This window comes from Polypterus senegalus, chromosome 10 (assembly GCF_016835505.1).
Source record: "Polypterus senegalus isolate Bchr_013 chromosome 10, ASM1683550v1, whole genome shotgun sequence".
Taxonomy (NCBI): domain Eukaryota; kingdom Metazoa; phylum Chordata; class Cladistia; order Polypteriformes; family Polypteridae; genus Polypterus; species Polypterus senegalus.
The window spans coordinates 181,369,807-181,441,895 of NC_053163.1; the positions used below are offsets into that span (position 1 = coordinate 181,369,807).

General features: G+C 40.1%; 2 protein-coding genes across 2 annotated transcripts in view; one reads left to right on the plus strand and one right to left on the minus strand.

Moving 5' to 3' along the window:
* Positions 1-8,824, plus strand: part of LOC120538399 (myosin regulatory light polypeptide 9) — a 30,100-nt gene extending 21,276 nt beyond the window's left edge. Inside the window, exons 2-4 of the mRNA XM_039767915.1 lie at positions 2,495-2,703; positions 5,280-5,441; positions 7,699-8,824. Of these exons, the coding sequence (XP_039623849.1) occupies positions 2,520-2,703; positions 5,280-5,441; positions 7,699-7,874 (522 nt within the window). The 5' untranslated portion in view covers positions 2,495-2,519 and the 3' untranslated portion in view covers positions 7,875-8,824. The remainder of the gene's footprint in view (positions 1-2,494; positions 2,704-5,279; positions 5,442-7,698) is intronic.
* Positions 8,825-12,035: 3,211 nt separating this feature from the next.
* Positions 12,036-27,321, minus strand: LOC120538398 (homeobox protein TGIF2-like). Its single transcript, XM_039767914.1, has 3 exons — positions 26,983-27,321; positions 17,935-18,188; positions 12,036-13,421 (listed from the first exon to the last, which is right to left on the minus strand). Exons 1-3 carry the CDS (start codon positions 26,999-27,001, stop codon positions 12,492-12,494), a joined length of 1,203 nt encoding a protein of 400 aa, XP_039623848.1. The 5' UTR covers positions 27,002-27,321; the 3' UTR covers positions 12,036-12,491.
* Positions 27,322-72,089: the final 44,768 nt, after the last annotated feature.

Genomic DNA, 72,089 nt, shown 5'->3' on the forward strand with positions numbered 1-72,089 from the left:
CTGAGCAGACCGAGGAGAAAACACTAGGCCACAAAGAATATTGGACTTGTGTTAGTTAAACTTGGTATTGATCTCGTTCCGCTGTTCACAGAGACAGTCCTTAGACCTGAGGATCTGGGGCCTCATGTATAATGCCGTGCGTAGAACTCGCACTATAACATGGCGTAAGCACAAAAGCCGAAATGTGCTTACGCACAGAAAAATCCAGATGCAGGAATCTGTGCGTACTCCAACTTCCACGTTCTTTCGTTACATAAATCCCGATCAGCGTGAAAACTAACGCTCGTGCACACGCATTTTGTAACGCCCCAAATCCTCCCAGAATTACGCCTCTTTGAATATGCAAATCAATATAAATCGCCCTTAAGCGCAGCCTTCTGTGAAAAGACAATAGGAAAAGCACGAGGGAAAATATAAGAATTTCAGCAAATACCAAGTGGAGGCAAAGGAAAAACATACTATTTGTTCAAATAAACCGTGGTATAATCAACAAAAGGAAGTTGATCGAGTGACATAGCGTGTTGGAGAAACTTGAAAGCTCACATTCACAAAATCGCACAGTGCCGGAAATAAAAAAGAAGTCACATATTTCATCTTAAAATCGTTTAATTAACCAGTTTCTCAAATCTCATCGTAATTAAAGTAGCACGTTAAATGCTTTGTTTTGTATTTGATCTTCTACTCGTATGTGCTCTGTGTGTGTGATTCACTACTTGCTTCTTAAACTGGCTCTCTTCCTCCAACTGGACACAGAGTCCATTACATTCGTGATATTACAGCTCTCTGAATAACTAAAATACAGAGATGTATACGTGATGTCATTTTCATGATGATAGGAGTTAAAGCACGTTATTAAACATATGTTTCACTTCGATGAAATAATTTATTGTCGAAATTTGTCGCTGCGTTTTTAGCTGTGTTATTTTCTCTTTCTGTTTTATATTCAATATATATTGGCGTAGCCGTCACTGCAGTCAGTGCTTTTCTTTCCCCAAGTATCTGATCGCCACACAATCAGCTCTGTAATAGACGTTAAGCCATCTGTAAGCTTAGCGCCGATTCTTCAAAACGTTTAAAGAACATTGAAATATCTTCGTAGTACATGTTTAATTATTCTATCCTTCACGACACTCCCAGTGAAGAATAGATTATTTAAATGAAGTTAAAGTTTTATGTGTATAATTTAACAAACATATTTTGCTGCATTTCACCTTAAAAATGATATCGTCATCATATGTAAATACGCACTTTATAAAGTTGCTCAGGTTGTGAGATATTATAACTGTAGTGCAAGTTTACAGTGGGGTGATTGTACTTATAAGTACAAACAGTTCTACAAGGAGCAATTGATTGAGTGCATTTAAAGTTCTTGGGATGAAACCGTTTCTGAGCCGCGAGGTCCGTACAGGAAAGGCTTTAAAATGTTTTGCCGTGGCTGACATGGCGTGTGCTTGATACTGTATACCGATAATTCTCTTTCCGATCAGCTGCTGCTGTGATTCACACTCAGATACAGTGATATAAATACTCCGAGTCGTGCAGTGAGAGTAATATGGAAAAAGATGATCCGCTGTGGCAACTCCTAACGGGAGGAGCTGAAAGAAGAAGAAGAAGAAGAAGTGAGAGTAACAACGCTAAAGCAGTTATGGTATTTGGAATACTATGGCTGTTCCCTGGACCATTATATTGTTACGAGTTAATTACAATCAGATGCATTACACTAATAAACAATATGCGGTTAGTTTCAGTGTATTTATAAAGCCGCGTCATGAAAATAATGAGTAATCACACAAGAACAGTAGCACTGCTTTGACGCTGGGTGCCGCCAGTTTGCAAAACCGAGCGGAGAACTTGCGTACGACAAGGCATGAGGTACCGTGGAAAAGTGCGTGGCTTTACGCCAAGTGTAGGTTTTATACATTGTGATTTGAACGTGGAAAAGTTCTTACGCAACATTTCTGTGCGTACGCACTGTTTATACATGAGGCCCCTGGTCTTGAACCATTGTTAGTAAGGTACTAGTACTATGGTAGTGCACCAAAACTAACAACCATGAGTCTATAGGGTCTAAGTCAGTCACACACAGTCCGAGACTGATTTGGACCATCTCATTTAACAGGACACAACAAACAAAAAAAATATCACCGCACTCTCAACACTTCCCAACTCTACTGCACTCTTTAGCCAGAAGTACTCACAAATGTTGTATGTTTTCAGTTCCCGAGAGTGCCACATCTGTATAGTTAGATGGCTTGCTCTGCAGTAATCGCAACATACTGCCGTCTTTCCAGGATTAGCTTCTCATGGTGCATTTTATGTGTGGTACGATGCATTTTTGACAGTGGGAACATTGTATACACTAAACATAAGTATGTATAAAAAACATCCCAAGTATATGAATTTATGCTAAATTTGTCATTTTTAAAACCTTGCAGTTCTTTTAAGAAAAAAAAAAAAGCATTCATGCATTTTATGTGTCCTTCTCTTGTCCCAGAAATCCCATCTAATCAGCCATCACCATGTCCAGCAAACGTGCCAAGGGAAAGACCACGAAGAAGCGCCCCCAGCGGGCTACTTCCAATGTCTTTGCCATGTTTGACCAGTCACAGATCCAGGAGTTTAAGGAGGCATTCAACATGATTGACCAGAACCGAGATGGCTTCATTGATAAAGAGGATCTGCACGATATGCTTGCCTCACTAGGTAAGGTTCAACCCAATTGTGGTATCATTTGATACTCCATTATAGACTCCAGCCCCTCATTTGTATTTTCTTTCTAATTTTTGTATTAAGCAGTACATACCCAAAATGTTGTGAGGGGACATCTGATCTTAATTTGATAAACTTTTAGATTAAATTGTTTACAGTTGTGCTCATTAAGAAATCTCTCTATTATATAAAAAAAAACTCTGGTACGACACGTGACTTTTTCAGAGAGATACTTTTAAGTCCCACGAGACGAGCCTTTGTGCCAAGAGATTTAACCAGGCCCGGGGCCGGAAATAAAAGACAAAGAGTAGATGACAAAGTAGAACATTGTGAAGAGGTTCAAAAACGTTGGAGCGATACACATGCAGAGCAGGTTAGAGATAATCAAAAGTGCTAAAATTCGAAAGCTGCAAAAAAATGTTAGTAAAGATCACATTCGCGCAAACAAATGGAAATTATTACTCGGTGAAATAACAGAACAGCGGAAAGCGATCAAATATATTGTTCAGATTTAAACTTTTAAGTCGGAGACTTGTAGATCGTCTAATTTGTGTTGCCATCAGGGAAAAGTAATGTTTCTTCCCAATGAAGAGGCGTATCCGTGAGCAGGGGCATTCTTAGGCATACGCGAACTACGCATCCGCATAGGGCCCCGACCGTGACTTACAATTTTTTTTTTGTTGTTGTCGGGCTGTGGGCCTGGGGCCCCTGTCATTGCAGCCATCTGTTCCAATCCCTCACGTCGTGTGTCACGATACCCTCCTCATCTGAGTCGAATTCGGAGGGGGACGGGTAAGAGCAGGGGACAGCAGGCAGGGAATCGGGGGCGTGGCCGTGGGACTGGGAACGTATAAATAGCGATCGCTCAGTCTGAAATGTGCATCTCTTAGTCTTATTAACAACGGTAATTTATTATCCAAATTGCAATCTTCACCTAAATCCCTAATAATATTGTACTGGTTACAACCCAAACAGTGTTTTTGAAGTGTTTTGACAAGAAGACAGTGGCTGTCCCCCTCATTCACTGGTGAAAAATCCATCCTGCAGTTCAAGAAGAGACTCTAATAAGGCAATATGTTCCTGTATATGATGTGTACGGATTATTCTGGAAGTAACTATTTAACAATATTTTAGCAAAAAAGGATGAGGTTTGCTTGATTTGAGCATACAACTGGATAAATAACACATGGATTACGCAACACAAGCATTTTCTTAAATGTCTTTCAAATTGTTTGCCATTGTACAGCATTGGCCACCACTGGCTTCTATTAGACCATACATTGTTTTCTTTCCGCTCATTATGAAAACATAAGAGTTACATTTTTTTCTTGTGGGGTTCTAGAATGGCCAAGTCTAAGCCCGGATCTGAATCCCATTTAGATGCTTTTGATTGGAGGTTGGGGGTGGAGATTTGAAACACCCCTCAAACACTCTGCATGGAAGAGTGGAAAAAAACTTTCAATTGAGATTGCTTGATAGTTCTAGGAAATGCCCATTTGAGAAGGCAATGCCAGCTACCACAAACAAGAGTGGACTTACTTTTTCCAAAGACTAGCATGTCAGACATATATATTCAAGCAATAGTTTCCGGCTAATTTGGAAGCCCTGCTCTTCTCTCCCTAACTCTGTGTGCTTTCATGCCAATACTCCGATAAATTCTGCCAGGTGCCACTACCTTATATAGGTAAAGCATAATCATACAGAATGTTACTGTGTTGCTGGCAACAGGCATACACACCTATAGACAACATTGCCATTGGTCATGCAAAGTTAGATACAAAATGGCAGCAACTATACAAATAAACAAGACTTAAATCAGCATTGCCAGAATAATGGTATGATGTATAAACACATACAAATAAATATGTAAAACACACCAAAAATGGAGCAAGTAGACACTAATTCACCATGCATATTTACAACAGGTTCGGTTTGAAAGGTGCCATCTATTTGCTTCCTTCCCAGAAAATACTGACAAGGAACATCCTGCTTCTAGACCATTCATAACTTTAAAGTAAATACTGACGCGTGACCAACTGACTATGGACAGTAACACTGAACTGATCCACCTAAATAAAAGGATAAGTGTCATTGAGCCCGTCTGGTTGATACGTGTCTTGTCATTCCAACAGATGGTGCATCACAAACAATTACAGCAATAAAAAGCATTACTGCAAATGTATGGTGATGCACTGATCTGTTGGAAAGGCAAATGCGTTTTACTACTACATATATTGTAAAATACATTCCAATAGATGGTGCAATAGAATTGTTAATGCTAAAGTTTTCAACAATTACTTAGATTTCAATCCTTCTCAGATGGGGAAGACAGCTAATTACTAAATACTTTTGTTAAATTAATTCCCGGATATTGAGGAAAACATTTACAGCCCAATATTGGCTTCCTATGAACCTCCATTACATCCAAACCCGAGTGTTTTAAGATGAGCAGTACTTCCATGTGGTGGTAAGTTTCAGCTCTATATTAAGTATGGGGCCCTAAAGGATTATGGCTACATTAATTTTGGTATTAGCAAAATAAAAATGAGTATGTGCCTGCGTGTTTTCAGGTAAGAATCCAACAGATGACTACTTGGAGGGGATGATGAGTGAAGCACCAGGCCCCATCAACTTCACCATGTTTCTCACAATGTTTGGCGAGCGACTTAACGGAACTGACCCAGAGGATGTGATACGGAACGCCTTTGCCTGCTTTGATGAAGAGGGCTCAGGTAAGAGCTTATTGGCAGACTCCTCCGCTGTGTTTCTGAGTGAGGATGCCATTCTGAAGAAATCATTCTTTTAAAGTAAGACATGGCAAAATGCAAGAGCCTCAGTACAGTCTGTTAGCTTGTTTTATATAATAATAATTACATATGTATAGCACTTTTCTTACTACTCAAAGCAGGGGAGCCACTTCAACCACCACCAATGTGTAGCACCCACCTGGATGATACGATGGCAACCATTACATACCAGTACACTCACCAAACATTAGCCATTAGGTGGTAAAGGGGCGAGAGAGATACTTAGCCATTTAAGAGACCGGGGATGATTAGGGGGCCAGAAAGTTCAGGTCATTAGGATAAATCTTACTATTTTTGAAAGATGCCCAAGGATCTTTATTGAACACAGTCAGTCAGAACCTCAGATTTACGTCTCATCAGAAGGATGGCGCCCTACTTACAGCACAGTGTCCCTGTCACTGCACTGAGGCATTGGGATCCACACACAGACCACAGAATAAGCACCTCCTACTAGCCTCACCAACACCTCAGCAGCAACCCAAGCTTTTCCTAGATGGCCTCCCATCCAAGTACTGGCTGTGGTCAAGCATGCTTAGCTTTAGGTGGAAGACTGGTTCCGAAGAGTACAGTATGTGGTAAGGCAGCAGATATCTAATAATGTATAGCACATACGTGAAAGCCCATAACGCTTTGAGGTCAATATAAAATTGCATTTTTTGTCATTGGTAAGATAAGGACAGATCTTAACAAATGTGTTAACATATCTATGATTACTCCTTGTGATCCCTTTAAAAATTAAAGGGCAGTACCTGGTGTTCTTACAAATTGCATATTAAGGTCACAGTGTTTTATGGGGGGGGAAAAAATAATGTTATGGCGCCATCTACTGCTGACTGCTGATTAGGTTAATCTACAAACAACTTTTCAGTTTAATTTTTACTCTTCCAGCATTATAAACCCAGGTTGTTACACACAAGGGAAGAGTTGGAGAAAAAGTAAACCTAGAAGACATGTAAAAACAACACCAGCCTGACCATATTCAATAGTATGTTTTCTAATATTTACAAGCAACCATGAACACAAAACTGCCTCTCACTCCCTAACTCGCAGGTTTGTGAACTCTTAGAGAAGGATTTGCCAGACACACATTGGTAATAAAGAAGTCCTTAAAAAGTAGAGGTTGCATTTTAAAGACTTAACAATCCATAACATTTCTACAATACCTACCCTTAGAGGAGGGTTGATTTCAACAGACCACACTGCTGGCCTCTTTAAGTGCATGACTTGAACCCATGATGAGACCAAGTCGTAATACTAGTAGATTCCAAACTCATTCCAGTCTGTATAAAGTAGGTCAGCTGCGGGCAGTAAATAACATTACAAAAATTGCCATAAACATTTTTAATATGATTGTTCATAGCCATGACACAGTAAGCTAATAGCACTATTTGACTTTTAAGGAATGAGTTAAACAGTGTTTTCACGCATTGTCTATTAGCCATTAATGACAAAAAATAAAGTAATGGAATACAGTACAGTACATTGATTGAAAATAAATGCTTAGAATTTTAAGCACTTGTCTAAGTTGTCTGTCGTGATAGACAAAAGGAATAACAGACTAATTTTACTATGGGTGTGTAACATGAATCATCACCTTCTAGCACCATGCAGTGTCCTACTGCAAATATTAATCACTTCCTTTAATGCGTTCTGGGCCAATTTAAAAGGAGTGAATGGGGGAGATTTCAATTTCAACAGAGTGACATCATGGCCGTTTTTATCATGCTAATCAAACTTGCTTCACCTTATTTATTGTATTATCAAGTGGCACAGATACCTAGCTAGACTCCTGTGCTACAACCTATTGGGAATGTAGGCTATCCATCAGAGGCAAGGATCATCACACACTTAAAACATGGTCAGTTGTCATGCCAGACATCACTTATAATCCAAAGCATAAGACAGGATGCTAAAAGACCAAGGGGATCTGGGGCATGCAGACATCAGAGAGTGAGACATGAGCTCTCAAGTCTCAACGTAAAATGCACAAAAGGTCAAGTGGAACCACACAGCTGAGAAGAGATCTCCTCTAGAAATCCTGTAGTGGGAACTAGGTGCAGTTAGTGAGTACCATTACATGCAAGCTAAGCTGTAGTTTGTGAAGTATATACAGTATATATATATATATATATATATATATATATAAAAAAATAAATAAAATTTTCATTTTCTACATTTTCAGGTTTCATTCATGAAGATCATCTCCGTGAACTCCTGACCACCATGGGTGATCGTTTCACAGATGAAGATGTTGATGAGCTCTTCCGTGAAGCACCTATTGATAAGAAGGGCAATTTCAACTATGCCGAGTTCACACGCATCTTGAAGCATGGTGCTAAAGACAAAGATGATATGTAACAAATTTAGTCTATTGGCAAAATCCACACAACCTTTCCCAGATTGCTGCTTCTGGCCGCTTTGTAGTGGGCACTATATTTGTATTACCACCTCCAACAATTTTTTTTAAAATACAGTCCCTTTGCTTTTATTTAGCACAGACGTTAAGGAGGAAATTCTGGATGTGTTGGTTGACATTAAATAGTCATCCATATCAAGCTCCCATCATTTCTCAACATGCTCCCAAAGTTAAGCCATTTGAGGAAAACAGTCAAAAGTGGCTATTCAAGAAAAAGTTTAGCAAATAAAATTTCCATCAGTTAACCACTTGTCAGCCACATCATCAAGTAATGAGAATGGGTAGCAGAACTGTTAGCAAAAATTAAACACTTCCATATAATGAGTCTAATGTGTGCAAATAAAAGCAAACTTCAGAACCACCCACACAAAGGGACAGCTGCACAAGGCAGGACCTGCAGGAGTATCAGAGTGGTGGATCATATGTTCCATAATGAGACTGTGCATGTCCAAGAGTGTACTTTACCAAAGTAAGGCAGATTGTTACGGAAATACTTAAGATGTCCCCTTATCAGCCCCTTTCAAAACTTTAGACCAAAATTGTCTCCTGGAAACAAAAGTAGGGTAAGCTAAACCAGCAGGTTCTAGAGACTGGATGGACGGAACAGCTCGCATTGTTACTCTAAGCAGCTTTCAATAATTATTCTTATTTTGTATTTGTCTGTTTTGATTCTCAGAACAGCTTACACCCAGCCCAGAAATGCATGAATTCATCAATTTATGCGAAGGAACTAGAGCTAAGATGGTGAACCTCTCGGGGTGGTCTTTGATATCAAGTGTGGGGGGCTGCTATCATACAGCCATTGACTAATAGACCCCCCCCCCCAACCTTATGTAGCTTTACCTGAATGTGTGTACCTTTCTGTACTCCAAATAAAATATTAATAACAGTGTTGCCATCTACTATTTCCAGGTAGTATACAAACATTTTCATTTAAATTATCATTTTTAAAGTACATACATATCTTCACCTCTGCTGGTACATAATTTCTGGATCATTACCTTGGGTTTATTATAAACAGTGAAAAGCCCATTATTACTGGGATAAATGCCAACTGATCAGAGTGAAAAATATTTTGAAACAAAAACCAGAGGTAGAAAAAGCTGGGTCTAATAAAAGTTTCCTTGTGGATGGAGTTCAGGCCTTTAGAGATCAGTACTCCACAAGCTAAGTGTGGCACTGGCTCTTAACCATTCTGCTACACTGGCAATCTTTTTACCTTGCCAATTGTTCTTTCAGAATGGGTACATCTTTGATATTTCAGATTATGCTGTAGGTGTTATAGCACTCAAAAAAACACTGCCTGGCATTTGGGGGTGGGGGACATACTGTATTATACTGAAACTGATCACACTATATAGCCAAAGAGGGAACAGTCCCCTTTTTGGGGTTTAAAGTTGTTAAATAACAGATGAAATCTCTGCATGTGTGTGTTAAAGTAATGAGTCTCTTCTTAGAGATGTTACACTGTTTTTTATAGTAGGAAATACTCATCAGATAATGCAACTTGTGTAGAGGATATACACAGTATATAAACACGTTTAAAGAGAAGAAAAAGTTAAGAAAATGATTTTATTTTCAGTCACATGTACAAAAAAAAGTCTACAAAAGAATAGTTTCAAAACAACTTTTCTATATATTGCACAAACTATCCAAATACTTTCTTCAAAAGGTGTCATGTGCCCACCCCCCTATTAGTTAAGGCATCATTGTCAATTTGTCCTTCAGATTAAGGCCTGGCTCCCCAGCCCAAATTCAAAAAGAAAACTGAAGTGTACGGGTTTCAGGCTAGGAATTTGGTTTTGTTTTTTTTTTTTTTATTTTAAACAAGGCACCAATTTGGCCAAAAGAATGTGAAACACTTCATGAAAAAATGGACCGCGTGACTGTGGGATGACATCCTGAGGGTGTTGAAGGAAATTTAAACTCTTGAGCTGCACTTTTTAATTGAAGTTTTACACACAGGACACAAAGCACCCATGTTTCAAATGGATCTCAACTTCTGGCATTATTATATTATCATTTTTAGTTGGCAGCTCATTGTGGAGATTAGTGACCATTATGGCTATCGCATGTGTTTGCAGAGTTGACAAGAACTCTTAATAATGGAGTGGGGGGTGGTGGCTGGAAACTTTCGGGTGGTGATGGGAGATTGGGGGTTGGAAATTAATCCTTCCCCCTAATTTACGATAAATGTGAGCAAACTTGAAATTTTAACTGCTCTTTTGTGACTGACTGCAGCCAAGGATAATCCTCACAGCAGTCTGACACAGCACAAGAGTTTTGCTCAGGATACACTAGAAAAATAAGATTATTGGCTCACCTTGTTTTGCTGCTGGCAGAATACTTAATTTGTTAAATATTATTCAATAATTTCACTGGGGGGTATGTGTGCCTCAGTTGTGCAAGAGTAGTAATGCTCCCCTGGAGACAACCACAAGGCATCTTTCCATACTGCTTCACAATACATTGGGATCACTGTAGTCTTGCTTGCCCTGGACTTCTGCAACACAGAGTCAACGGAAAATAGAACAGCTCTCAAACAGACGTGTTCAGAACTGAACTAGGTATGTGCTGCTAAACCACTGGGATCCGTCACCTTATGGAAGAACTACCTTTAACACTGGTGGCCCATTATGCCAAAAAGTATACAGGGAAAACTCATCTGTAGCATTGTTTGGTAAAGCCACTATAAAAAAAAAAAAAAGCAAACAAAATTGGAAGTCTTTCATCCACAAGACTGATATTGCATACAATTAAAACTGCATTAGATAAACACACATGAAAAATCAAGCTTTCAATATTAATCATTCCCGCAGTCTACGAACAGCTTTTTGTTATGGTGAACAAACTTTATTTTTGCGAGCACTCTTCCACAAGGTCTAGTTTCACTCTCCTTTAACAGGAGTCACACCTTTTGTCAAAGTGGTACCAAACTACAGTTAGTTTGCTAGGCAGCTACATTATCAATACTGTAAGGCAGTGTAATTGCTTTTGTTTATGTGGTGGTCTAAAGCTACCTTTTCAGATCAGATCAGTGAAAGGAGGAGGAACAAAGCTTCAATTTGGTTTTAAATTACATATCCATGCCCTCCTCTAACTGGAATGTAAAAGTACGTTAAAAGAAAAAAAAAAACAAAAAAAAAAAAAACATTTTTGGTCATTTGAAAAGCAGCCCATAATAAATTGGCAGTCAGCGTGTGTTAAACATGCAGCACAGACCATATAAATGTGCAACGGGATCCATGAACTGTGGTCATCTAAAGAATGCAGATCTACATAACCATCAGTTAAAACGTTTGTCAGTCTTCAACTGGATGTTGTAGGTAGCAAGGGTCCTTCACATGTAAACTAATGTGCAACATGGAATATTGAAAAATATTAAAATTGTTCTACAGATTCCTGCACCAAAATCAAAACAAGAGAGAAGACATTAATGCATAGAGGTTTAACAACTGCTGCTTCATACACTTGAACACTTAAATATCACACTGTATTTTCACTAGGTAATATATAGACCCAATTATCAAAACTACTTTTCAACTATCTATTTTTACTGCCCACTACGCAAACCCACAGATTCCAGTCAAATTGGTTAAGGCGAAGAGATATTTAAACTATAATGTGGTCCAGTTTATAAATTGAGAACTAAGCATTTCAGGAAACTGATTTGACTTGTCAGTGCAGGTACAAGATGGCTGCAGGCAGAAACAAGTTTAAAATTGAGGGTGGTAAGGGCTTTCTTTATCACTCCAATTTAGAATCTGTGAGATCAGACAACAGAAGCACAGAAATAGGTCGTTAAAGACAGAATTAATACTACATTAATTTCAATAGGTTAAAAAGGCACTAATGAAATAGCCAGTCTTGCATTAGCAATTTCCCCGCCCCCATTTTGTAGGAAATGTTGCTAGGCATTAGATACAGTTAACACATTCATTTGGGAGGGCATTACATAACTAAAATTGTTCATATGCCAAGAGTCACTAAATTTCCATGTATGGGGTTAAAAACTTAAAACAACTGAAAGAGAGTCAATTATTGATTTTCCAACTCCCTCCAGTATAGCATGGGAGGTCTATTATACCAAGAAGTGGAGATCAGGAAATTCCTCTTAAGGATCCTGAATTTAAAAAAAAATAAAAATAAAATAAAAAGATGGCAGTTGGACCATAAAATGTCAATACATTGTCTCTTATTACATTGCTTTAAAGAAAATTCCAAAAAGTAAAACAAAAAAAAAAAAGAGGGGGGAAGCACTGACTGGCTAAACTTCCTTTTCACAGTAAAGCATGTCATTAAGGAAAAACCCACCATCCGGCTTTCCTGAATTTTAAATTCGGGAAGGAGACAGAAGGGGAAAAAAAAAAAAAAACACTCCATAAAAGTTGTTAGTCTCCTATACTAATACAAGGAGGCTATAGAATACATTCAAGTCATATTTGAAATTCGGTTATAAAATTAGTGTTTTTCCTCAAAGTAACAAAAAGCACATTTCATGTCCTGAGGCAACACACTTTAGTGCAGTCTAGTGCATGCCCCCACTGGCTCCATGCACTTTATTTCACAGCTTCTTGCACAGAGAGAAGACTATGTGGGGTGTTCCATACACACGCAATGGAATTTGTTGGTTTCACACTCTGTCTGCTCTCGGTGTAAGCACTGGTTTGAGAGGTAGTATTCCATATCTGTGTCTCATACATGCCATATCCTACCATTCCCTTTGGCCCTTGCTCTTGACTGATTTGTTTGCCATCACTTGCTGAATTATATGTTGTAGCATAGGAGCTCAGCAGGTCTGTAACATTCTTCTGGGGAGTCCTTGAAATTTCAACTGCTGGAATATTGGCATTCTGAGACACTGTTAGTGTTCCTGAATCCAAATGTTTATATGCATTTGTTGATGATAAGCAAGGGTCACTCTTGGTCGTACATAAACTCTGCTTTTGGCATTCTAACTCAGCTGCTCGTTGCAAGGCTGCATCAACGAGCAGCAGCAAGTCGCTGAATTCCTCAAGGCATAATTCTGGAGGAGTAGGAGGTGGTGTGTTGAAAAGTCCTCCTGCTGGATTGACCGACTCTGCCCTCAGAACGGCAACTGGACCAAAGCTGCATGCATCTGTCAGCACAGTAGCTTGCATGTTTGCATTTCTGAAATCAGACTGCTTATTAACATTCGCTGTAGTTGACTGGTTAATGTCATTCAATAAAGGTGTAGAGGCAGTTAAATTCGTTGTTCCACTTAAAATGGCAGTTGCTGTGCTTTCTAGGATGCTTAGATCAAGGACTGGCGGAGGCTGAATAACTGATGGACGAGGGGAAGCAAGGCTCACTGGACTCATGTCAGGAGAAGTTGGGACACTGCCTACACGAAGTTCAGAGAGTTTTGTTCCTCGTCTGGAGAGTGTGTACTGGTTTGGATCCTTGCCATCCCGCCGCAGCATGTCAGGCAGCAATCTTCTACGAGCATTGATAAACCAATTACAGATCTTGAAGGGGGGGGAGAAGAGGGAAAAAAAAAAAAGAACAAAATTAAACAAAGCCAAAAAGAAAGAAAGAACCCAACACACTCCCACTACAACCCACAAACAGAAAAAGGGTTGAACTTGTAACTTTATATAGAGGGTGAAATTTAAAAAAAAATCCTTTACATTATGTGAGCAGCAAGATTTCCAAACATTTCTTGCATTGCAATTAAGAGATCATTTACTGAATTAGCTAACAAAAACAGTGAATGCTGGGATTGCTGTTTAAAGCATGAAACTGGAAAATATCGCTTCACCCAAACCATTTTAGAGCCCAATTCATGCATCAGATTAAGTTTTCTCCACAGGATCCAACTTTCATTTAAACTATTTTAAACCCGAAAGGCTTAAAAAAAACACACACAGCACTACAGATTTCAAAACATACAAAATAGTGGTGTAAGCTAAGAAATTTAACATTTTCAAAACCTTCCATCAAATTTAAGTTCACAGTGTTGCAAAGCCCAAATCAGCACCATGAGGTGCCACTCCACCATGGGACCCACTCAAAGCAGCACACCCAATTTAAACCTGGCACTTAACATAATTTCCACAAGTTTGGGGATTTGGTACTGAGACAGAAAGCCCACACAGACATTGTAAGAATTAGCCAACTTCACACACTGCAACATTATGACATAAGATTTGAACCCATGATGCTGGATCCAGATTTGAAGTGGAGTGTGAAAAACTAAAACATGAATTAAAAAAATGACATGACAAACATTTTAAATTGCAGAGAGTCTTCCAAAATAAATGTTGACATGATTTTATCAAAGGGCGGCTATTACTAGGGCCTTAAATCATTTTAGTCAGCGAGAACTGGAATGGCAAACATGGCATAAGATCTTGCTTATAATCCATTTGGTATTCTCTCACCAAAAGTAGTCAAGACAAAAACAGAGCTGTTCCTGTTAAAGATAGGATTGACTAAATGACAATGATTTGAGATTGTTCCAATCAAAATCACAAATCATGTCAGACTGGTTTTAAAGCTTTATTAAGTATTGTTACTAACAATATTTAAGTGAAGAAAAAAAAAACATTTTTAAGAAGAAAAAAATAAAATAAAATAAATAAATAAATAAATAAATATTCAGTGCCTAAATGTGGACACCCATTTTTTCTAACAGAAACTAAAACTGCTTGGATTGAAATACAATACAATTTATTTCAGCTCATCTTCACCTAGTATCAACTGTACAAATTCTGATTAGCCATTTCGGTAAATATTTTAATATTGCATAGAGTGAACAAGAATTCACAAGGAAAAAAAAACAGTCAATGGGATCTTATTGTTGAAAAATATAATCGAGAGGAAAATAAAAAAAAACCAGATGGCATTACATAAAATTATAAATTACTGTGCCAACCAGCATTAAGTGGAAACAATACGAAATCGCAAGGACATTAAAGACAAGTATACAACTCCCAATTCAATGAATAAACCTAAAGAAAGCTCATCACAGATTCCACTAAGTGGTTAATGACATTAAAGGAACTGAAAGAACATAGACAGTGGCAGGACATGGTCATAAGAGGATAATGGAGATATTTTTGGACTAAAAACAAAGGCTGCATACTTGCAGTGGCAGACTCCCAATGAACAGCACATTTTTGAGAATGATCCTGTGCCAAGACACTGCACTTTATACCTCTGGCTGCAGGCCCCCAAATAACGTTGCAGGGATCTGTGACTAGTGCAGACTCAACATGAATATACTATTGGAGGCCTGCAGCTGGACCCTTCTCCTAAAATTTGCTCCACTCTGGCAGAAGCCTTTAAAAGGAATACTCCTTCCAAAGATAATATTTTTATATGTTATCCTCATGTACTTTGTAGTGGTGGCTGGAAATAAAAGTTGTAACCTCACATTTTCATGCGAAATGGTGAGAAAAATGGACATGACAGAACTCAATTGTGCCTAATGCTTTACAATGGCAAACAGTGTGAAAAAGGTTCATGGGTGAGAAAAAAAAGAAAGAAAAAAAAAAAAAAAAACACATCTCTCATGGTACCCAAGACTTATCCAGTCACTTGCTCAAGATATGCAAATTCATTTTTTTTGCTAAAATATTGTTAAATAGTTCAGCTGAAGAATTACTGCTGCTTACATAAAGAAAACACAAGATTTAAAATTTATTTGGCCACCAACACAAATACATGTAACAAATTGTATTTAAACATACACACATATATGCATACATATATACATACACACACATATTTTTTTATTTACTTATTTGGGTGGAATATTCCTTTAAGTTATACAAGATTTCACTCTTTAGTGAGAAAACAATCAAAGGAACCCTTCCAACTGAACCAAGGAATGACTTACAAGACAGTTTTTACTTCAGTCTTATGGAAAATATCTGTGGACTTCTCTTAGGATAAAGGGGTTGCTGAACTGATAAGAGACCATTAACTGCTAGAATCAAAGCAAACAATGCTTCTATGTATGTTAAAGAGTGTGCACATTTATACAAAGACAATGAAAACAAATCTTTACTTCCTCACCCCAAATAATTCAGAAGTACAAACAATCCAACACTACTATTCAGACATATTGGACAAACATGCATTCATCTAATGGTTTGACCAATTTGTGTGGGCATGCAGGACTGGTCTAATATAGAACAACTACATAAAACAAGGCAGAGCCAACTTTTTTAGGAGACCGTGTTACTTCAACGTGGATAGTAACATCCCTTACATGTTCTTTAACTTGTGATTGCCCTGGGCTCAATATTAACGGCTGCTAGTTGTTACTGGTCACCAATTTGAATGATTTAGCAAGCACTTTTTAGAAGTACATGCAAGTCAGATATCAGGAATGTTAAAAATCCCTTATCTCTTAAAGAGATGCATAGGTTCAAAATCCCACAGAACCTGCAGCCACTACAAAATGGCAGCTGTGTGGAACTTCGGGCATTTAAAGGTGTAAAGATCAAAGATATACCACATGCAAAATATTTCGGAAAAAAATAAAAGTCAGACGGATAGAACTAAAGTGAAGATGTATACTACTATTAATTTGAGAAGACGTTTAAGATTATATCCCGAAATATGCAAACTCTCAACAACTTTCATTACACACGAGTTAAAATGGCCTTTTGATACAATTGTTTACTTTTGTTTCTGCAAAGTACTGCAATGCTAATAAAATTCATTAATATATTAGTTTTAAAAATTATTTTTTATTTGAATACAAGGACCAATATTTTAGAAACCCAATAAAGGAACAAATGAGAGAAACGCAGCTGAATATTTTGGGGGAAGGATGTAGAGCAGAAGGTGAGTAAGCACAGATAACACGCACAAGTATCTACAGTTAAAGATTTTACATTAAAATATACAAAAGGACCGTATATGTATAATGAATCTAATTGTAGTTAGTTAAAAATACTTAAAATTACTAAACTTATTGCAGCCTGCAAAAAATCCCTGCATTGTTGAGCCCTGTGGATTTATGCCAAAAGTAAGAAAGCTTTTTCATTTTGTTGGGTATTGGGGATACCATACTGAAGCCAACTCCGGTACATAAGGATTGTTTAAGCAGTTAAATTTAAATGTGCTTATCTACAGCATTACACAAAAGCAAGACTAGAAAATAGACTGCAGGTTGGAATCATATTCCATGAACATTAACTAAAGGAATAACATATTCTGAAGCAACTGGTATTTTGAAGAAATAAAAAAATAAAATGAGTTAAAATTTCAATTGCTAAATAATAAGTGTTTTAGGAGTAACAATATTTTTGAACAATTGTTCAACAAACTTACATCACAACAAACCTCACGACACACAGAATGTGTGTGCACCAAGATAAAATTCTAAAATGTTACGTGATACCACTTCAGACTCAAATGCTGTAAAACAGCAGCAAGCGGACATATAATTGCATAACATCTTAACTACTCCAATGATAGTGTTAAAATTCTGTTAAAATCAGCAATCATGTTTTCATTATTGGCAACCAAAGGTTGATGTCCTTTAAAAGTTAATGTTGATCCCTGTAGCCAGTGTGATTTGCTGTACTGTGGTGTGCAAGGCTGATAACATCACTTCAAGAGAGACCCACTGAATTAACAAGCTGATTAAGGCAGCAAGCTCAATTATGGGATGCATGCCGGACCAGCTGTTGGTAGTGGCAGAGAAGAAAATGAAGACAAAACTATGGCAATTACGAGCTTCTATACAAACTACATTTCCCCTCGGGTCAAATCCATCTATCTTGGTGAACAACATACAATTTCAAACCTTCCTGTCTGGCTTACAAGTAGTATCCACACCATAACTCTGTTGCTCGTGAATTCTAACAGATGCAGCTATAACGCTGTCCATGACAATTATGATTAGGCGTACAATGAAGACAGTTTTTTATTATAATAACAACAATAATAATAATAATAATAATAATAAATATACAAATGCCACACATATACAAACAGGTTTTTGAATGTATTTAAATATACCTGCAGCACAGAAAGACTTGTCTGACCAGACAAGCTGAGCTTCTCCTGCTCAGATGGGTAGGCATTAAATCGATGGTCATATAGCCAGTCCCGGAGTACTTGCACCGCTTCTTTAGGCAGGTTTCCCCGTCGACGTTTCTTCCCAGAACCCCCAGAGAGATCTACTGGGAGACTACAACTTGTCCCATCATCTTCACAATGGTCACTGTCTGACATCAATGAGAACTCCTGCTCAAGAGTGGACTCTTCAAATGCTGCCAAGACAAAGGGAAATTAAATTAAATACAACAAAAATGTAACAAATACAGATTTGTACTCCTGGAGATACAGAGGTTTAATTCTCTCTCTAGTTAGCTTAATTTATTCTGGTGTTATAAACAATTGTACTATGCAAGTCAGAAATATCAAGACACACAGTTTTCAAAATTGATTCTTTGCATCATTTACAGAACTGATTCTAACCTGTACTTAACCAAAGTGTTTTTTTTTGTCGTTTCACATCATGCATGGCAGTTAAAGGAACTTCCATTGTAGCCAGTTTAGACTGGTGCATCACGCTTCCATTTAACAGTCACAACCTAATCCAAAATGAAAATGACATTTAGCCAGGAGATGCAGTGACATTTAAGTCTATAAAGTTGAAAAGCATCTCCATTTTTACTTATGCATTCTTGCATGAGGAAACAAGACTTCCAACGTAATGTTTACATACATGCGAGGCTCTGTCTCAACATTCAAATCCAACCTGAAGATCAATATGTTTACATACATGCGAGGCTCTGTCTCAACATTCAAATCCAACCTGAAGATCAATCTCATTTCTCTAGTTTTGCCATAGTCTTTTCTATTCAATAAAACTGTACTGTTACTACCTCATCAAATACTTCTTATCTGCTAGACTTGAGCACGCTATGCAACGCCTCCTCATTCCATTCTATTCTATTCTATTACTCTATACCTCCTTTGCAGTTCAGTTATGCAACCATGACTGGACTGTCCAGCTCTTTGTTTTCTTGTGTATCACCACTGCTATGTGTTCCAACTAATTTTTACACCAAGGCTATCTTGGATTTGTATAGCTGTTGAATATAAGCTGTTGTATAATCTACTTGATATAATTCTAAGATCACCCTGGTGTCTACCAAAGGTGTATCTCTTGTATCCGTTGTGTGTTTATTCCAAATATTGTAGTGCTTAACTTTAAAAATATGATACTGTATCATAGTCTAGTAAGGCACAAATAAAAAATCTTGAAATGTGCACAATGTTAATGGTGCCATAGAAAGTAAAAGTCATTTACAAGTATAAAAACAGAAATATATTTCTTCAGGTCCTTTCATATTTCAAATCATGGCTGACGGAGTTGCAAATGTTGCGCAAAATTAACAAGTACAACTAAACAACAAATTTCAGCATGTTTTTTTGAACTCAACTATAAAACTATTAAAACACAAAAACCCGAAAACAACCGTCACCACTTAAGTCAATTTAGGGTCTCATGGGGCCAAGTTCCATCACAGAAGCACTTGGTGCAAGGCAGGAATCGGCCTGGGATATAGTGCTAGTTCACCTCAGTACCCACTCAAAATATTTCCACATCTTAGAATCACCAATGACAGAAATTAAGACTTTCCCATAAAGAATAGAAAGAAATGAACATATTGTGCAGTACATGAGGTTTCTGCTCCAACTGTGTTCTAGCCATGCATCACTTTCCTACAGGCAACCGACAGCTGCAAGGAGTCGTCATTTTCAGCAGCTTGCAATTATAAATATTGTAACATTAGCTGCAGCTTCAGTGAGCTTCCTGGGTCTTTTGCACATTACTGAATTCAACCATATTTGTTTGCTGGTATGCTGACTTTTTGCCTATGCCAACTATAGTTTTTTCAATAGCTGCCCAATTACCCAGCTTTATATCTACTTTAAAATTAAACACTGGTAAGGATTCACCTACTTATGCTGAAATATGCTCTCTTTGCCTACTTGCTAAGAGACATGGAAGGATAGGCTACATTAGCAGGCAGTGGTTTAACAGATCTACAGTAAGAATCTGGAGCTTAAGTGGTTAAGCATCTTACTAACATGGATACCAGTTAGAACTAAATCACTAAAACATACTGTACTCTTGCATGCTGAAGAGTCCTCAGTGTTAGGTAGGTCTTCAAGCTCAACCTAAGGTTGATTAATGGTGCACAAAATGAAAAGAGATGACCAGACTATATACATGGCCCAATGTGCAAAATACAGCTAAGAAAAACTTATCACTAGCTGAATGTGGATCACACACAATACTGCTTGAACAGCATAAACAGTAAACAATCCACCATTAGAGGAAGCAAGCAAACTGCTGAGTAAATTACCTCAAAGTTTGGCCTGTGTGGTTTAATAACCAAAGGTAAATCAGTACAGGATACCCTTCAGCAAAAACAAAAATAAACCAAGCAAGACTATATTAAATATAATGCATGGACCACCACTTTGATGTATTTTGTGCTGTTCTGTGTTAAACCCATAGACCGTCTTCTCACTTTTAACAGGAGCAAGGGAGTCCTCGATTTCTTCACTGTGAAAACTGGTACGTTACAGATGCAAGCAGCAAAGTCAGGAACATTTACCTCATTTGTGACTTGACCAGTCTACTGGTGCACATCTTTAACAGGTCTTATTCTGGGTAACAGTGCGCACTTTAATACTTAGAACCAGTTAGGAGTATTATACTACAAATTATACTTGGCGGCAAAAGTACAGTCAAAGAAGGAAAAAAAAAAGTACACAATAACTAAAGGTTTAGCCACTTAGGTCAAAGAGATGGGGGGATTGTCGGGGGTTTCTGCTTTAATTTTACATATTTGCGTACGGTACATTTTTAGACAGTTTAGCTATTTTATTATGTGATTGATCTTCTGGCATCCCATGAAAGGTTTATTTTAGGCTTGTAAAGCTCTACTTAAAATACATATCCAGAAATGTAAAAAGAAAATCTCATTGATCTCAACTTTGAAACAAAGTACAACTGAGTTGCTTGAAAATGAAAATGCACCTTTACCTAAAGGGATAGATCTTGCAGTGTTTTGGACTGGGATCTATTTTGACAAAAGTCAAAGACACGTCAAGTTCCAGCCCTCTCTTAGTTTAATTCAGTGGTATAGTAAGCACATGTATTTTATGACAGGTACTGATCTGAAAAACTAAAAGGAAACTTATCCAGAGTTGCTGGACTACCCTTTCAAAAATCTGGAAGTCGGCCATTCATCCATTAAAACACCAAGCCATGAAGATATTTTAAATCAGCAGGCAGTCTCAGAGCTCTGAGGCAACGCAACTGCCGTGTGTAAAGGACTGCATATGGTAGGGTTGGGCACTACACCGTGACAGCAAGGCGAATCAAAGAGAGACCAGCATATTTTAACTGGAGAGAGACAGAATTTGAATAAATGTAGAGAGAGTACGATTACTACGAGAACGCAGTAAGAATTTAATTTTGCGCACAAGACAGTCATATTATAAATAGGCTTAACAAAGAGAATATCACATGGATCTCTCCTACATGGGCCTTTCAGTGGAGGAGTGCATTGAAGAACAGAGGTCATGCAGCAGCTTGTTTGCTATACAGTTGTGGCCAAAATTATTAGCCCCCCTGGAATCATGGAACATTTTCCTAAACTTCTTCCCAAAGTTTGCAACATTGATTAAACTTGATATAATCAAACATCCACCAGTGCTATTTACTAGCTTTTGATACATTTTGTAATATAAAATATATTTTTAGTCTTGCTTTATATCAAATATAGTAAAAAATGGGGTGGTCAAAAATATTAGCCCCATGTTAATGTTTGCTTTCAAAACACACCTACACTAATTAACCAATCAGCTTTGAAACCACACCTGTGCCGTCAATTGGCTTCCTAACAACACTCAATCAGCATAAAAAGACTCCCAAGGAACAGGGCTCTTGAACACATGAGAGGAACTACTGTTACTGACCATGCCAAAGACAAAGGAAATCAGTCTGAAGCTCAGAAAGAAGATAGTAGAGGCTCATGATAAGGGGCAAGGCTACACTGCCATTTCCAAGCGATTCACAGTGTCTAGAACCGCTGTACGTTGCATCATTGCCAAATACAAGGAGCCAAATTCTGTTAGAAACAAACCTGGCTGTGGCCGTAAGCGCAAGATTTCAGGAACTCTGGAGAGAATAGTCAGAGATGTCAGCAAGGAACCCCGGACATCTGCCAAGATGATTTTTGCTGACCTGGCCTCTTCTGGAGTTGATGTTTCAAGGAACACAGTTGTGAGGGCTCTTCACCGTGGTGGGCTTCACAGCCATCGTCCCAGAAGAACCCCTTTACTCAAACAGCGGCACATCAGAGCCCGACTGATGTTTGCCCGTGAACATTTGAAATGTAAAGATGATTTTTGGAAGTCTGTGCTTTGGTCTGGTGAGACTAAACTGGAACTGTTTGGGCACATGGATGTTGCTTATGTTTGGCGAAGAAAGGGACAGGCCTTCAACCCTAGGAACACAGTTGCCAAAGTTAAACCTGGTGGTGGGAGCATCATGCTGTGGGGCTGTTTTGCAGCCTCAGGCACAGGGAGCCTTGTTCGGGCTAAAATTATGTTGACATTCTGAGGGAGAATATGCAGAAATCTGCTCGTAGTCTAGGCTTAGGTAGTCGCTGGGTCTTCCAACAAGACAATGACCCAAAGCATACATCAAAATTAGTTCAACAGTTTTTCAAGGATACCAAAACCAAGATCTTGGAGTGGCCCGCACAGAGCCCAGACCTCAATCCCATTGAGAATCTGTGGCGATTGCTCAAAGTGAATGTCCGTGCTCGGAAACCACGCACTTTGGACCAGCTAGAACAATTTGCAATGGAGGAATGGACCAAAATCCCTCAGGAGACCTGTGCTAATCTAGTAAAGACCTACTCTAATAGATTGTTGTCAGTTGTGGCTCAAAAAGGGTACAGTATTGACTATTAATGGGCATGGGGCTAATAATTTTGGATGTCTCATTTTTGCCCTTTCTTGTTTCCACTCAGTGTGTCAAAATATCCAAACTACAATTAGTGGACCTTGTTATTTTGGACACAGATATGCTTTAAAAAAACAAATATTTGTTGTTAATGGTCATTTTCATATTGGAATCAGGAGTGTTGCCTAATTTCATAAAGGGGGCTAATAATTTTGGCCACAACTGTAAATTAATAGCAATGCAAGTATAACACAGTAGGCACAAGACAAAACTTTGTTGCTTCAAATTCCATGATACAAAATAACAAAAATACGAAGTGCATCTTGTACCACATGACTGAAATGAAACACAAAGACAAATAAAAACAACATAAGCAGAGAATTTAAAAATATTAAAAACTGAAAACTAAGTTATAACAAATTGACTGCACTTTCACAGAACCTCTATTCCCTGTCGGTCTAATCGTGCACAGGTGAAAGCTGTTGGCACACAACTTAGACATCACTGTATATAAAAGTAGGCTGGGACCACCGTTACGTTTTTCACACATACACTTAAATTTAATGAGTCAAATCCTTTGACAAGCACCATGGATCACAGCAGCAACAATGTTTCATATATGCACCACTGATTCCTTAAACTTGCTTTGAAATCAGACTCTTTCAAGACCAGCAGAGCACAAACTAACCATACTGGATCAGTCCTCATGATATGCTCAAACACAACTAACTGGTGACAGCAGCTCTTACAGGGTGAGGATGCGAGAACAAGTGCTTGAAACATTGATATGTGTTTCACTGATGCCAAGTCAGAAATTAGGTACATTAAAACAAGGAGGAATTATACAGAAGTGGATTTTCATTGCCCTCAGCAGCAGTCCACTACAATGGTGAGAGGAAAAGCAGCAAAATTCCCAATGCTCGCTTTTCTGATCAAATCATAGGTCCACTCCTAGTGAATACGTGTATTCAACTGCAGGGGATAATGTCATAACAGAGTGGTCTCAGCTTCATGCAGTGTTAATTGTCATTTTTCTTAAAAAGAAATATAGTGAGTTCTTCATAGATCCAGTCAATGACAAACAGCTAACAGTTTAGAAGGGCATTCAAGCAGGAAAAAAAGAGCCATTGTTGGAGCAATGGTGCATGTTATCTCAGAAAACAAAAGGATCAATTGTCACATGTGAAGAGTACAAAGAAATTCTGACCTGCATGCAATAATTAAAAATAAGTGCAAATTAATATTTAATGACTTACTTTCACAAGAAAAGATTGACAAATACATGTTAAAATTGGGAATATAAACTTGCAATGCTGCTCCTATAAACGAGTGCACTCTTTCTTACAATACTTTCCTTGAAAACGGGAACACCACTGCTGAAGGACAGAGTCTGATATAGTATTTAAATACTTTTTGAGCTTACTATTTACAATGTCACATTTACTGTGTTTATGTACATATACAACAGAACTATTAGTGTATAATTAAGAAAATGTAAACATAACCTATCGTAGGATTATTATCTGCATTGATTACACATACATTCACAACACTTGTTTTCTTAATACCGTACAGCAAAACACCAATTTAAAATATTTCAATGTTTAATATTCTTACGCACTTTTCAGTTTTGAATGGTAAATGGTTGTGATTGATGGCTGGCTGTTCTGTTTTATTCAGGAGTAACATCTATTTTAAAGAAAATAAAGAAGGAATGTTTGTTATACTTGATTTTTATTTTATAAACTTTTACAATAAAAACCAGTGACAAATTTTATAAGTGTGCTGTATCTATTTAAAAATGTAAAAAAAAAAATTATAAACCCAGATATTTTCGTTTTTCAACGTATCAAGCACTTCATAATTGTAGTGGTTCCATTGTATTGTAATGTAAACAGAATACAGTATATGCAGTTGCCAAGGCAAGGTGCACATTTCATTGTATTGCAAATTGAAATTAATAATTGTAAATATAATCGCCAGTTATCTCTGCCATTATCGTGCACCCCTACTCCCAAGTATCATTCATTATGAATAAGCGACCACCTAATCTTTAATCCGCCTAAAAAAAAAAACCTCTGTCGTTAAGACAACTTTTCTCTTAAAAAAGGTCAAATCGCGCACCATGGAGTGCTGGAATTCAACGAATATAAATGAAAAAGGCCATGGAGCTGCTTGCATGTGGTCAGCACGCTGCACGGGAAGTCCTCCATTCCAAATGTTTAAGCCGCTTCCTCCCCACGTCTCCGTGAGATCCGAAGAATTCTTCTGCCTCAGTAACCAAAGAAGAGAAGCCCATTCTGACGTCTCTACCTAGCCAGCGGCAAAACAAACAAAAGAAAGCTGATACATGCAATGCTCCCTGTAGCCACAATTGCCTTTCATTCTCCATCAAGAAGGTTGAAACTACCAGAGAACTTTTAAATCCCCACTGTACTCACGAAACTTGAAGCAGGTCCGACAGGGGATGCTAACTATAAATAAGAGATGTTTCCATGTGTTAACTAAGAAAGTGGGCGGTACTGTATGTGAATAACGCGAGGAAATCTAAGCATAACCTGGGGAGGGGCGTGGTACTATGCAAATTTGACAAACCAATTGGCTGTCATTTTGCATTTTTTCATAACTTTCAACAACAAAAAAATCGCAACATGCGGTGGCCCGTTCTCACCACGAGAACGACTCAAAACCGTCGCTGAAAACCGTCATATGTGGATATAAAAAAAAAAAATCGAGAATGAATGCAGAAAAAGCGAACATTCGCAGCAAACGCCACGTAAAACGCACGTGCGCAAGAAACAAGCGCCTCCTCCGCTACAGCCACGCAGCTCAAATCCAGCCGCTCACAAACGCACTCTGGAAGACAAACGTTCCCTACCACCGTTATCCTGCTATAACACGCATATCCGAATTCATATTAAATCATTAAAAAAAAAAAAAAGAATGAGAATGAATCAACATCCATCTAAAGCAGGCAGCCGTGCATGTCGTATTCGGGATTTAAAAAGGGAGACATTTTACACATCAGATCGCTGCCAAGAACAAGGCTGGTCTTTGTTAAAAAAGTGAAACAGGAACTCGAACGGGTTTCCCCACAGCTGTCAAAACTCCACGACGCCGAGACCACGCATCTCGTGCAGCAGGCCTAGTCTACGCTTCCTTAGTGGTGTTCTAAATCAGCTCGACTGCTAAAAAATATACAGAGATTGGAACTTCATCAAAACAAAAAAAGCAGTAAGCAAAGCGAGCGCCCCCCTCTATCTCCGAAAGTGTTAACTTGATTGCTCCCCATCCCCCAGCACGTTTTAGGCTCGTGAATTGGTCACCTTCCGTTGAGATCCGAACAAAAAGAACAACTTCAACGCGTCGAGGTCCATGTCAACCCTCAACGTAGAAGGTGTCTGTAATTAAAGGGGAAAACGACGTGTGTGAATAAATTGATGTAGATCCGTATGGAACAGAAAGCGTGCTTTGCACTTCTTTAGAGTTTTTTTTTTCTTCCATGAAAAGTTTTCAGATGCGTTACTCTTCGCCGATTCAACATTTAAAAGGCAACGTTTAGCGAGATGCCAGCACACTTGCGGTACACTAGAAGTCCTTAAAACAAATTGTATTCGCACCCCCCAACAAAAACGTTTTAACACTTGTAAATTACGTTTGCACAATAGCAAAACTCGGACAATGTTCTAAACTTTTTTTTTTTTACGTTTCACCATGAAGATGTGCAAAACGCGCGTGGTGGATAGGCCAAAGAATGTCAACTTTCTCAAAATTAGGAAAGTTATTAACTGCAGCTTTAATCCGTGTAAATGAATGAATAAATAAAATAAAGGTCGTTGCCCACCCCGACCCGATGGGTAAGACGCACAATGCATTCCGGATTAACTGTCTTTCCAAAATTCAAACATGGGGAAGGGGGGCGCGTTTCAATCTCGTTCACCCTTCACCAAAGGAGTGCTTTTGAAAACAAACACGCATTGACTGCCTTCACGTTTCACCGACGCGAATTCATGAACGACAGACAACGAGAGGGTCACCCATCAACCTACCTAGCAGGTTCTACTTACCCCTCTTTAAGGGCTTCATTCTCTGGAAACTTTTCTGGCTTCTCCACGGAGACGAAGCTTCTTCTTTTCTTTTATATACAACAAAATCAGCGTCTCTCCAAAATGAAGTTAGTCGTCGTCGGGAAATCCCCCCTACCTAAGTCGCTGGATTTCTTAAGCGACGTTTAACCAAACAAAAACAAATTTTCCTTCTCTTGGCGTTTAATACCTATTTTCTATTAAACTATTTTATTCTTGTTTACGTGAAATGAAATTCCACTAACAAACCCTCTAAAACTCCAAGTTGCCACCTCCTCGCTGTAAACGTGCCTTCTAATCGCCTGTTCCAGACTACCTGCGCCTACTCGATTCTGCCTTCGCCAATCAGCCGGCACGAACTGGCTAATAAGTCCGCCTCCGGCGACGATTTCTACCAATCCGTGGCTTCAGTCGGCTTGACTGACGTTGTAGCGTTTCATTCAGAAAGTGGGAAGCACAGCGCCTGCACACAATGAAGCGGCGGTGGCTGCAAATGGGCACGACTCTGTCTGGCGCGTTTACTCGAGGACTCCCCATTCGCACTAGACTGACACGCTTTCTTGTCACCGCGTACGTGCGTCCGCTTTGGGAATCAGGGAAGGATTTGCGCAGTATGGAGTACGTTTAGGGGGGAAAGGGGACGAAAGAGAAGCCATAATGCGGCAGAATTTACAGTCAAATGGTAATCCATCAGAACTGTGTATTTGTCGCTCTGTTCTTGATCGTGAGATAGCAGTGATCGTTCAAGTAATTTATGAAACATCAGTACTTGGTACAACTTCGGAGTGGAGTGGACATCTTTTTACTGCCACTATGAAACTTTTCTTTTCAGAAATTTTTAAAAACATTTACACTGATTTTCTATTTATTTCTTCCCATTCTGCACTGCCCTATTGTTTTAGCCAGCACCAATGGCCTGCTCAGTGCTTGATCCACCAATCGTTTAACATACATTTGAGACATACTCCATGTCCTTATGGTTTAAAATACTTTTTGTAGACATTCTATAGGTTTGTCCAGTTCTAATTATGCAATTTTTATTACCCTATAACTTATTAAGTTCATTACATAGAAAATCACCCAAAAACTCCCAGACCATCGAGAAGTGTGCAAGCTGACGACATGAAGAATCATCTTCGCATAAATCAAAGTCATTCAGACGATTTGGATCATCATAATTAGATCTGGACCACCCTGTAGAAATGAGTATAACACTCATTACACTGTGTGCACAATTATTAGGCAAGTTGTATTTTTGAGGATTCATTTTAATATGGAACAAACACAGTGCTATCAGTCAATCCAAAATGTTAATAAACCTGAAACCTGAATGTTTCACAATGGAAATGTGAGTGTGAACATCATCAGGGGAATACATATGTGCGCACAATTATTAGGCAACTATTAGTGTGAAGATTTATTATGCAACTAAAGGAAAAATGAAAATTTTCCCATCTCACTTGTTTATTTTCATCTGTTATAGTGAGAATAATAAACAAACACCTCAAAATTTACAAATAAACATCTCTGACATTTCAAAAAAAATAAATCAATCAATCAATGACCAATATAGCCACCCTTCTTTCCAATAACAGTCATAAGCCTTTCCATTCATGGAGTCTGTCAGTTTCTTGATCTGTTGACGATCAGCTTTTTGTGGAGCAGTGACTACAGCCTCCCAGACACTCTTCAGAGAGGTGTATTGTTTTTCTCCTCCGTAAATCTAGCGTTTAAGAAGTGCCCACAAGTTCTCGATAGGGTTTAGGTCAGATGAGGAAGGGGGGCCATGTCATTATTCCTTCATCTTTAAGGCCTTTACTGGCTGGCCACGCAGTGGAGAACTTCGATGCAAGTGATGGAGCATTGGCCTGCATAAAAATCATGGTCTTTTTCCTGTATCACTGTTTGAAGAAAGTGTCTTCGAAAAACTGGCAGTAGGTTTGGGAGTTGATTTTGAGTTCATCTTCAATGCAAAAAGGTCCAACTAGCTCATCTTTAAAAATACCAGCTCATACCAGTACCCCACCTCCATGTTGGAGTGGAGCTCTGTGCCCATTACTGATCCACAGGTCCATCCATCTGGTCCATCAAGAGTCACTCTCATCTCATCGGTCCATAAAACCTTTTAAAAAAATCTGTCTTCAGATATTTCTTGGCCCAGTTTTGACGTTTCAACTTATGTTTCTTGTTCAGTGGTGGTTGGGTTTCAGCCCTCCTTACCTTGGCCATGTCTTTGAGCACTGAACACCTTGTACTTCTGGGCACTCCAGGTAGGTTGCAGCTCTGGAATATGAAAGTACTGGAGGATAATGGGTTCCTGGTAGCTTCACGTTTGATTCTTCTCAAATCTTTGGCAGCTAATTTGCATCTTTTGTTCTCAACACGTTTCTTGCGACCCTGTTGACTATTTGCAACAAAATGTTTGATGGTTCTGTGATCACACACCAATATCTTAGCAATTCCAAAAGTGCTGCATCCCTCTGAAAGACTTTTTACAATTTTTGACTTTTCAGAGTCAGTTAAATCTCTTTTTTGGCCCGTTTTGCCCGAGGAAAACTAGCTACCTAATAATTCTGCACACCTTGATATAGGGTGTTGATCTCCTTAGGCCACACCCTCCCTCATTACACAAATACACATCACCTGACGTGCTTAAATCCAATAAGCATTCAAGTTAATACAGCTTGGAGTTGGAATATACGCATTACAAATGATGATATGGTCAAAATACTCACTTGCCTAATAATTGTGCACACAGTGTAGATCAGCAGGTCATTTAAAAATTTTACATGTGAAAATCGCAAAGTTTTGTTCAGACCAGCATGGCAGGGACTGATCATTATGTACACATTCTGAAAGAGAAGCCAGTGATTTGTTCTGTTATACAATACCAGTCAAAAGTATGGACACACCCAGAAATTTTTATGTTTTTGATAAAAATTAAAACATTGTTCATTATTAATTGGGGACCTTAGTTAACCAAAAATTTATAAGTGAGATTGTGTGTGTGTGTGCGTTTGTGTATAAATGGGCACATAATATTTCTACCTACAGTTGGCTCCTTCCTTGTGATCAATACTGGTAGAGTAGGTTCTCGCTCACCTGGAGGGCCACAGGGGCTGCTAGTTTTCAGTTCAACAAGTTTCTTAATTAGAACCCATTTACAGTATATGCTGCTAAAGCAATATGTTTTTGGGCTTAATATTAGTTCAATCATCTGTTATGATGTAGAACCCTTAATAATACAATTTATTTATATGGCGCTTTTCCCATGCTCATGGTGCTTCACAGAGTCTCACAAAGAACTGCAGGGTATATGTGATATTGGATACAAATAATATCTACATAGGACACAAAATCTGATAAATACAGAATATACAAAGCATTAAATACAATAAAAGACAATAAACCAGAGTAAAATACTAAATTCAATACTAAAAGAAAAGTCTGAACAAATAACGTAATTTGTGATATAACACACAGACATATTACCATGAAGATCTGGACAGATACTTAAACTGAAAGAAGGGGCAGAATCTCAGGGTCAATTAATGCCTTACAGAACATATGAGTTTTACGTTGTTTTTTTAAAAGAATGAATTGAGTCTTCTGATCTAATTAATTTAGGGAGGCATTCCAAAGTCTGGGTGCTATACAGCTGAAGGCCCTGTCACCCACAGAGTGCAGGTTAGTGCTGTGCACAGTGAGATTGGCAGAATCAGAGGACCTTAGTGGGGGAAAGGGAACAGAGCGATGGAGAAGGTCACCAATGTAGTCTGTTGCAAGGCCATTTAAAGCTTTTTAGGTTATTAATAAAATTTTTTATTTGATCCTGTAAGACACGCAGCACGGTGGTGCAGTGGTAGCGCTGCTGCCTTGCAGTTAGGAGACCTGGGTTTGCGTCCCAGGTCCTCCCTGCGTGGAGTTTGCATGTTCTCCCCGTGTCTGCGTGGGTTTCCTCCAGGTGCTCCGGTTACCTCCCACAGTCCAAAGACATGCAGGTAAATTGTCCCTAGTATGTGTATGTGTGTGTGTGCCCTGCGATAGGTTGGCGCCCTGCCCAGGATTTGTTCCTGCTTTGCACCCTGTGTTGGCTGGGATTGGCTCCAGCAGACCCCCGTGACCCTGTGTTAGGATATAGCGGGTTGGACAATGGCTGACTGTAAGACACAGGGAGCCAGTGAAGGAGAAGCAGGATGGCTTGCTGTTGCTGGTTTGTGTAAGGATCCTTGCAGCAGAGTTTTGAATCCAATAAAGCTGTACTATAAGAACAGAAGCGGCACCTGCCAGTAGGGAGTTACAAAAATCGATGTGGGATGTGATAAAAGCATGGACAGATTTCTCAGCATTAGAAAAGGAGAGGACTGAGCGAACACAGGATATGTTACAGAGGTGAAAGTAAGAAAGTTTCTTAATGTGGTTTATGTGGGAGGAATAAAGAAAGGGAGGAATCAAAAATGGCACCAAGGTTCCTTGCATTAGAAGGAGGTCTGATGAGATCATCATCAACATCAATTGAAAAGGAGCTCATTTTTTAAAGTTGTCTTTTAGTGCCAATTTGCAGCAGGTCAGTTTTTTTGCGGTTTAATTTTACATTGCTGTAATTGCCTGTTTTATTTTTAAAAACACACGTATTTAGGTTTTAATTTTTTCCTGTTCGGTTAACCAACCACAGGTTAATAATGAAATGCAAATGAACAAAGAAACTACTAGCTCTCCGGCTATCCCGGTTCCATGTACAATGGCGAATGTGCACTATGAAGTATCTGTGTTAATAAAATGTTTAGAAATACATGAGAGAGAAAAGGGGAGGATCGTGAAGTGCAAATTTGTTCAGGTCCACAAATCCTTTGAGTAATGTTCTCAGAAAAGGAAACTCTAAATCACATGGATGAGTGAAAGCATTAACAAGCCATATCATTAAATACCATCCAGTTTCATTATCGGCAAGAACTGTTTTCTTTTTATGAAATTGATTGAAATGAAAACCTGCAGCCACTGCAGTCTCCAGGACTGTAAGTGAAGATCCCTCCTCTAGGGGATTGAACCAGTTCAGAAAATAGATGGATTCGTCTTTACACATCCTTTGTAATCAGTCCTCAGATCTCCATCACATTCTGTCCTCTACAAGTATGTAGCAACAACAGAAGATGAAAAACATGTTGGATTGTGTAATAAACTGTATATGGTAACTGAAATTGGAAAAAAAATCTTCTATTCATGTTCTGATTTGTTTATTGAATTCTTATTCACAGGGAGAAGATGCTTATTAGAATGCCAGTTTGCTTCCTTAGATGAAGATGGCAGTGTTTTAAACAGGAAGAGCATAGAAGATGTAACATAGTCAATATCCACAGGTAAGAATTGAAACCAGAAAGTCAAAACACACTATCGTCAAGGCCAAACAAAAAAAAAATCCAAAATCAAGGTCAGAGGACAAAGGTAAATGTCTTGTAACTAAAAATAACTGCACATAACGTTTTGAAGGAGTTTATCCTTAATGTCAGACAACAGGAAAAGAGCACACGGGTTGTGACTTCCTTAACCATGTCCTCTGTCAATGGGTCACCAAATTATGGCAACATACAGTCATATGAAAAAGTTTGGGAACCCCTCTTAACTCTTTGGATTTTTGTTTATCATTGGCTGAGCTTTCAAAGTAGCAACTTCCTTTTAATAGATGACATGCCTTATGTAAACAGTAGTATTTCAGCAGAGACATTAAGTTTATTGGATTAACAGAAAATATGCAATATGCATCATAACAAAATTAGACAGGTGCAAAAGTTTGGGCACCAAGAGAGATATGACGTCAATACTTAGTTGAGCCTCCTTTTGCTCCTTTGAGCCTCTAGACGCTGTCCTCCTATAGCCTTTGATGAGTGTCTGGATTCTGGATGGAGGTCTTTCTGACCATTCTTCAAACAAAATCTCTCCAGTTCAGTTAAACTTGATGGGTGCCGGGCATGGACAGCCTGCTTCAAATCATCCCATAGATTTTCGATGATATTCAAGTCAGGTGACTGTGACGTCCATTCCAGAACATTGTACTTCTCCCTCTGCATGAATGCCTTTGTAGATTTTGAACTGTGTTTTGGGTCATTGTCTTGTTGGAATATCCAATCCCTGTGTAACTTCAACTTTGTGACAGATCCTTGAACATTATCCTGAAGAATTTGTTGATATTGGGTTGAATTCATCCGACCCTCGACTTTAACAAGGGCCCCAGTCCCTGAACTAGCCACACAGCCCCACAGCATGATGGTGTTTCTCTTGGAATGAAATGTTCTTCTTCCGCCATGCAAAGCACTTTTTGTTCTGACCAAATAATTCAATTTTTGTCTCATCAGTCCAAAGCACTTTGTTCCAAAATGAATCAGACTTGTCTAAATAAGCATTGGCATACAACAAGCGACTCTGTTTGTGACGTGAGTGCAGAAAGGACTTCTTTCTCATCACCCTGCCATACAGATGTTCTTTATGCAAATTGTGCTGAATTGTAGAACGATGTACAGATACACCATCTGCAGTGAGATGTTCTTGCAGGTCTTTGGAGGTGATCTGTGGGTTGTCTGTAGCCATTCTCACAATCCTGCGCATTTGCCGCTTCTGTATTTTTCTTGGCCTGCCAGACCTGCTGGGTTTAACAGCAACTGTGCCTGTGGCCTTCCATTTCTTGATTGCATTCCTTTCAGTTGAAACTGACTTCATTGGCTGAAAGGGCTTCTAAAGTCCCTTTCACTCTAACTTGCCAAACTAATTCCTAAATCTTCATGTTTCAGCTCAGGCATTACCCTGTTTCATACTTTTTAAAATACATTTTAAAAAGTGGTTTGACTGTCTTGATCAAGAACGCACCACTCAGGCTTCATAAGACTTTTAGCTTATAGAAACTATTAATGACCTGCTTATAAAAAAAAAAAATGGCAATGGATTTAAAAATGAGAACTCATCAATTATTGTCAGATGATTTTCCATAAGACTTCACTATTTTTGTTGTTGTGACAAACAAATATTGTATCGTGAAGCAGTTTTTCATGTCAAGTGCTGTACTCCATATGTTCATATCACGTTTCTGAAAAATTGTTCGAGCCATCCCACATAATAACTTGGAGGTTAACAGAAATCTCCCCAAGTAGCCTTTCTTCCCCTGAAAGAAGTTGTTTGGGACATTATGCTCAGACCATGTAATGCACTAGTAAGACCACATCTGGAGTACTGTGTGCAGTTCTGGTCACCACACTACAAGAAAAACACAGCAGCACTTGAAGCTGTGCAGCGGAGAACAACCAGGTGTATCATGGGACTTAAGGACATGCCCTACTGTAACATACTCAGAGATTTAAACCGGTTTAGTCTCAAGCAGAGGGGACTCTGTGGGGACCTATTCCAGGTGTTCAGAATTCTTAAAGGTATTGATAAAGTAGATCCAGCAGAATTCCTTCCCCTTAATGGTAAATCACGTACTTCAGGATGGCAGTGGAAATTAAGGGGAAGAACTTCTTTATGTAAAGTGTTGTGGGACTTTGGAACAAACTACCAAGACATGGAGTTGAACCAGAAACCTTTACAACCTTTAAGAAGTATTTGGATGAAATATTAGCTAACAAAATGAGCATGATGGACTAAATGGTTTCCTCTCATTTGTTATTTTTTTGTTTTTCTTAGAAATTCCACATGGTGCTCCTCCATGTCTCCATTTATGAGGGAGAGGGGGACTCATGGAGATTATTCTTGATATGATCTTCCATAATTATAACCTCATTTCTAGCAGTGGATGGGGTCACATTTCTGGTTGTAACTGTAAAAGTCCCTCCCCATGGTAGAATCCATTCATACGCATGTATTATGTTGGACTTTAGAGGCGTATATCCTCGAGCACTTCTAGGTGTTGGCATCATCTTCCTTTAGGAATACTCCGCTCATTTGCTTGGACATTCAAGTGGCACTGAAGTACTTCTCTCTGCAGCTTCTGTCCCCAAGAAAAGTATGTTTAATAAATTAGTATGTAGACAAATTATTGCTGCATTCCCCTCCTGTGAATCTTTTTGAGCTCCTGTCTCTCATTCAGTTCCTAACTGCCCATCTATGTGTTGCTAACTTCACTTTGAATTGCAGTGGTGCTCATCAATTTATAAAATACTTTGACAAACTGAAAGTCCATTCATTCTCTGAACCCTCTTCTCTATCTATCTATCTATCTATCTATCTATCTATCTATCTATCTATCTATCTATCTATCTATCTATCTTCAGTTTTGGGTCATAGGACAGGCTCAGATCAAGACAGTAGCCAACCTGTGATTTGGTTATATTTTGTCTTTAGTTTGGAAGACACAATTTAGGAAACGTTCCATAGAAATACATACAAAAGTGTATCACAAACAGAATTAGCATGTTACAGTACAGAGCTTTGTCTTTTTTATGTTTACATTGATTAATTTTCTGGAACCCATTTCAGCAGGAAGGCAGGAATCATCCTGGGTGCCGTGCTAGCCCATAACAAAGTACATTTACTCACTTTTTAAAAAAAAATATACTTCAGTTTTTACGGTTTCGCCATTAGTTGTCTAGATTCCACACCATCCCTAGATCTGCAGTAACTTTTGTTTGTCTTTGCAGTCATCCCTCTTAAGGGGTAAGCTCAGAGATATGCAGATGGATGAACCTATGGTGTCCTGAATATTGGGCTATCCATCGGGCAGTCCGCCGTTTGTGAGACTCAAGGACTGTGTCTCTGATATGGATGGGAGCAACACTGGAGCACCACCAGGAACAGGCCTGTCTGCTTTTCTCTTTACTCTGTAGAGCTCAGACTTTAAGTATCACAGCAGGTCATGTCACTGGCAGAAATTCTGAGATGATTCTGCATTTATGGGGGGTATTGATAAAGGGGATAAGACAGAGGTGAGGAGTCAGGTGGAGAACTTTGTTTCTTGGTACAAAGAGAATTGTCTGCATCTTAACATCAGCAAAACCAAGGAACGGGTTATTGACTTTGGCTGAACCAAAGAGCCTCTATGTCCGGTCACTATTCAAGGAGTAGATGGAAAGGTGGTCCACTCTTACAAGTAGTTGGGGGTCCACATCCATGACAGGAACACAGAGGAACTATATAAGAAAAGTTTTCCTTTAATGTGTGAACTGACATCCTTCACATCTTCTATAACTCAGTGGTGGCCAGTGTGATTTTCAACACTGTGGTATGCTGCTCTGGGCTGGTAACATCACTTCAAGAAAGGCCCACTGAATCAACAAGCTAGTTAATAGTGCAGGCGCAGTTATGGGATACATCCTGGAGCCCCTGGAGGTTGTAGATGAGGAGAGAATTAAAACAAAACTGAGTGCCATTATGAACAATGCTGCACATCCTTCCTCTGATACAGTAACACAGAACTTTCAGCCAATGAATTATTCAGCAGAAGTGTGTCAAGAAACGCGACTGGGGCTCCTTTATGCCAACGGAAATGCATCTGCATAATTCCTCACACGAGTCAGAATTTTTTTCTTGCTTCATAGTCATTCCGGTGTGTGTCTATATTTACTTATTTATTTACTTACTTATCTACCTATTTATATATGTATTTATTTAAAGAGCATCTGAACAGCATATCCCTTCATTACCAAGAGTAGCCTATAGTACTAGGGTGTTGTACCGTGTTAGCCATTATGAATGTAGAGAAGAGCCAAGCAAAATGACCCCTTTTATTGGCTAACTAAAAAGATTACAATATGCAAGCTTTCGAGGCAACTTGGGCCCCTTCTTCAGGCAAGATGTAATCAAGAGTAGCCTATAAAGTATGCATATGAATAAGGTACTTATTTGTATTAAAAAAAGTGATTTTTTTTATTAAACAAACACTTCATTGCAAATGGTAGCCTATAAATATGAAAAAAATAAGGGCTACAAGTTGTAACTAAATATAAAAATGAATCATAACAAAAGTGACGTTTTAAAAACCACGTGGATGTAGATGATGAGGCTGATGACAAGAAAGTGTAAAGACATCATGGGAGCAAAGCATCAGGGTTATACTATAGTTTTGTAAATGGCTTATATTTGAAGATTTAGCAAGTGGGCGGCACGGTGGTGCAGTGGTAGTGCTGCTGCCCCCCAGTTAGGAGACCTGGCTTCACTTCCCGAGTCCTCCATGCGTGGAGTTTGCATATTCTCCCCATGTCTGCGTGGGTTTCTTCCCACAGTCCAAAGATATGCAGGTTTGATGCATCTAAAATTGTCCCTAGTGTGGGCTGGCGCCCTGCCCGGGATTTGTTTCCTGCCTTGCGCCCTGGGATTGGCTCCAGCAGACCCCTGTGACCCTGTGTAGGGATATAGCGGGTTGGATAATGGATGGATTTAGCAAGTGCCTTTTAAAGCAATGCCATCAAATAACATCTTTTAAGGCTCTCCTGTATCATTTGGTCTTAAAATGAAGCAAGTTCAAACTGCAGAATACCCATCTTCAAGGTTAATTCTTTTTATTAGTCTTACCTAAGGTCACTAACAGGAGTGCATCTTAAGTCATTGTAACCGTCACTAAGGGTAGAATGTCTACAATCAAGTGACCATGGGTTTGTACGATTCACCTTGGGCATCCTGTAGTTCATGACCGCTGGACCCAATGAGAGACAGTGAGGTAGCCGGACAATACAAATACAGTTTTTTGTAGTGCGAAAACCAAACAAGATCTTTTCTATTTCTATTATTTTGGTTTCTTATAATGTCCAGTGATGTTCAGATCTCTCTATTATAAAAAAAATTCGGGATGAGACTTTTTTTTACTGTGACGAGACGTGATCTTTTGAAGAAAGACAGAGAGACACTTTCACATTCACGAGATGGGCAAGTCATGTCATACTTACAACCTTTGGAAGCAAGTTCCGTGATACACAATCAGAGCAGGTTAGAGATAATGGACGTAGGAAAATTTGAAAGTCTCAAAAAGATGAGAGTAAAGATGACATTAGCACAAACAAACCAAAAATATTACTCGGTGAAATAATGGAAGAGCGAAAAGAGATCCGATAGTGTTTGAGGATGTCTGGGGGAGAAGAGAGACAAGGCAGCGACTTTAAAACGTACGAAGTGCTGCATGAAATGCAGATAACGCGGCACGGGAGCAGCAGCAATCCAGCAGCTGATCGAGCAAAGAGGAGGTAAAACAAACAACTGTTAGTTGTTTCCCATTGTATCACCGTTTAAGAGGGGTTTTGGAGGAGCGATCGCGTCTCCTTGGGGTGCATTCAGCCACCCTCTTCACCACAGTGCGTGTTTTAGGGGTTGGCGAGCAACACACCCTAGTTTTGTAATAAATAAATCCAGTCTATAACATTGTTCAAATATAGAGAAAGTAATAAGAGCAAAGAAAAAAATCATATTACATTTGAAAATTCAGACAGACATCCTCCTGTAAAAATCCATAAAACCAACACCCTCATCTGTTTGCACTTGAGCTATAAACTTGGAAGTAAAAAATAATCTCGCACTCCCATCGTGACTAGCTCCATGCCTTCATCCACTCACTGACAACTGGAAGCCCAACCACAAAGCGCTGACTGTTCTCTTCATCATGTAAAACCTCTGACCACACATTCAACATCTCAGTTCCCACAAAGGCCTTTTCCAACGCACATTTCCGTACACAATATCCACAGGGCATTCACCCTCCGCCTTTTCCTTTCTTAATTCTACAGGGTGGCACAGGGAAACGGGAAATTTTCAATGTACGAATATGTTCTATCAGACGGTTGTGGCGAGTGCCCTCTTCTACGCGGTGGGGAGGCAGCATAAAGAAGAGGGACGCCTCACGCCTGGACAAACTGGTGAGGAAGGCAGGCTCTATTGCAAGCATGGAGCTGGACAGTTTGACATCCGTGGCAGAGCGACGGGCGCTGAGCAGACTTTTGTCAATCATGGAGAATCCACTGCATCCACTGAACAGGATCATCTCCAGACAGAGGAGCAGCTTCAGCGACAGACTGCTGTCACCATCCTGCTCCACTGACAGACTGAGGAGACCCCACACTATGCGACTCTTCAGTTCCACCAGGGGGGTTAAACGTTAACATTATACAAAGTTATTGTCTGTTATACTTGCATTGTTATCACTCTTTAATTTAATATTGTTCTTTATCGGTATGCTGCTGCTGGAGTATGTGAATTTCCCTTTTGGATTAATAAAGTATCTATCTATCTATCTAAACACCTTACATTTCATCATTAAATGTATTTTGTATTGTACAGGATATGCAATTAATGATGGTAATCAATATTCATTTTATGTTTTGAAGAAAATATCATGAAGGTGTTGTCCATTTCTCTGTACACATTCTCACAGCCCGTTGTGGAAATTCTGCATTGCTCAGCGTAACATGTCAAGAGGACTGCCAGCGATTTCCTCTTCAATCCTCCTTTTTAGTTCAGCAATGGCTACAGGACGTGTGCGGTACACTTGACTTTTAAGATGTCCCCACAGAAAAAAAATCACAAACGGTGAGATCCGGGGATCTTGGAGGCCACGGAATGTCACCGTTGCGTGAAATGATGCACCATCCAAAAATTCGTCAAATAGCTGCCATCGATTGTCAGGGCAGTATGTGAAGTGGCTCCACCTGGGGACTTCTGTTTTTACGGCTAAACCCATTTCTTCGAAATTACGCACCCAGGTTGTAATCGCATGAGCAGACGGGACACGATAATGATACCCTAACTGGTAATGATGCTGAAATTCCCTTTGCGCAGCAGTCACACTGTCACCATTCTTATAAAAGGTTTTCACAGCAAATGCTTGTTGCGCACCACTCTACTGCTCCATTTTAACTATAACAAGGTCACATTGGTCCCAAACAACTGCCGATGCTCCAGGGTCGCCAACACTAAATTCCAGAATTTCCTATTTCACATGCGCCACCTTGTAGTCAGAACTCGGCCTGCGAATCTTCCATCTCTGTTCTTTCTCCAGGTCAATCAGCAGGTTGGATCCCAATATGTAAGTTAGAAGAACAAAAGAAAACCAACACAAAAACACTTTTGAAGTGAGCTACTGGTCTTCACAAAACTACTAAGACGGAGACTCCGCAGTGAGCCCAGCGAACACATTTCTACTTTGTCACTCCGAGGTATTAAATAAATGCTTAAAGGAGAATGCATGATAACTTTCAGCTGCTCTCACCTACCTTCTCCAGTGAACACCACATCGGTGTGCCAGCCAGTGGCGTAGCGTAGTGGAGGCGGCAGGGGGCGGCCCGCCCCGGGCTGCACTTTTAGGGGGCAGCAAAATTTCACAATAAATAATAATAATATCTTGTAAAAATTTGAACCATTCCATTTCAGATTTTTGTCGCTCCTACGATTGGGACCGATTGAAATGAGCACGGAATTTTTCATTACTTATTCTGTGACGAAACTGGGGAATCCCCTTTCTTTAAATGAATGTATAATAATGACATCTTGCTCATTGTAGCGACTGGCAACACCGTCTGTACTCAGTACAGTAAGACATATATACATCACTTTTTTATTTGTAACCTGTACAATACACAATAATGATGATTGTTCTTGCTGAAAAATTCTTTAGAATTACTGTATATTTTAGTCTTTTAAATTGAAATACCTAAATAAGGGGGCGGCGAAATTTTCCTCCGCCCTGGGCAGCTGACACCCACGCTACGCCACTGGTGCCAGCAATACCCACTCGCCCACTGGTTCTCCTCACACGTACTCAATGATGCAATTAGTATCGCCGCTGTTCTCTTCTATACATGTGCACAATTTGTGGATCACCTTCATCTCCAATTGCCGATAATCACTTGGTGCTGCCTTCCCACTAAAACACCTCAGCACTTGGAAAGTCCCATGCACTTCCATGCCACTTGAGACATTACCTGCACCAAGCCCAGATTAAGACCGCCAACAGGACCCTGGGTGACTTAGCTCCTTAACAGAGAGTTGATCACACTTCTAACAATGCAGACTGCAGACACCCGATCGGTTCATCTAGCAGGCCCTTCTTACTTATTTTGGCGTGCAGAGACTCAAAGGTTTCATTTGGGGTGTGGAAAAATGATCCAAAAAAGAAGGAAACTCCACAAAATAAAGTTTTGGGGACCGTCCCCGTATATTGTCCTATGGACAAAATAATGCAGAATGAAATTCAAAGTTGATCAGAAGTATTTTTTTTTCAGTTACAATTGACAAAGTTGTTTTCACAAAACAGAGTTTATATAGACAGATGGATTACGGGAACAGGAAATGGTTGGCAAGAAATGGCGTCACTGTGGAGGAACCGGAAGTGATGTCCAAGGGGCGAGACTGAAGTGATGCCAAATGGAGTTGCCGCAAGTGATGTCATGACGGCCATTTTGGAACCCGGAAATAGCAGCTATTACTTTCCTTCGGTTTTCCTGTTGGGAGAAGAGGTTCAGGTAATTACCACGTGACAATCCTTCATCTCGTGATATTTCACTCACCTTTGAGCATTTTGACTGTCTCCTAATCGCTCGTGTGTGACAGGGGGTTGGAGGGTGATTAGTGAAAAGACCCATTGCTGCCATGTGCCCCAGGGCACACACCCAGAATACCCTTATGGTAGATCTGCCCCGACCTGCACCACCCCCTCCTCTAGGTACAGTGCCCTCCATAATGTTTGGGACAAAGTCACATTTTTCTTTGATTTCCCCCTTTGCTCCACAGTTTAAAAATTACAAATCAAACAATTTTGACATCAGAATTAAAGTGCACATTGCAGACTTTCATTTAAGGGGATTTGAAGCCATTTCAGTCTCAAAATGTAGAAATAAGAATACTTTTTATACATCGTCCTCCTATGTCAGGGCACCATAGTGTTTGCACAATTGGCGTCTCATGTGTTTGTGATTCCTCAGGTGGGTTTCATGGCTACATAAGATACCTCAACCTGCTTCTTCCCTTTGGAGTCTGCAGTTGTGATTGTTCAAGATGAGGACGAGAGCTGTGCCAATGAAAGTCAAATTTGCCATTATGAGGCTTAAAAACAAGAATAAAACCATCAGAGACATCAATAAACCCTTAGGATTACCTAAAACTACTCTCAGGAATATCTCTCTATTATAAAAAAAATCCTGGAGAGAAACAGTAGGGTGACGACACGTGATCTTCACGTTAAGATCACGGAAGACACTTAAAATACCTGCGAGACTAGAGAGATTGGCCACGGAGCGTCTCGCGGGGACGTAGAACAGAGGTGCCCACACTTTTTTGGCTTGCGAGCTACTTCTAAAATGACCAGGTCAAAATGATCTATCTACATTAAAAATGCTATTATATATATATATATATATAGATCTATACTAATAAAAGGCAAAGCCCTCACTGACTGACTGACTGACTCACTCACTCATCACTAATTCTCTAACTTCCCGTGTGGGTGGAAGGCTGAAATTTGGCAGGCTCATTCCTTACAGCTTCCTTACAAAAGTTGGGCAGGTTTCATTTTGAAATTCTACGCGTAATGGTCATAACTGGAAACTATTTTTCTCCATATACTGTAATGGAGTTGAGCTCGAAAGCCGTGGGGGGCGGAGTTTCGTGTGACGTCATCATGCCTCTCACGTAATCACGCATTACGTAGAAAACTAGGAAGAGCTCCAAAAAGCGCTGAAGAAAACATGCATTATATAATTGAGAAGGCAGCCAAACAATAAGAAGCGAGCGAGTGACATATACAACCATATTCATGAGTGCTGCTACTTCGGAAACAAAGCACGGTGTAAACCTAAAGTTTAAATTAAGTTCATAGACAGGCTACCGCTGGCGTTTGTCATGCCCACGGGTAATGCGGGATACAAGTTTAATGAGAAGACGCAGGATATCAACGAGAGTTTTGATCACTTTGTAACTAAGTTAAAATTGTAGGTGAAGGGCTGTGCTTATGCAAATTCCGAGAGACTGTGTTTGTGGGGGATTGACAGTTAAGGCGGGTGGGGGAGTCACGTCATCATCTCCCCTCCCATTCATCTCATTTCGCTCTGAGCTGAGCTCTGCAGAGAACGCCATCTTGAGGAACCAACTTTGTGACGCTGCAACCAAATACTCACAGAAAAATCCACAAGTTAATACATACGCTGTCTCTACAATTTCTCCACACTGAATCCTCCAGGCACTACTTACAAAAGGTTACATCGACAATCGTGTTACGTTATTTTTAAAATGTTTCCTTTTCTTAGCACAAGCACAGCTGAGAAGCTTCGATGCATGTGCTCCATAACGCGTTAAAAAAATCACGCATTTAATCACACTTTGTAATACAAACAAATGGGAACTTCTGTCAATGCATGATTTCATGGTACACCGATTACATTGATCAGCGCTTCCCGATTCATTTTAGCCTCGCACTCCCTTGGTTTGAGAAGAAGTATGAAAAAATATGAGGTTAACACAGAAAAACAGATCACCAATTGAAGCTTTATGAATAATCGATTCGCCATCAATAATTGTTTTGGTAAAGCCATACTCAGTGTAATCCTCCTTCCATTTTATAAATTTTCCGCCACTAGCCATGATTAAATGAACGGTAAAAAAGTAAGTGAAGCGAGGGTGACTTATTCAGGCAGGCAGGTTACAGCTCAATAGCTCGAATTTGGATATAAGTAGGTTCTATTTAGTCCCCAGAAATATCTTTGGTAGGAATGGAAGTTGAATTTCGTCTTTAAATTTCTATGGTAAAGAAAAAGTTATGCAATGATGACTACATTTAACTATATAAAGTCAAAACTTGTATATATAAAGTCATTCCCGAATATATAAAATAAAAACTTGATTATATAAAGTCACTGTCGGAATAAAGTCAAAACTTTAATATATAAAGTCAGCGCTGGAATATATAAAGTCAAAACTTGAATATGCACTCACCTAAAGGGTTATTAGAAACACCATACTAATACGGTGTTGACCCCCTTTCGCCTTCAGAACTGCCTTAATTCTACGTGGCATTGATTCAATAAGGTGCTGAAAGCATTCTTTAGAAATGTTGGCCCATATTGATAGGATAGCATCTTGCAGTTGATGGAGATTTGTGGGATGCACATCCAGGGCATGAAGCTCCCGTTCCACCACATCCCAAAGATGCTCTATTGGGTTGAGATCTGGTGACTGTGGGGGCCATTTTAGTACAGTGAACTCATTGTCATGTTCAAGAAACCAATTTGAAATGATTCGAGCTTTGTGACATGGTGCATTATCCTGCTGGAAGTAGCCATCAGAGGATGGGTACATGGTGGTCATGAAGGGATGAACATGGTCAGAAACAATGCTCAGGTAGCCCGTGGCATTTAAACGATGCCCAATTGGCACTAAGGGGCCTAAAGTGTGCCAAGAAAACATCCCCCACACCATTACACCACCACCAGCAGCCTGCACAGTGGTAACAAGGCATGATGGATCCATGTTCTCATTCTGTTCACGCCAAATTCTGACTCTACCATTTGAATGTCTCAACAGAAATCGAGACTCATCAGACCAGGCAACATTTTTCCAGTCTTCAACTGTCCAATTTTGGTGAGCTCGTGCAAATTGTAGCCTCTTTTTCCTATTTGTAGTGGAGATGAGTGGTACCCGGTGGGGTCTTCTGCTGTTGTAGCCCATCCGCCTCAAGGTTGTGCGTGTCGTGGCTTCACAAATGCTTTGCTGCATACCTCGGTTGTAACGAGTGGTTATTTCAGTCAAAGTTGCTCTTCTATCAGCTTGAATCAGTCGGCCCATTCTCCTCTGACCTCTAGCATCAACAAGGCATTTTCGCCCACAGGACTGCCGCATACTGGATGTTTTTCCCTTTTCACACCATTCTTTGTAAACCCTAGAAATGGTTGTGCGTGAAAATCCCAGTAACTGAGCAGACTGTGAAATACTCAGACCGGCCCGTCTGGCACCAACAACCATGCCACACTCAAAATTGCTAAAATCACCTTTCTTTCCCATTCTGACATTCAGTTTGGAGTTCAGGAGATTGTGTTGACCAGGACCACACCCCTAAATGCAATGAAGCAACTGCCATGTGATTGGTTGATTAGATAATTGCATTAATGAGAAATTGAACAGGTGTTCCTAATAATCCTTTAGGTGAGTGTATAAAGTCAGCGCTGGAATATCCATCCATTTCCCAACCCGTTGAATCCAACCACAGGGTCACGGGGGTCTGCTGGAGCCAATCCCAGCCAACACTGGGCGCAAGGCAGGAACCAATCCTGGGCAGGGCACATGCATCATTTTCAAAACATTAACCGAACAGTGTTTTTTTTTATTTATTTTTCTGAATATGTTTTTGTTAACTTAGTTCAGTTCAGAGTCGTTTCAATCAATAGATTTTGACTTTCACTTTATGTATTCAGGAATGAGTTTATATACTCCGATGTTGACTTTATATAATCAGGAATGCCTTTATAAATTCCGACGCTGACTTTATATATTCAGGTTTTGACTTTATATATTCAGAAAATCAATGCATTTGCCTGTTTGGCACCCCATAGTATATGTGTGTATGTATATATGTACACATTGTCAATCATGTTACGTTATTATTAAAATGTTTACTTTTCTTTTTACTTCTCCGCTGCCAAGCTGAGTATTTTGAGATATATATATATATGTATATATATATATATACTATATATATATAAATATATACTGTATATATATATACTGTATATATATATATATACTGTATATATATATATATATATATATATATATATATGACAGCAACACTCATATCAAAGACAAAACAATTACATTGACAATCATGTTACGTTATTTTTAAAATTTTTCCTTTTCTTTTTCATAACTTCTTTAACACACTACTTCTCCGCTGCGAAGCGCGGGTATTCTGCTATAGTATATATATATATAACATTCAAGGCATTCGTAGTCTGAATCACAATCTGATTGTATGGGTGGTTACCTACCAGGTAACGCTTGTGGCTGGTCAGCAAGTCGGCTAACGTCCGCCACGGTGCCCTCTTTCAGTTGCGAGAAGCAGATCATAGAATGGTTGAAACAGTTCTTTACTGTCAAATAAAGCAAAGGATACGCGACACATGTTTCGACCTAATTCTGTGCTCATCAGGCGTACACACTCACTAGAGCCCCCACTCAGGAATCGAACCTCGGACACCAGGGCTACAGGCGAAGCCTATTTGACAGTATGTAGATCGGGGTAATTACATTCAAGGCATTCGTAGTCTGAATCACAATCTGATTGTATGGGTGGTTACCTACCAGGTAACGCTTGTGGTTGGTCAGCATGCTTTATACATAAAATGTATGTTGTCGTATAACTGAATAACCTTTATAGCACAATAACAATTCAATACATTTATGGTCACTACAGTATTTGGATTTAATAATCGTCATGTGGGAAAAGGCTGACACGTATAAATAAGTAGAGCCGAATAATGCAGTCAAGGAGATTTTAAATTCAGCCGAGTGAAAAATGACGGCTGTCCGATTAACTGTGATTTTAGTTCCCTCTCTTTTCTCTTTTTAAGATCGCTTTTCGGCAGGACGCCAGTTTCATGTTTTTTATGAACAGTTCGAAAGTGCCTCTCCACATTTTCCTTCTTTGAAATAGCAATGATAGATTGAAAGATCAGACAAAAAGCACTTCGATCGTGACATTGTGAGAAAAAAAATCCTCTTCCAATTCCACATCCAGCCCATACCCTCCCCAAACAATTTTTTAAATCCCTTCTTTAGTCGATATAAATTGGAAGGCTAACTAGATCACAGCCGGAGTTTTGCAGTAGCTCGCGCGTTTGATCGTGTGTGCGGGATGACCAGTGTGTTAGAAGAGAAGAGATCTCAGACTGGCCGCCCTGTATGTCAATCAAGTGGCAAATGCCATAGGAGGATATATGATAGACTGACGTTTAAAAAAATTTTTTTGAATGCAACGCGATCTACCTGCACTACCTTTGCGATCGACGCACTGGGCACCCCTGACGTAGAACATGATATTCCTGCAAGACACGCCCTACTTACAAATAAATAAGAGCACGGGCAGCCAGCCACACACTCAGTCGTATTTTGGCTTTGAGCACACACAGATCCAGGGCTCTCAGTGCATATAAAGTGTATAAGGACAATACGTTATAACATTGGTTCTCAAACTGTGGGGCGGGGCACGAAGTAACAAAAAGGGGGGCGCGAAGATGTGAAAAAAAGAAAACAAGAATCAAAAATATGAAAAATACATCTATTGAAACCAAAACAAATTAACTTAAACTACTGTATATTCTAATACTAGAAAAATAAATACAGAGTTAGATAAATGTCGATTAAAGTTAAGTAGGTATAATAAAATATGCCTCTATGATATATCATTAATTAAAAAAGAACAAATTGGTAAAACGTTTAAAAAAAAGTTAGGGGGGCGCAATTAAAACTGTTATGCTCGGGTCGTAAATACGTAAAAGGTTGGGAAACGCTGTGTTATAAATGAAACATAGAGGACAAAGCGAAGAAGAAAGCAGCGTGGAGAAAAGAGACTCAAAAGTGTTGCAGAGAAAAAAGAGCAAAAAAGAAAAAGAATAATCGAGGTGCAAATTCAGAAAATAAGGAAAGTCATTATCAACCCGGAACAAGTGGAACTGAAAAAAAAAGGCAGGTCCAACCCGGCTCAGAATTAAACAAACAAAGACAAAGTAAAACTTCATAGAGACGTTCACAAACGTTGGCGCTAAACACATGCAGAGCAGGTTAGAGATTATAAAAGCAGTGGAATTCGAAAGGCTCAAAAAAGTGTTGGCGTGATACACATGGAGAAAGTTAAAGGATATGAAAGTAGGAAAATTAGAAAGTATAAAAAAAAAGAAAGTAAAGATCGCAGGAGTGCAAACAAACAATCTGCTTCATTTAACTAGGCACCGGACTAACTGGTTTTGCACAATAATCACTGCACTACTGCACCTTAACACTTATTTCTACTTTATTCACATACTTTTACTTATTTATTATGTTTTACTATACTGTTATCTTTCAATCTATGACTTTTTGTTAATCTAACTGATATTCTTCTAACTTTGCACAGTTATTGATAAGCGGATCAGGATGCATTTCAGTGTTTGTTGTCCTGTATAATTATGCATGTGACAACTAAAGAATCTTGAATCTTGAGAATTTCAAAAGCGGAGTCTATTTCGCATGCATTTATTGGTTACTTTGTAAAAAAAAAAAAAAAATTAACTGCTGATGATGAAGATTGTTTTGTTTCTGCTGAAATTCCAAACAGAGAAAGCTATCCTGAATTATGGTACAAAGCCATTAAACACACGTCTCTTGTTTTTATATTGTTTTTACAGAAAAAAAAAATCTTAAAAGTGTGTATCCAGAAAAACAAAAACGAGGGTTGGCGAGCGAAGCGAGCAGGAGGTGAAGCCCCCTAATTCATTAAGAAGAACAAACACACTGGTGAGCTCAGTAATTACAAAGGGACTGGTAGGCCAAGGAAGACCTCCACTGCTGATGACAGAAGAATCCTCACTATGGTCAAGAAAAAGCCCCTAATGCCTGTCTCCCAGATTCAGGAGGCAGGTGTGTGTGTGTGTGTGTGTGTGTGTGTGTGTCAGAGACGACTATCAGCAGAAGACTTCATGAAGTCACAAACAGGATGGCCAGGTTACATTTTGTGAAAAAGGACTTTAGACGGCCTGGAGAATTCTGGGAACAGGTCTCGTAGACAGATGAGACAAAGATGAACCTCATCAGAGTGATCGTGAGAGCAAAGTGTGGGGAGGAACTGCCCGAGATCCAAAGCAGACCACCTCATCTGTTAAACATGGTGCTGGGGGTGTTATGTCTTGGGCATGTATGGCTGGCACAGATCCTGACACACTTCTTTTAACTGATGATGGAACTGCTGACTGCTGTGGCTCAATGAATTCTGAGGTGTACAGAAACATCTCATCTGCTCAAGTTCCAGTAAATGCCTTAAAACTCATTGTATTGTGTTTCATCCTTTAACAAGATCATGAGCCAGACATAATGATAAGGCAACACAAGAGCCCATCAAAGCTAAAGCTAAAAATGAAAAATTCTGGAATGGCCAAGTTAGTCTCCTGATTTAAATCCAACTAAGCAGGCCTTCCATATGCTGAAGAGAAAACTTATGGGGAGAAGAGCCCAAAACAAGCAAGACCTGAAAATGGCTGCATTAATGGCTTCACCACCAGAGAAGACCCTCAGCACCTGCTGATGTCTATGAATTGCAGACTTCAAGCACTCATTGCATGTGTGGGATATACGACAAAGTCCTAAATATGACAACGGCCTAAATAAACCTGCCATTGCTGTGCTTAACATCATGGTGCCCTGAAATGGGGGGACCGTTTAGAAAAAGTGTTGTCATTTCTACATGGTGTGAGCAAAATTTATGCAAATCTCGTTAAATGAAAGTCAGCAATGTGCACTTTAATCACACTGAATTGTTAGATTTGTAATTTTACACTGTTGAGCAAAGGGGGAAATCAAGGTGACGTGTGCCTTTGTCCCAAACCTTATGGAGGGCACTGTAAGTGCATGCGTTAACCAATTTGCCAAAATCTGACAGCCCTGCGATATGCCACGTCACACTCCAGTTTTCAGATCTTTTGTCAGGAAGGCCCAAGCGTGTTTAGTGTGAGGTTTGTTACACATGTATTCTTTGGACCTCTGAACATGAACATTTTAAATGAACATTTTAATGGCTACTTCTTGATTACGTGTTTGCCAAAATGCCATAAACAAAAGTCAGATTTGCATTGATCTGAAACTTCTAGATATAAAAGGAAGTTTATAAGTTACTATCTGTGTAAGCCCGTGCTGTAAAAAGCCCTAGAAACTATTGAAATTGTCAGGAAAAAAATTGAAATGCAGAGTCGGCGGTTTTGTTTTTTTTTTGCAGATGTGCTCACCTCGCTTGTCTATCAGCAGCTAAGCGATTTTTTCTCTTGTCTGAGGTTTCGTTTTGCTGATGTGTTTGCCCCCGTTGTCTATCAGTGGCTAAGTGAGTTTCTCTCTCGTCGGAGGTTTCATTTTGCCGATGTGCTCGCCTCGCTTGTCTATTAGCGGCTAAGCAAGTTTCTCTCTCCTCTGAGGTTTCGTTTTTCCGCTGTGCTCGCCTCGCTTGTCTATCAGCGGCTAAGCGAGTTTCTCTCTCGTCGGAGGTTTCATTTTGCCGATGTGATCGCCTCGCTTGTCTATCAGGGGTTAAGCGAGTTTCTCTCTCGTCGAAGGTTTCGTTTTGTCGATGTGCTCGTCCCCATTGTCTATCAGCGGCTAAGTGAGTTTCTCTCTCATTGGAGGTTTCGTTGTGCAGATGTGCTTGCTTGCTTGTCTATCAGTGGCTAAGTGAGTTTCTGTCTCGTCGGAGGTTTCGTTTTGCCGACGTGCTCGCCTCGCTTGTCTATCAAAGGCTAAGCAAGTTTGTCTTTCCTCGGCGGTCTCACTTTGGCGACAGAGTCACTTTATTTCAGTTTCATGCTGTTGCCTCATCCTTCTTACTTCTTCTGATACGTTAACTTGGGGCCGCCTTGCTGGCTCTTTGAGCTTCATGCTGTAGCCTCGCATTTCCGGGCTGGACAGACAGACACACACACTTCCATGTGTAGACATTTATATAAAAGAAACTTTATCACTTTTTCTCCAATTTGTCCAAAAGTTGTTTATTGCTTTCCTTCCCTTAAATGCCGAGTTTTGCTCAGGAGCAGTGACATCTTGTGCTACCTCATTTATCCTATTCATGATTCCCCAAGCTAATATCTTGGGGAGTCTCGGCACAATAAACTTATCAATCTCCAGCTTTCAACCTCAGGGCTGTCATCTTGTTTTTGTATCAATGCCTGTTAAGATTGTATCAGACATTAATAAAAGAAGCAACATGGGGTAACTTCCTTTATTAAACTCTGAAATTCAATATAGTATTTTATTGCCAACCCGGGATTTTGCCATTCTTGTCTCTTCTGTGTTTCCAGTTTGAATTACTTTAACTTGATTCACTTGCTATAAACTAAAGGCACCTGTCTGTTCTTCTATTTTTATTACAATTAGGAGGCTTTGCCCCCTGCTTGCTTCGCTCACCAACCCCCAGGCCAGTGCTACACGCTAGCTTCTTTGCGGTTCTGCCACTCGCGTGGGGATGTGGGTGTACAATTTAAACAGATTTTAATTTTCGTTTGAAGTGTTACATTTGCATCAATGCGATGTATTACTGTCTGTGATTGAATTTCATTTTTTCTTTTACTAGGGGGCTCCGCGCCCTCCTCGCTTCGCTTGTCCACCCCTGGGTTTGGTTTAGCGGATATACAATTTAAAGAGATTGTTATTTTCATGTGAATTGTTAAATACATTTGCAATATTTTCACTTTTACTTTAAAACTTTTGTAAAAACAATACTTGTCTTTTATTTCCGGCCCTGGGTGTGGTTAAATCTCTTTCTCGTAGGACGTATAACGCTGCTCGCGTTGTGAAGAGGGGGGGCAGCTGAACGCACACTAAGGAGATGCTGTCGGATCATCTTATGTCTAATTGCTGCTGGCTCACTGTGTTGTTTGCTTGTCGCGCTGTGCGTCGATCATTTGAAAGCCTGTACAGCAGCTGTCCTTTTGCCACTTCGCGTCTCTGCCGCTCCCATTGTGAAATGGGGGATAGCTGAACGCACGCTAAGGAGAAACGGATGGATCATCTGCTGGCTTCCTGCTACTGCTGCTGGCATATTCTGCTTATTGCTTGTCGTTGTTTTAAAAGCTGGGAGCACATGATGTCTGCCTGCCAAAAGCATTCCAACAGCTGCTAGCTTAGATGTCCATGAACTTGTTTTAAATGTTGTCTCACGTGACGTTAAAGTGGCTCTCATGGGACGTCAAATTGCAATCCCTTGGCACCAAGTCTCATGTTAAATCTCGCTCTGTGGCCAATCTCTTTCATCTCGCGGGTCTTTTACGTATCTTCCAATAAGATCACGTCTAGTCTCCCTGGTCTCCCTTCCACCCAGATTTTTTTTTTATAATAGAGAGAAATAAAACAACGTTTTGAATGTTTGTCCCTGAGATTTGTTAATTGTCTTTGTAAAAGCTATTCTAACGGGAAACTGTTAACATTTTAATACGAATATCATATCAAGATTTCCTTTGTTGTCTAATGTTATCCCCTGAAGATGTACTACAGTACCTTTCTTGGATACGTCCTTCTTTCTACAGTAATTTGCGCGGTGGAAGACCGGACAGTGTTAACAGTTGTAGATATTCTTCGGGATATTGTAAGTCAGCATAGTCTATCGATATGCATTTAACCAATTTGCAGTGTTACCGATCAACATTTTTGCCGTAAATTCATTTGATTTCATTGTTTCTTGATGCTAGGATTGCCCGTGTACTTATTTTTTCTCTTGATAACCCTTCATGATGAAATTCTTCAATAAGATTTGGACATAATAAGTCTTCTTTAATTGAGAACTTAAAGCGAGGAAAACGTTAAAATTTATAAGAGCTGAGAGCACAGGAAGTGTGTCTGTCAAACGCATTCACAAGAATGAGAGGTGAGAGGACCGTGGTCTTGTATGAAAATGGTTGATAGGAGGGCGTGACTTGAAAGAATCTCATGGCAATATTCTTGTCTTGCGGGACTTGAAAAAATATTTTCCAAAAAGTCTTGCCGTGTCGAAAGATTTTTTTTTTATATAAACAGAGAGATGTCTTGTGATCTGCTAGAGCACATCCAAGTTACAAGAAAATGGAAGCAAATCTTTTAGAATCACCTGGGTCCTCATGTATAAACGGTGCATATGCACAGAAATGTTGCGTAAGAATGTTTCCACGTTCAAATCGCGATGTATAAAACCTACACTTGGCGTAAAGCCACGCAGATTTCCACGGTACCTCATACCTTGTCGTACGCAAGTTCTTCGCTCAGTGTTGCAGACTGGCGGCACCCAGCGTCAATGCAGTGCTACTGTTCCTGTGTGGTTACACCTTATTTTCCTGACGCGGCTTTATAAATACACCAAAACTAACCGTATATTAATTATTAGTTTAATGCATCTGATTGTAATTAACCAGTAACAATATAATGGTCCACGGAATGGTCAAACTATTTTAATACCATAGCTGATTTAGCATTGTTACTCCCACTGCACCTTCTTCTTTCAGCTGCTCCTGTTAGGAGTTGCCACAGCGGATCATCTTTTTCCATATCACTCTCACTGCACAACTCACAGTATTTATATCACTGTATCTGAGTGTGAATCACAGCAGCAGCTGATCGGAAAGAGAATTATCGATATACAGCTTTAAGGACACGCTGTCTCAGCCACGGCAAAATGTTTTAAAGCCTTTCCTGTACGGACCTCGCGGTTCAGAAACAGTTTAATACCGAGAACTTTAAATGCACTCAATCAAGTGCTCCTTGTAGAACTGTTAGTACTTATAAGTACAATCACCTCACTGTAAACTTGCACTACAGTTATAATATCGCACAACCTGAGCCACTTTATAAAGCGCATATTTACATATGATGACAATATTATTTTTAAGATGAAATGTAGCAAAATATGTTTCTTATATTATACAGATTAAACTTTAACTTCATTTAAATAATCTATATTTTTCACTGGGACTGGCGTGAAGGATAGAATAATTAAACATGTACTACGAAGATATTTCAATGTTCCTTAAACGTTTTGAAGAATCGGCGCTCTAAGCTTACAGATGGCTTAACGTCTATTTCAGAGCTGATTGTATGGCGATCGGTTACTTGGAGAAAAAAAAGGAAGGACATGAATTGGAGGTTAGTACGTTTGAAAGAGACAGTACTGCAGGGGCGACCTTAGGCATGTGCTAACTCTGCGCCTGCACAGGGCTGCCACGCCAATATATATTGAATATAAAACAGAAAGAGAAAATAACGACACAGCTAAAAACGCAACGGCAAATTTCGACAAAAGTTAAACGCTTGTGTCATGAGCACGAGGCGGCTATGCAGTGTCCGCAATGGACGTGGCCATCCGCCGTGCATAAGCTACCTTACTGACATTGGTGGGCGAAGGGGCCACCGAGTCTTTCTCTGCCCTGGGTTGCCACGAGCCTAGAGCCGCCCCTGAGTACTGCTGCAATAAATTATTTCATCGACAGTCACGCACAATCACTGCGCTGTAAAACTCATGTTTAATAACGTGCTTTAACTCCTATAATCATAAAAATGATATCACATATACATCTCAGTATTTTAGTTATTCAGAGAGCTGTAATATCATGAATGTCATGGATTCTGTGTCCAGTTGGAGGAAGAGAGCCAGTTTAAGAAGCAAGTAGTGAATCACACACATAGAGCACATAGAAGATCAAATACAAAACAAAGCATTTAACGTGCTACTTTAATTACGATGTGATTTGAGAAACTGGTTAAGTAAATGATTTTAAGATGAAGTTTATGATGTTCTACTAAATGACAAAATAAAATATAAATAAAAATAAACTACGTGATTAAAGTGGAAATGTCGAGATTGAAGTTGACATTTCGTGCTTTTTCCCCACCGTGTGCCTTTTTTCTCTGTACCCTAATAAACTTTCATGACACTCAGACAGACAGTGGGCTACAACTCGCCTTTTCACAGTGACTTTGATATGTGACTTCTTTTTTATTTCCGGCACGGTGCGATTTTGTGAATGTGAGCTTTCAAGATTCTCCAACACGCTATGTCACTTGATCAACTTCCTTTTGTTGATTATACCACAGTTTATTTGAACAAATAGTATGTTTTTCCTTTGCCTCCACTTGGTATTCGCTGAAATTCTTATATTTTCCCCCGTGCTTTTCCCATTGTCTTTTCACAGAAGGCTGAGCTTAAGGGCAATTTATATTGATTTGCATATTCAAAGAGGCGTAATTCTGGTAGGAGTTGGGGCGTTACATAAAACACGTGCACAAGCGTTTTCACGCTGATCGGGATTTATGTAGTGGAAGAACGTGGAAGTTGGAGTACGCACAGATTCCTGCATCTGGATTTTTCCTGTGCGTAAGCACATTTCGGCTTTAGTGCTTATGTCATGTTATAGTGCGAATTCTACACACGGCATTAAATATGAGGCCCCAGGTGACTGTGGAGGCCATTTGAGTCCAGTGAACTCATTTGTCGGATGCACATCCAGGGCACGAAGCTCCCATTCCACCACATCCCAAAGATGCTCTATTGGGTTGAGATCTGGTGACTGTGGGGGCCATTTTAGTACAGTGAACTCATTGTCATGTTCAAGAAACCAGTTGGAGATGATTTGAGTTTTGTGACATGGTGTGTTATCCTGCTGGAAGGAACCATCAGAAGATGAGTACACTACAGTCATAATGGGATGGACAGGGTCAGCAACAATACTAAAGAAGGCTGTGGCATTTAAATGATTCTCAATTAGTGTGCCAAGAAAATATCCCCCACACCATTACACCACCACCCTGAACTGCTGATACAAGACAGGATGGATCCATGGTTTCATGTTGACAACGTCAAAGTTTGACCCTACCATCCAAAGTGAGGCTCATCAGACCAAGCAACATTTGTCCAATCTTCTGTTGTCTAATTTTGGTGAGCCCGTGTGAATTGTAGCCTCAGTTGCTTGCTCTCAGCTGACAGGAGTGGCACCCGCTGTGGTCTCCTGATGCTGTAGCCCACCTGCTTTAAGGCTCCACGTGAGAAGAGATGTTCTTCTGCACGCCTCAGTTGTAATGAGTGCTTATTTGAGTTACTGTTGCCTTTCTATCAGCTTCAACCGGTCTGGCTATTCTCCTCTGACCTCTGGCATCAACAAGGCATTTTCACCCAGAGATCTGCCACTCCCTGGCTGTTCTCCATTTTTCGGACCATTCTCTACAAACCCTGGAGATGATTGTGTGTGGAAATCCCAGCAGATCAGCAGTTTCTGAAATACTCCGGCTAGCCCGACTCACCTTTCTTCTCCACTCAGATGCTTGGTTTGAACTTCAGCCGTTCGTCTGGACAATATCTACGTGTGGAAATGCAATGAGTTGCTTTCATTTGATTGGCTGATTAGATATTTGTGTTAACAAGCAGATGAACAGGTGTACCTAATAAAGTGGCCATTGAGTGTATATATGTGGTTATCATGTTTCCATAATCCTTATGTTTATTAATAAGTTGTTTCTTAAAATGTGCGGGCTTCAGTTACCTTGATGGAGATCTACTAGCTGGTGGCCATCTTCTATAACAGAGAAAAGGTAAGGTAAAGATGGTAAGAGCCTTACCGAATTACTTCAATCAGTTATCAGCATTTTTCCTTCTTTCCCACATTATTATGACTGTCCCTGGGTGGGCAAGTTAAAAAAAAAAAATCCATTTTCGTCCCCCTACTCCCTCATGCTGCTCCGTTGCTGTGGTTTACTTTGGAAGACATTTATTTATTTTGTTAGAAACAGAAGTCGATTTTCCATTCCATGATGGCAGATGGTATCGTATACAAGATGGCAGAAACCAGCCTCGAGTGGGACAATGGCCAGGCTTACCCATATCAGGCTTGGGGGCTTAGTACCTGTGAGGAAACCCACATAGACATAGTGGGGGGTGTGCAGCCTGTCACAGGTGCAGGATTTGAACCCAGGTCCATAGTGCTAACTAACCACTGTGCCGCTTGAACACTTACACATAGGGAAAATAAAAGAGATAAAAAGACAAACAATGACATCACTCAGAAAGCATCCTTATTTCACAAAGTTTATTTTAGTTATTTTTTTTCCCTCATAATTATCTTAAAGAATAGTCATAAATGTATAAATAACATCTTAACAGACTTCTACAGTGTTAAGCAACAGGTCCATGGGAGCAGACGTTTTTGCTGGCAAAGTGGACTGTCCTCCCATCCCCTTTGCAAACACTACAGCACCCACTCAGTGCCCCCCACACCCCACCCACCAAAGAGCCACACCCTTCTCTTGCACCCTTTCCTGCCATGTTTGACTGCAAACACATTGTGACGATTGGCGTCCCCAGCTTCCATCTTCTGCCCCATCCCTGCTGCAGACATCTTGCATAATTGACTTCCTTTTCCCCGCTAGAATGTGTCTGCAGCCAGCGTCCACTTGTGTTAATGTGTCAGTGCTGCTGGGATAGGCGGTGGTCCTCCCGCACCTCCGAATCGGGTTAGGCAGGCTTGTTATGTCATGTTGTATACGTGTCTTTCATAAAGGGCGCCGTCACGAAGCAGTGCCTTGTTGCGTCAGCAGTTACGTCTCTTGAGGTTGGCATTCGCCGACTTGGAACAGACACTGAAGGTGAAATCTGTCCCCAAACTTGAACACTAAGTGCGGAGTTAAAATAAAAAAAATTAAAAATAAAAAAAAGTCGTTCTGTAGGAGGATGTGGCAATTTTTGAGGATTTACTTTTATATTTTATATATATACAAACATACATATATATACATACATATACATACATACATATATACATACATACATATATATATATATACACATCATTTTAGGCGGAGTGGTGGATCTGAGGCTAGGGATCTGCACTGGCAATCAGAAGGTTTCCGGTTCGAATCCAGTAAATACCAAAAGGGACTCTGCTCTGTTGGGCCCTTGAGAAAGGCCCTTAACCTGCAATTGCAGAGCGCTTTGAGTAGTTAGAAAAGCGCTATATAAATGTAAAGAATAATTATTAACTATTATTATTAAATATATCCATTTTTTTTGGGTTCTTGATTTCGAATTATGCAAATTCTTGCATTAGGAATTTGTTAGTTTTCGCATACCCCATGGGGTCAGAGCGCAGGGTCAGCCATCGTACAGCGCCTCTGAAGTAATTGAAGGTTCAAGGCCTTGCTCAAGGGCCCAGCAGAGTAGGATCTCTTTTGGCAGTGACAGCTTCTGGATTGCAGCACAGACCCTTAGCCTCAGAGCCACCACTCCGCCTCAATAGCGTCTTTCTTTACTGAATGCCTCTTTCTAGGCTGGTTAGTTGCGAGCACGCAGTCAGCCAGTGATGGAGATTGAGCCAGCACCCATACGGTTAACACTCCAAAAGTCGATAAGTCACGAATGTCCACCCTGGCCATTGGACCTTACTCTTATTCTATGTTAATTAATGTTGACTTTTTTTCTTATTGTGTCTTTTATTTTTCTATTCTTCATTATGTAAAGCACTTTGAGCTACTGTTTGTATGAAAATGTGCTATAGAAATAAATGTTGTTGTTGTTGTAATAATTTCCTCGACACACAGCTAAATAAAATCAATTGTTCAAAGATGAAAGCGGCAGCCAAGTTTGGCTTCATGGTATTTTGACCATCATGGTCAAGAACCACTAAGGATGGCATCACACTCGCCTTATGCGGCGGGACACATTGTTAAGTGAGCCCTGTGGTACATTTAAGACTTGTGGCACAAAGCCCAGTTGGTCATTCAACCACTTGGTGGCCCTGCCTGAAGAAACTGGAGAGGGTGCCCCTCAGTTTAGACCTCACTCTGTCCATTTACGGGATGCTGTGCTCTTGCATGGGGTTTGGTTTTCTGAGGTTTATTGAAATCACAGTGTGTCTTCATAAGTTAACATTCTAACACACGGTTTAATCCAGCTCAGGGTCACTGGCCAGAGCCATCCTGGCAGCAACGGACGTTGGCCCACCACAGAGTCCATGTTAGAAAAGCCAGTGAACCACACACACATCGCATGGGGCATGTGGGAGAACCTGCCAACTCCACAAAAATAGAAATGGGGCACAAGAGCCTTCAGGCTAACCAGTGTGGATTAGTGCTGCCCAAGGGCATTTTCAAGCACACATGTGGCCTATAAGGGACGACAGGAGTTTGGAGCGTCAACAAACCCATCATCGCCAAAAGTGTGCCACTGGAGTCAAGCAAAGGCTACTTGCTGCATTTGACCTTGTTGGGCACCCTGTACCATTTCTGAAATGCCAATGGACAACATGTCATTAGAAAAAGAGAACACCTGAACCCAAGAAAAGCCAAAAAATCTAAAAATGTATATCTATTTTTGTCTATTTCATTAGTAATGCTTTGTCAAATTTGCCTTTTTATTAACTTCTCATTTCCAGTTATGAGCTGGGTACACCATTTAGACTGTGATTTGATGGCAGCCATTTTAATTTAGTTTTCAACAGTGCTGTCCTGATCCACTGTTAACTGAGGCAGCCTTTTGTCATGTGCTGTGGGGCCAAACAGCTAAGGCCATGTCCACATTACTACATTTTCAATTTTTAAAATGTTTAAACCATCTCCGTCTATGCTAGCGTTCTCACATCGTTTATGAAACCATCTCTGTCCACACTAAAACAAGTGAAAATAAACCTGGCACAGCTGTTCGCTTACACTGGGCATCCTTGATAGGATGGTAATAGTGCTGGCCAGAAGATTTTTCACAGAATTGTAGTGCCCGGTAAATTATTTTCCTTTTGCATATTGTATGCAGTGTTCAAAAATGTCCAAAACGCAATTTAGATGCATAAGGGTAAGCGACACAAGCAGCGCCATGAATAGCAACTCTTCTATGTCCAATATGTTGGAATGAGTTTTTTTTTTTCTGTGAAGGGTGACCAATCTCGGAGTGAGAAGTTTTAATGAACCTCATCCAATCAGGGAAGGGCTACATAATAAGCACAAACCAATCAGAAGTCCAGAAGTCTCCAGCTCTCGACGGCCTTTTCAAAACTCTCCGTTTTCAAAGGTTAAAAGCACCGGGGCAGGGTAGATGAAAGGCAAAACACAGAGTCTGAAATCAAAAACCTTAGTAGTGTGAGGCTGTGGACTATTAACCATGTGGCACTCTGCCCAATCTCGGACCCTGTAGGACCCTCAGCATGTCACGTGGCTTGACTGTGCTCAGACTTTTAAATAATACTCACAATAAATTGTACTTCAAAAGCATGTTGGCGTGGAGTTGACAAGAAAAGAGTGCAATAAGTTTTTGGGGCATTGGCAAGCCCCCAGTGCAGAAAGTCAGTCAGTCACTGTCAACCCGCTAGATCTTAACACAGAGTCACGGGGGACCTGCTGGAGCCAATCACAGCTAGCACAGGGTGCAAGGCAAGAACGAACCCCAGGCAGGGCGCCAGCCCACTGCGGTGCCACACACTCGGGACAATTTAGGATCGCCAATGCACCTAACCTGCATGTCTTTAGACTGTGGGAGAAAACCGGAACACCCGGAGGAAACCCACACAGACACGGGGAGGACATGCAAACTCCATGCAGGGAGGACCCGAGAAACGAACCCGGGTCTCCTTACTGCGAGGCAGCAGCGCTACCACTGCACCACCGTGCCACCCAATGCAGAAAGTGAGAGATGTTAAACAAAATAAAAGGATTTGTCGAGATCGCTGCAGTGGACGTCAGCCTTTGTTCTGCATGTCCAAAATTGCGGATTATGATCCTGCGGTTTAAAAATAATAGTAGGCAGCGGAAAAATGTAAGTTATCAGTTGCAGTTATTAGTCTGCCCCGACTGGAAATGGAAGCCTGCCGTCTTCTCCTTGGTGTTCTTGCGCCGTGCGTGCCCTCAGAGCCTTTACCCTTTATCATGACGCGCTTAATTGTCACTCCAAACCGCGAGTGAGCATTAAAAATCTGTAATTTTAATCATCATTTTCATATCAAAGTGTGAGCAACCACTTCCACTTTGCCCATCAACCTTGGAAGCACTTTTTGCTTTTATCTGCGGGTACGACCCACAAGTATTTGCCCTCAAGAGGCTGCATTGGGCCCTTCGTATTTTGAAATAACAACATTTTACATTTTCGCGACCGGTCCGTCATACACCAAAGACCCGCACCACCGCAAACAACAGGGGGCCGCCAAAAGCAGTCAGCAGTTCAAGTCAAACATGGATAGGATGCAGAGAAGCCAGCAGATGGCATCACTCGCTCGACTCAAATCCAATATGAACCCCCAACACCACCCCCACCCCTTTAAAGTGCCAGCCTTCGCCGCACATCTGCTTCACTGGATCTCGCAGCAGCCATCAGCTTATTAAAATGGTTTTCGCTATGCAGAGGGGCAGAACAGGTCTGCTCATTGACATCTTTAAGAAAAGTTAAGTAAGAGTTTAAAAAACCCTGACGTACACAGTCTATTTAGGATAGCAGTAGAGATATTCAACAAACCTTAATCAGTAAAATATGTGCTTATTGTGGAAAATAATCAGTATTCAAGAAATAGATATATGAATATATTTTTTGCTACTTAACTCTTTTCTTCAAGAGTATCATCAATTCAGTAACCACACACTGTTGACCATCAAATGGAAAAAGGAAAAAAAAAAATGTTAATAAAATGTGCACATGAAAGGACCGAGGGAACGCTTAGGTTAACTATTGCTGTTTTTTTTTTTTGTTTTTTGGGGACAGGAGTGCAGGACGCAGACAACTGACCTTCATTTGGGAGATCTGCTCACCACAAGGCCGACACCAATGAGTCCCCCCCTTCACTCAGCCCTTCAGGTGACAGAACATGGCAGGGTGGAGACGAGATGGAAAAGGGACTTGGAGCGGAAAGGTAAGAGGACGTTGTGACGGGACAGCAGGTCACTATATAGTCACACACACACACTTGATGAAGGCTCAGCAGCCAAAACATTGCATCTCAAAACCTTCCTCATTTTTCAACATGAGAGTAACCTATCGATTTTTTTTTTTTAAGTTGATATCACAACACAAACATCCAGCCATCAACTTTCAGAGAGTGTGTGGTTTTTCCAAACAGAGTGAAAGCCTGCAGCCTATCCTAGCAGCTGTGAGGATGAGGCAGGACCTAACCCTGGAGGGCACATCATTCGATTTCATGACACATTCTGGAGTTGCATCTTTATATGTCCTCATCATCCAATTATTTGTAAAGCTTTTTTTTTTTTAAATTCTACCTGTGGACGTAACCCAGCACTACGCAAAAATAAACTGAATTGAATTTGGTCAACTTAGGGGGCTCCCTTAAACTAATCCTAAACCCAGATGGGTGATCTGGAACATGAAACTAATAACAAAATGAGCTTTTATTCCATAAGGGAAAGAAAAATTAAAATCAGGGAGCGACACAAAACAACAATTTTGGGATAATAAAGACATAAAGCCTCTTAGCCAGTGTGTCTTAGTAGCCACCCTGACCATGTGTGGTGGCTGCCACTCAATATAAAATTTTGTTTCCCCAGTTACCTTCCAGTAAGGCTTTCACTTCTTCTTGTCCAGCTCATCCACCTAACGTATAGCTTGACCAAAATGGCCTCTTAAGCTCCGGCCCCAGCTTCCTGCTTGTGGCTAAGTCCAGAAAACAGGCTCACTACAAGACACGTCATTACTATTCAATTCCGATTAACACAACCCTAATCTTGACCACAGTATAAAATAAAGTGCAAGGTGCTGTTAAAATGGGCCAATCATTTGAAAATAATTCAAGAGTTGAGAAGAACGCAAACGACTCACAGTGCGTGTAATGTGAACACCTCTAAACATCGCTCATTGTGTGCAATTTGTTTGGCCCCTCAGTGGAGCGGAGCTCTGGAGGTCTGCAGTTAGCCTCCATTACCTTGATTAGGAGTTCTGTCTTGCGGCCCATGGTACTTCTGGGTCAGGGTAACCATACATAAGCCATGGTGAGGCCCAGACAGGCTGTATTGGACGGGCACAGTGCTCTGCGATGTAGCAGCTTTGGCAACTCTCTCAACACTTTAGAGCTGCCCACCGCTCTGCACAATTTAAAATTTAGGGCTTTGTAAAACTGCACCCACTGGGATGCAGGGACTAATCCCAAATCGGATGGTATTTCATGTCAATACACATTGAGTGAGCACAGGCTTAACACAATTTCAGTTCTGATTGATGTTAAGGTTGAAATTGAAACAAATCCCCTAAAAAGCATTTTCATTTATTCATACCAGCGCAGCAAAAGGGCCATTTTATGGTTAAGTCCGTCGGTTTTAGTTACGGTGCCTTGTTCATCGGACATTCTTGCCCTCTTGCGAGCGCTGGACGACATCAAGTCTGGACGCAGGCACGAATTCTTTTGCTATATCTTATATATACACATGTTATATATAAACGTCTATGTGTGTGTGTCTTTCTGTCTCAAAGAAAGCAAGTCTGTCGCCAAAGTGAAACCGCTGAGAAAAGAGAAACTCGCATGTCAAGTAATACACAAGCGAGGCGAGCACATCGGCAAAACAAAACCTCTGAGGAAAGAGAACCTCACTTAGCCGCTGATAGACAACCAATGCGTTTGACTGATTGAAGTGCCAGAATCCATGGTTTCTAGGAGCCGGGGCTTTTTACAGCATGGACTTACACAGCTAGTATATGTATATCCATTTCCAGACTTAATATATACAGTAATCCCTCGCTATATCGCGCTTTGACTTTCGCGGTTTCGCTCTATCGCGGATTTTATATGAAAGCATAACTAAATATATAACGCGGATTTTTCGCTGCTTCTGCGGGCAATGTGTCTTTTTACTTCCTGTACATGCTTCCTCAGTTGGTTTGCCCAGTTGATTTCATACAAGGGACGCTATTGGCGGATGACTGAGAAGCTAACCAATCAGAGCACGCAGTTAAATCCTCCTGACTGAGAAGCTAACCAATCAGAGCACGCAGTTAAGTTCCTGCTTGCTGAATGCAGTGTTAACCAGGAAGTCTCGTCTCGCTCATTCAGCATCAACGTGTTTCGCTGTGTAAAGAGTTGTGCTCTTTTGTGTTTATCTTTGTGCATAGTCAAGCCCTTCATTATGGCTCCAAAATGATCTGCTACTGCTTCAGGGGCCGTGCCTAAGCGCAAACGGAAGATGTTAACGATTGCCAAAAAGGTAAACGTTCTGGATTTGTTGAAGGCTACGATTCTTTTTATTTAAAAAGTAGGAAAGGAATATAAGATCTACGGCCGCAGTGTCCTTTTAACCAGGGTGCAAAACAAGTTGTAAGTGGATGTAATAAGGCAGTAGTCTGGATGGGATCTGCTTTAGGGATTTGAATTGAAGACTGCCAGAAGAAGAACAACAGCAGTGCTACACAATCGCCTGAAGTGGCTCCTTTAAGGGCTGTAACGCTCTCCTTTGTTGTGCAGTAAAATAAAACTCAGTTATCGGACAAGTCATCGTGTCATTGTTGGTGAGTAACCATAATTAAATTTTCTACTTACAGTACTTAGTACATGTACGTACGTTTAGTGTCACTGTACACACATTTACTGTATACTATTTTTGTTGCATTGTACGTATTTATTGCTGGTGGCATGTCTATCGTAATGGCTGTAACATGTGATATCGGAGACACTCAATATCTTTAAAATAATATTTAGGTTTTACTGTATATAAACAGTGTTTTGGGGGAGTCTGGAACGCAACCCCCGCGATCGAGGAGGGATTACTGTACACACACACAGGCCAAAAAAAGTATGCACACTTTTAACAGTTGTCATCTGTGGACTTTTCTGGAGATTAATCGAATTATGGCAACGACGTGCAGTATGATGTTCTCAGAAGATGTTGTTACTCGCAATAATGCTAACATCACCACGTTGCAGGCAGGACCCAGTAACAAGATGTCAGGGGTACGGTTATCGTTCAAGGAGCGCAAGACCATTTTAAATTTGTGGTGCAAATTTGAGAATGCTGTTGAAATACAACAATGGAGATGCGAGTTTGCAACAGAGCCACCAACATGGCTGACAATTGTACGCGTTTGTGAGAAGTTTGAAGCCCTCCTACAGCAACAAGTCCTGCTTCCTCAGGTATGGTGTCAAAACAGTTCACACACTCGCCACAAAAGTCTACCAAACAATATGCATGCGAGACATGAGATAGCAACCATTTTGAGCACCTATTATAAAAATGTAGAAGTCAAAAGTGACTTACATTCATTCCTCGATATCTGTATAAATTTAATATCACAACTTTAATACAGGTTTTTCCCTTTTTGAAGCGTGTATACATTTTTGGCCCACTCCGTGCGTGCGTATGTGTGTGTGTGTGTGTGTGTGTGAGTGTGAATTAAAGCTTATAAAGTGAAACAAACCAGTGAAGCAAAAAAAATGAAAAAACGTGGCTAGCGTTGGTAACCTCCAGGGTTCACGTCTTTCTTACAGCAAACTGCATAGGCAAACTATCTGAGGAGGTGATATGACAGACAAAACCAGCATCAGCACCTGCTGAGCATGACACAAGCTACAGAAGCCAATTACGTGATAGGAGGAAGCGGACTGACAGTTGTGGACTCCAATACACATCAAGAACATTCAGTGCTAATACTCGCAAACTACTGGGGCTGGAACATTGGAGAGACCGGAGTGCCTGCTTTTTCCTAGTAACTGTGCACACATCCCTAAACTCAAAGACTATATGTACTTGCATGTTTCTCACCCTCCAGGGTTGGCTCCTGCTTTTCAGCCTGTGCTGTACAGATAAGCTGGGTCGGCTCACAAACCTGTAATGAAATAATTCGATGAACAAACATACAATCACACACTACATGTACAGAGACCCCAAGAATAAAAAGATGAGGAGGAGTTGACCAACACATGCACTGGTGTCCTGATAGCCCTTAATACCCAGACCATAGCTCCTTCAGCGTTTACCTTCTTTTTACATAAAACAGCATGAAACCTGAATCATCACCCACTCAGCGCTGCAACCCGACAAACACGGAATCACATCAAGAGAGACACAACACAATCATTTCCCTTTAAAGGGCACAAAGGGAATGTGCCCAAGTTGTATGCCTCTTGCATTAATATAGAAAAATGCCGAGCAAACCAAATTGTGTAATATTCTCTCCTACTAAAAAACAGAAATGAGACCCACCTACCAAGGCTAACACTTCATTAAAGAGACAGGAAAAGCCTTTCTATTAAGGCGCAGAATGAATCTGCTCAACAGTGTTATTTGATAGTTTGGAAATTTTTTGCCACTTGTGTTTCCAGAGCTGCCGGAAAAAAAAAACCACAAATATATCCCCCTGTTTTTGAAAAACAATTATTCTAGTAATAATACACTTGGTCTGTAGCCTTAATAATTAAATGCACCTACACTTTCCAATATAATGGCCCCTTTCCTCCCAGCAAATGCACTTATTTTCCGTTGAAAGGCTTTTTTTTTTTTTTTTACGACACATCTGTACACCACGTCACTTTAATTTCTGTCAAATACAGCAATTCAAAGGTTTGTATTTCATTGCAATGAACACATTTCACAAAGGTTTGTTCCCCACAGTTCAGAGATGTGCTGTCAAGTCAACTGGCACCACTAAAATCGGTCACATGTGGGTGAGCATGCCCTGGGATTGGACGGACATCCTGTCCAGGTCCTTGCCCCCAATATTTTCTGGAGAGACGCCCTTCTCTGTAACCTGAAACAGAAGGGTACATGGACAGTGTTGACTATCCTTAATGTCATGGTTTATCCATCTTGCCACCATCAGCATCCTTGAGAACTCTATGTATAGGTATGTGACAAATTTAATCAAACATATGAATAAATAAGGGACACAAATTCTGCTTAAAACAGGAGTTTCTATGTGCGGGACTAACCAACCACACCACACCACTCTTAAGTGCAGAAAAGACTCCAGCAGATTACGATGTTGGTTAGCATGACTCGAAGAGATAATTAGTGGTACAACAGACGGGAGCTTCTACTCCCCTGATTGAGGTTTTACAATAAATAGAGCAAAGCTAATGTTGGTGTGGAAGTCAGACAGACTGGCATCTTCACCTTTTAGCAGTTGTGAATGAAAGTGGTACTAGCAAAACCACCGAGGCCAGAACCTTGATCCTGGGAACGCCGGAGGTCTAGGACTATGGATTGTGAAGTCTGTGCATTGAATTAGGATGAAAGGTGAAATGGCAAGTAATTCAAATGTCACTCTTAAGGTGGAAACCACATTCTTCAATGAGAAAAGTCCAACGGGAATTTCGGAGAGGGTACAAGTTAAGGATGCAAGGGGGTAAAGAACACAACCGTTCCTCCCCCACACTATGCGACTCTTCAATTCCACCCGGGGGGAGTAAATGCTAACATTAATTTTATCTTAATTTTTTTTCGTTTTTATTACTATTTAATTTAATATTGTTTCTTTGTATCAGTATACTGCTGCTGGATTATGTGAATTTCCCCTTGGGATTAATAAAGTATCTATCTATCTATCAAATCATTTAGTGAGTACAATGAAAGAAGTCCTACTGTCAGCACAGTGGTCCATCATCTTGTGTGTAGCACCCACTAAAGCAAGTGTCCAGACCCAAATGCTTTAGAGGCTCTGGTTTTTGATATCGTAAGAGGTGCACTTTCCTGTCATCATTTTGGTCCACTAGTTCTCAAAAAGGTGCCAAAAAAATAAAATACTAGTCTGAATTAATTCTGTGATGAAGAATTGCCATGCTAGTGGCACCATATGGCATGAGTCATTAACGAATAGTTTGAAGGGCAGGATGACAACATAAACCCTATAGTTCAATAGTCATCCCAGTGGTCACCACATCTTAACTGCCTTATGAGATATTTCACCAACGTCAATACAAAACCAAATCAGGACGCAGTAAATTTTGCAGAAGTGACCAAGTTTTTCCATCACACAGAGAACCACAGACGCATGGGAGTAAATTACCAAGCAGTGTTTGGAAAATAGAACTTTATGGATCTCCAAAACTTGATGTTAAGTCTGGAAAAATTACATAATAGGATGTGTGTGCTTTGTTGGGGGTGAATTGCTTATTCTCAAAGTTCTTCTCATGTTCTAAAGTTTTGTGCCTCATCCTTCCCCTACAGGCCTACACAATTGACAGCATCTAGAAGCACAATGAAGCTCTTCTGATGGCTAGGAGGGCAATTTACATAGGGGGTTCCTTAATTTTGTATGTTAATTTTTAATATTGCAAAAATGATTGTTTATAATGGAAAGAAAAGCCACACTTTGTTAAATTGAACAAGAAGGAACCAAATAAACATGGCCAAATTGTTTTAGTTGTGTATATTTGGATGACAGATTGTTGCCCAACTCTACAGATAATGAAAAAAATCTGTTATTTTTATTGTGCAGTTTTGAGACAGGACACATAAAATAATGTAGTTCATAGCTGCCTCTGATCGGCTATCAGTACAATTTAGTTATCAAGCGTGACAGGGCACTGATTCATTACATTAAACGTTACAGTGAAGGGACATTAACACAGGGAATTACTTCTGGAATTGGGCAACATAAAAAATAACTATGTTGCTGATGTATATTAATTCTAGGAAACTTTAATCATTTCCAATTTCATTTTATATTTACCTTTGTGAAACTGGCTGAGATGGGACCGTTTGGAATCTGTTATACAAACAATCAAGTCCAATGGATAGCCAAGCAATCATTCATTTGATTGGTAGTGATAACAGAATCCCGGCAAGGCCTTCACCATTCTGAACTTATCTGCATTTCCTTACTTTGAGTTCCCGTTGATTTTCAGCCTCGCATAATAACTGGGTGTTGCGTCATATTCAGACTAATCTCATATATCAAATTACTGTATTCAGCAATAGTGCATCAAGAAGTGCTACTGAGACTCCTTCAGAACTCCTGAAATATGCCTTTATAATGACTCATTGTGACTGCTCTCTTATCGGCCAAGCCAGACGTTTTACTCTAAATCTGGGGTGTCCAGCTCCGGTCCTGGTGGGCCACAGGTTTTCATTGCCGTTTTTGTTGCCAATTAACTTGTTTTGCCTTAGTTTTAATTGACGTAACTCAGACCCCTTAGTTGTTTCTATTTCCTTAAATGAGCAGCCAAACAATGAGACACAAAACAAGCCGCCACATAACGAGCTAACCTGAAAATAAAGGTGAAGATCTCGGTCATGCTGGTCTGCTCAGGTCACCAAAACATTGACAGTGGTCTTAGAAAAAACAGAAAAATCAACAGTCTGCTGTGTGCAAAAAGTCATGATGTTCAACAACGGCAAGAATTGGCTTCTCATTAAGAAACTGGTTGGAGTGAAATTGGCTGGAGTTTGACGTTCCAATTTAGTTGGTCATCCGTTGGATCATTTCAGATCTGATTTCTGATTGGCTGCCATTTAACAAAGAACCGAATCAATTCAGAGGACTGAATCTTTAAAAACAGGGCTAGTAAAATGAAGGGAAAAGGAATTAATTAGCAGTGAAAACTGGTTGCTGATTAGGAAATGGGTTTGAATGAAAACCTGCAGCCACTACGGCCCACCAGGACCAGAGTTGGACTCCCCTGTTCTAAATTTCTGTAATTATTCTTTAGGAGAAAGGAGGTTGTTTCTGTTGTTGTTGGTTCTAATATTTGTACATTTTCTGTTCTGTTATTTGTACATTTTTAAGCTTCTGTTAAAACTAAATTTCTCCTTCGGACAAATAAAATATTATCTAATAGGTAACTGCATAAATGTAGCACTTGTTTATGACTGAAACATTTAATTTGTAACTATTATTTATGAAGGAAAAATGAAGACCAGAGAGTTTTCTTAGAAATTCGTGGCTGAAGTTATCAAAAAAATTAAGACTAATACAGGTGCCGGTCATAAAATTAGAATATCATGACAAAGTTGATTTATTTCAGTAATTCCATTCAAAAAGTGAAACTTGTGTATTAGATTCATTCATTACACACAGACTGATGTATTTCAAATGTTTATTTCTTTTAAGTTTGATGATTATAACAGACAACTAATGAAAGTCCCAAATTCAGTATCTCGGAAAATTAGAATATCAATTAAGACCAATGCAAAAAAAGGATTTTTAGAAATGTTGGCCAACTAAAAGGTATGAACATGAAAAGTATGAGCATGTACAGCACTCAATATTTAGTTGGGGCTCCTTTGGCCTGGATTACTGCAGCAATGCGGCGTGGCATGGAGTTGATCAGTCTGTGGCACTGCTCAGGTGTTATGAGAGCCCATGTTGCTCTGATAGTGGCCTTCAGCTCTTTTGAATTGTTGGGTCTGGCGTATTGCATCTTCCTCTTCACAATACCCCATACAATACCCCATAGATTTTCTATGGGGTGAAGGTCAGGCGAGTTTGCTGGCCAATCAAGAACAGGGATACCATGGTCCTTAAACCAGGTACTGGTAGTTTTGGCACTTTGTGCAGGTGCCAGGTCCTGTTGGAAAATGAAATCTGCATCTCCATAAAGTTCGTCAGCAGCAGGAAGCATGAAGTGCTCTAAAACTTCCTGGTAGACGGCTGCGTTGACCTTGGACCTCAGAAAACACAATGGACCAACACCAGCAGATGACATGGCACCCCAAACCATCACTGACTGTGGAAACTTTACACTGGACCTCAAGCAACGTGGATTCTGTGCCTCTCCTCTCTTCCTCCAGACTCTGGGACCTTGATTTCCAAAGGAAATGCAAAATTTACTTTCATCAGAGAACATAACTCAGCAGCAGTCCAGTCCTTTTTGTCTTTAGCCCAGGCGAGACGCTTCTGACGCTGTCTCTTGTTCAAGAGTGGCTTGACACAAGGAATGCGACAGCTGAAACCCATGTCTTGCATACGTCTGAGGTGGTGGTTCTTGAAGCACTGACTCTAGCTGCAGTCCACTCTTTGCGAATCTCCCTCACAGTTTTGAATGGGTTTTGTTTCACAATCCTCTCCAGGGTGCGGTTATCCCTATTGCTTGTACACTTTTTTCTACCACATCTTGTCCTTCCCTTCGCCTCTCTATTAATGTGCTTGGACACAGAGCTCTGTGAACAGCCAGCCTCTTTAGCAATGACCTTTTGTGTCTTGCCCTCCTTGTGCAAGGTGTCAATGGTCGTCTTTTGGACAACTGTCAAGTCAGCAGTCTTCCCCATGATTGTGTAGCCTACAGAACTCGACTGAGAGACCATTTAAAGGCTTTTGCAGGTGTTTTGAGTTAATTAGCTGATTAGAGTGTGGCACCAGGTGTCTTCAATATTGAACCTTTTAACAATATTCTAATTTTCCGAGATGCTGAATTTGGGAGTTTGAGTTGTCAGTTATAATCATCAAAATTAAAAGAAATAATCATTTGAAATATATCAGCCTGTGTGTAATGAATCAATCTAATATACAAGTTTCACTTTTTGAATGAAATTACTGAAATAAATCAACTTTGTCATGATATTCTAATTTTATGACAAGCACCTGTAGAAGGATTAAACAATATTAACTGGCAAATCAAAAGAGCGAAGTTGCCCAATTAAACACAGTGAACAAACACAGAAATAAGGAAAGTCACTGTGAAACCAACAATTAGTTGAATACAGCTGCAGAGTTTAGGGGCACAGAGTGACATAAATTTTGGGCATTCAGTAGTCAGCAGGACAATACAAAGTATACAGCCAAAGCTCTCTTATAGAGGCTCAAGAATGAAGTGAGAGAATGTTCTAGAGTGACCAAATCACAATCCTAAACTCAACTCCCCTTTATAATCCAGAGCTCTTTGCTGCCTTACACTCTGTGCCGCTGGGATAGGCTCTGGCTACTTGCAATCCTGAATTGGATAACTCAGTTTTGAGGATGTTAAGTACGTATGTATGCCAAGGAGAATGGGTGAAAACAGCATCCATCGTTGATGGGTCTGACTACAAATGCATGGAGCAGGTTTAATTTGTTCTACTTTTTGTAAATATACTCAGCAAAAAAAGAAACGTCCTCTGACTTTCAACTGTTTTTACTTTCAGTAAACTTAATGTGTAAATATTTGTATGAACGCTAAAAGAGTCAACACCATAAGACTTAAACTAAAAATGTTTCACAATATGTCCCTGAATGAAGGGAGGCCCAAAATCAAAAGTACCAGTCAGTATCTGGTGTGGCCACCAGCTGCTTGAAGTACTGCAGTGCATCTCCTCCTCATGGACTGGACCAGATTTGTCAGTTCATGCTGTGAGATGTTACCCCACTCTTCCACCAAGGCACCTGCAAGTTCCTGGACATTTCTGGGGGGAATGGCCCTAGCCCTCACCCTGCGATCCAACAGGTCCCAGACGTGCTCAATTCCTTCAACGATAAACACGAATCCGTCCATCACCCCTGGTGAGACAAAACCGTGACTCATCAGTGAAGAGCACTTTTTGACACTCCTGTCTGGTCCAGCGAAGGTGGGTTTGTG

Excerpts from the sequence above, each read along its gene's own strand:
- LOC120538398 (XM_039767914.1), bottom strand. Across the intron at positions 13,422-17,934 it reads CAAGTCTTTCTGTGCTGCAG|ATCTGTAATTGGTTTATCAA; the intron begins GTATATTTAAAT and ends CCCCCCTTCAAG.